We start from the raw sequence: 72089 nt of genomic DNA on the forward strand, positions 1-72089 counted from the left end.
GGATGGTGGGGGCAGCATGGGTGGAGGGGGCAGCGTTGAGGGAGCGGGCAGGGTGGAGGGAGCGGGCAGGGTGGAGGGAGGGGGCAGCATGGAGGGAGGGGGCAGCATGGAGGGAGGGGGCAGCGTTGAGGGAGCGGGCAGGGTGGAGGGAGCGGGCAGGGTGGAGGGAGGGGGCAGCATGGAGGGAGGGGGCAGCATGGAGGGAGGGGGCAGCGTTGAGGGAGGGGGCAGGGTGGAGGGAGAGCTGCAGAGGCCAGGGCACCGTGGCCCCTGGAGACCTCCCTGCTCGCCTCCTCTGACTCAGGTGTTCCGTGGGAAGCAATGACTCAGAAGCCAGATCCCCGGGGGGCAGGGAGGAGGGTGAGATGGAGATTCACAGGCTCTGCTAGCCAAGAGGATGCCACTAGCCCTAGGTGGCTATTAACATTAAATTAATTGAAATTAAACAAACTGGAAGTTCAGTTCCTTGGTCATTCATACCAGTATTTGATGGCCAAGCGGGCTGGTGGCTACTGTGTGAGCACAAATAGGCATTTCCACCATCACAGGAAGTCCCGTCAACAGTGACAGGCGAAGGCGTCTGCTGTGTCTGAAGCACCTGCGTCCTGGTTTGATTCCCAGGAGAGTCTTCCACCTGGACTCACATCCACCTGCAACACCCCATTCGGGCTCCACCTGTGGTGGGGCTGGGGTTGGCACCAGTTGTCCACACCCAGAGGAGGGGATGATGTGATCTTGTCCTTTATCTACCCACAGTCAAGCCATTTATATTTCCACTAGAGGCCTGATGCAGGAAATTCGTGCAAGGGTAGGCCTTCGCAGCCCCGGCTGCTGGGGCCCTAGCAACCCAGCTGCCTCGAGACCTTGTGGCCCCACCCTTCTCCTGTACCCGCCTTGGCCTGGTGCTGCCCTAGTCCTCTGCCACACACCCCTGGTTCCACGGAGCCCCCTGATCAATCGCCCCACAGAGTGTGGCCTGGGCCTCCCTCTTTGGGGTGATCTTGGAGCCCCCCGATTGATCACCCCACTGGCTGATGACCTGGGCCTCCCTCTGCAGGGTGATGGTGGGGCAATGGAGGGCCCCTCCAACCAATCGCATCACACCCGCCTTGGCTGGCCTGGCACCTGTGCATGTGATAGCATGGTCATCCGGATGGTCGTTCTGCTGTTTGGCCATTTGGTCGATTTGCATATTATGCTTTTATTATTATAGATAAAAGTAGCCCATATATACCAGGCCGTTAAAAGTCAAGATTCATTTCCATTGGTCTTACAAGGAACCAATTATAAGTTGGAGTGGAGGGGCCCATTGAGTCAGGGGAGGTTTTAAAGTAAGCAAACCAGAAGGCACCAAAGTGAGGTAGGTTGGGTTTCCAGGGGATGAGAATTTCCCCTTCTGGTCCTTTCCTTCCAAAATGAAAGTGCAGGACACTGTGTGGGAACCAACCGTTCTCAGATGGGCTGCTCTGAGGAGCACTGAGGAGATGAGGAAGAGGGGGGAGGAGAGGGGAACAGAAAGACAGGGAGGGTCCTGAGGAGCACACCCCGTGAGCTTGCACACTCCTCTGGAGGACTGCACAGGGCTCGATGGTCATTTTATCACCTGATGCCTACAACACAGTGATGAGGAGCCAGGGCACTATCTCCATGCCCATTGTGCAGATGAGGAAAGTGAGGCTCAGAGAGGGGGAGGAACGTGGCGCTGAGTGGCATCCCTCCGTCATGCCTTGAGGGAGGCTGAGAGTCTGAGCAGACAGGGGCTGCGGCCGCGGAGGCTGCAGCCGGCAGGAGCCCTGAGCCCACTGAAGTGCCAGGAACGATTTGCTGGCTGAGAGAGAACGTCTATTGGCACTGGCAGCAGGTGAGAGGGCAGGAGAGGAGCCGCAGAACGGAAGCAGCGGGCGGAGGAGCGCAGATGGAGGAGCACAGGAGAAGCAAGCCCGACAAAGGAGAGGCCGGAGAGGGGAGGGTGCACAGCCAACACCAAGACACCTCCTGACACTGAGTCACCTGCAAAGCCAGACCAGCTGTGTCCCCCCCAGGGGAGATGTAAATTCACCTCCCGGGGGATTCAGCTTTTCTCAATCAAGTTCTTTTCTGTTACAAGTTGTAGAACAGTCTGGTTATCCATGTGCCCCCCCGCTCCAAATTAGAGGGCTGGTTCCTTCATTACTATTTCACAAGCATTTCAGGCTAACATTTCAGATCAATTTGCTCATCCAAGTCATGTGCATTCCACATGGAGACCCAGGACACACACACACACACACACACACACACACACACACGCACACACACACACGAACGAACACGTTTTTCAAAACAGCGGTCTTAATAAGATGCACTTCACATTCTCTCATGTCCCCTCGTCTCATCTCTTTTCTTTTCCCTTTCACTCGATTTCATCTGGAAAAATGCTGCTCACAACCGCTCCATTGATTTTGCTCCTCACTAATGGGTCTTGGCCTGCAGTTTAAAAAACACTGATCCTGATGAATTATATAAAAGCCTCTTGCTGCCCTTCCTACTTACCATGCTGCCCGTGTGACCCCTTCTGCTGGGAAGATGTAATCTCTGGTAACGTGTGCTGCATAGGAGACCAGAGAGGGTCCACCAGGGTCCCCTGCAGCACTAGAGCAAAAAGCTCCTCACTTCTCCTCTCAAACACGGCGATGCCGCTGATGTTTATCTCAGGGACAGCGGGCGTCCTGGCGTGGGAGTTGGCTGTTCCTGCAAAATGCTTTAATCAGGACAAGGGGACCCCCGTGTGTGCCAGGCACTGTGCCAGGGATTTTCCAGGTTTACCCCATTTCCTCTTGGCTTTAACCCTATGGAGTCACTAGCATTAGTCCCATTTCATAGATGAAAAAACTGAGCTCAGAGAAGACAAGCAACTAGTCTAGGGTCACACAGTGGCAGAGCCAGGATTTAAACCCAGGTCTGTGTCTAAACCAAAACCCTCTATTATCTTGAGGACTTGCAATTACTTTAACAGCTGAACATCAGCATTACTCCAGAGAACAAAAATGCCAATGTCTTGTGTATTCTCCTCTCTCTCTCTCTCTCTCTCTCTCTCTCTCTCTCTCTCTCTCTCTCTCTGTCTCTCTCTCTCTCTCCATATAATCACAAATCTGCATGTAATTTATTGCCCAATTGGTCTTGACATGGGTACAAGGCATACGGGTCCCGCCCTATTGGGCCTCCATGTACCCCCTCTGAGAGGAGAATGGGGAAGGTATGAGAGAATGGCAACCCCCAGGGGATTTTACACAGAGCGGCCGCCTCAGGCCAATGCAGCAGGCCTCCTGTAGAGGGCACTGTGGCTCCCCTGCTCAACCTTCATGGGCTCTATTCCCGGCTATCTTCCTGCTCTGCCGAGGCTGCAAAGCTCAAGCCTACAGTCCTGAGACTCTGTGTAGCTCTTATTCTGCAGGTTAATTAAGGGCTTCAGTTGAATATTCTTACATAAGACTGGGGAGACAACGGTGAGGTGAGGAGACAAGGGTGCTGTTTCTTTGAGCTACTTTTCCACTAGAAAGAAAGACTGTGCAGATGCGTCTTCTCTCCCTTCGGCAGCATCCCAAGGCCCCTTCCTCAGCTCCCTGGTGTTGAGAAGCAGCCGTGGGGGACACAGAACTGAAAACCACGTTCCAGCCCCGACCACCAGCACTGAGAGTAGCTTAGGACAGACGGGCACGGGGCACAGCTGCAGGGCTGGTTCTCGGGTCTGACTCCTGTGACTGGGGTGTGATCTGAACCACAAAGGTGCAGGGGCCCCCAGGGATCAGCTCCATGACGGATCAGCCCCACCACAGTGTTCAGAGTTCAGAGTTCAGAGAGGCATTCCTGCGCCCGGCCTGCAACCCAATCCGTCCTAGCCCTTCCCAGGACTTTTAGGCAACTAAGTCCATGTGAAATAGCTGGAGCTGCTTTCCATCCCTTGCATGGAACTGGCTGGTACATTTCCTTCTCCTCCCTGAGTGCCCAGCCCCTTCTGAACATGTCCTGGAGGGGGCTCTCCCTTCAAGCAAGCAAGCCCATTCTACCACCACTGCGGCTTGGCTCACACCCTGCCTGCTCAATTGATGGCTTTGGCTCAGTGATTTCTATGAAGTTATAGGCGTCCATTATTCACAAAAATGTTCTGTCTCAAGGGCGGATTGGCTGGTTTTATTAGTCAGAGCCCTGTTCAGTCTAGGGCAGCCTCGCCATTTAACCAGGCATTCCTTCTCCTTCTGGCAGCTCTGAGGCCCCGAAGGCTCTTGATGGAGGCAGGAAGTTCCAGGGGAAGGGGCACATACCGCTCTCCAAGCCTGGAAATTGGCAGTGTCACTTCTCCCACCTGAGCCCTCGGAAGCTAATGACAGATCATACCTTCTGTTCTCTGAATTTCTAGAAGTAATGGGAAGAGGGATGTGTGTGCACACCCTGGGGGAGATCCTATTTGTCCTGAGACACGGAGGAGCTGTGGGGTCTGAGTGGTGGACTCCCCTGCCTGGGACTGGTTCTTCATTGATGTGACTGGTGGGCATGAGGAGGGGAACCTGCCACAGGGGATTTTGGGCTGCAAGCAGGGGCAGGCCTGGCCACGCACACCATTGTATGGATGAACAAGTCGAGGGAAGGCCTGGGCCTAGGTCACACCGAGAGACAGTGGGAGGGTGGGTTCAGAGGACAAGCCCTCTCCTGCCTGGTCAGGAGCCCGGGTTTCCTAACTCCTGCTCAGTGCTCTTTCTACCCAGCACACCAACTACCCTTTTCTCCACAGGCCACGGGACTCTGGGATGTCTCCCGGAGGGTGGGGCTGGGCATGGCCATCACTGAGTTAGCTGCTAAATTGCCCCTGCCCCACTTTTAGGAGATGATGTGCATCCATCACGGTCCTGACAGTAAGCAGATGGCACCTCTAATCGGGTCCTTTGAGGAGAGTTTAATAACAGGGCATTTACAGAGCTGTGGGCAGGGGGTGGGAAATGGTAGGAGACAGTACAGAACTGCGGAAGAGGGTTCCATTCCCATCCTAGGTGTGAAAGGCCAAGGGTAAGGAGAGAAACCCAGAGAGAAAGAGGGCTCTATGGAAGGCTGCATGACAGGAGATGGGAGCTATGACCTTCAGCGAAGGGACATGTCCAGGCTACAGCAACACCACAGAGAGAGCCAAGGGGGTAAATACCCCGACTTCTCTCCTGCTCCCCTGCTCTCTGAATCCCTGCTGGCACCTCTCATTGGCAGAGCCCAGTTAGAAGTCAGGGGAAAGGGGGACTCAGTGATACAGTGCATAGAGGTGTGCCTCTTGGGCACAGAGCAGGGTGGGGACTGGATCTGAAGGGCAAATTCTATCTAGCCCGAGGGGGTTCTTGGCTTTGGGAGCAGGGAGATAACCAGTTCTCCAGATCCTCTGGGTGTCCACCCTGAGGGAGGGGGGTTCAGAGGACCATCCCCCTCCTGCCTGGTCAGGAGCCCTACTCCCCTGTGGAGACATCCTTCAGAGGGATGCTCGGCTTAGCATGACCGTCAGGGAAGGTGGAAGGAATGGCTTCAAGGGCATCTGAAAAGCCTCCTTTCACCAGCTTTGTGTTTCTTGGGGAATCTAAACAACATGTTTTTCTGAAGAGGTGAGACCTAAAATTCATCTCAGGGAGGGCATGGGAAGTGACCTGGGACACAGAGAGGCAGCCCTGGCACATCCCTGAAGCAGGTGGATTGGGGTTCAGAGGTGCTCTTTAGGCAAGGAAGCTGTCATTTCTGCTCTTGGCAAACTCCTGTGGCCACCACCTGAAGAACTGCCAAGATGGACAGTAGTGTTGTGGGTCACTGGAGCATACACGGCTATTTTTAAGATAGTGTGGGAGATTTCAGGGCGCCAATCATGCAAAACAGAGATAAGTTCCTGAGTAGTGAAGCACCTCACCCAGATGACTTAATACCAACTTATGCATTCAATGGGCTTATCTCAACTGTGCCTATGTCTGGGGTCCTCTCAGTTGCTGGCTCCTTATCGCCCTCTGTCCTTGGGATTGTCCTCTCTTGCTGGGTCACCTCCTTCCTGCCCCAGGCCAGGCAGAGCCTCCTTTCTCCTCACGGTGTCTGATGGAGTTTGGCCCATCTCCCCAACCCTGGGTCAAAATGAACGCGCCACAGACGATGTCTAGTCCAGGTCCTCCCCAAAGCAGATGTTAAAATGGGAAGACATGAGGAAGGATTATAGGAGAGAAAACACCTGTGAAAGAAAATGAGGAGAGAACCAGGAGAGGCTGGGAGAGCCATCAGGCTACAAAGTAAGACTCACCTTGAATGAAAGAGAGAGAGAGAGGAGAAAGGTTGGAGGGAAACATCCTAAGCTTCCATACCATCTAAAAAGGGTTTGGCAAAGCTGTTGGGGTATTCTGGAGCCAATGTCTCCAATAAAGATGTCTGAGTCTCTCTGGTACCTGCTTACCCTCATATCCTTGCTGCACTCAGACAACAGTTGGGAGCTGGTGTTGTTGGACCATTAAGCTCCCTGTAGTTGTAGGTATGCATTCTCAGGGCTGCTACAGCCCCTGACCATGCCCACTGGCTCACCCAGTTCTCTGCCTAAAGAAATTCCTTCACTAGCCTTGTTCAGTGGATGAGGACTAACCCTTAACCTTGACCAATGTGTTCATTTTCTTCAACTCTCTTCCTCTTCTGTGGTCTTCTCTTTCTTTTTAATGTGCTCTTATCACTTCTCCAGCTCTTTCACTTATCACTAGCTCATCCAGCTATTTCTCATCTTGCTGGATCCAGTTTATCCTAGAAGTCTCAGTATTCTGTCTTGAATTTCCAGTTTATCATAATTATGCCTAGTGCACCCGTGCTGGACAGAAAACCACTCTCCCCTTTTCCCCACCTTCCTGAATTATCCAATGATTTAACGTTCTTTCACGCAACATTTACAACATTTTCTTAGAAAACTCTCCTCTCTCCTGTTTATTAGATCTAATTTTAGCTTGGTTCCCCTGAAAGCAGAGCCTGAGATAAGACTTAGATTGTTTAGGAGGCGATCCTAGGGTGCAGCAGTGAGGGAGCTGGGAGGAGAGACTAGGAATAGGGAACGTCAATAGAGTGCATCATTAGTGTGGGACCTGAGGGCTTCCCTGGTGAGTTCTACCAAACATTTAGAAAATAATTAACATTAATCCTCTCAAACTCTTCCAAAATATAGACAAAAGGGAACACCTTTTTTAAAATCCTCACCTGAGGATATGTTCTTCATTGATGAGAGAGAGAGAGAGAGAGAGAGAGAGAGAGAGAGAGAGAGAGCCCTATCTCCCTTCTGTATAATCTCGGACTGAATATTGAACCCACAACCTGGGTATGTGCCTTGACCATGAATTGAAACTGGGACGCTTCCATGCTCAGGATGCTCTAACCAACCAGCTAGGGTGAGGAGGGGATACTTTTTATGAGGCCAGCATTACCCTGATAAAAAAGCCACTTAAAGACATCACACAACAACAGAACATTAGATTTAACATCTCCTATGAGTATAAATGTAGGTATTCTCGACAAAATCCTAGCAATCTGAATCTAACAGCATAGTAGAAGGACTATACACCACAACATAAGAGAATCAATCCATGTAATACAACACATTATTAGAACAAAGGAGGAAAAACACATGATCACCTGAATTGTTACAGAAAAAAAAAATTGACAAAAGCCTTTCATGATTAAAAAAAAACACACACACTTAGAAAACTAGAAATAGAAAGGAACTCCTCAACACAATAAAAAGCATTTATGAAAAACTCACAGCTAACAATATACTCAATAGTGAAAGACTAAAAGCTTTCTAAGATCAGGAAAAAGACAAGAATGCCTACTTTCAACTCTGTCTACAACATGTGCTGGGAGTTCTAGTCAAAGCAATCAGATATGAAAAATAAACAAATTGGCAAAAAGGTAAAACTATTCCTTATCGCAAATAACATATATATAAAAAAATCCTAAAGAAACTATTAAAAAGCTACTAGAGACAATAAACAAATTCAGTAAAATTGCAGGATATGAAATCAACACACAAATATCTGAAAAGTAATTTAAAAAGTAATTCCATTGATAGAGGTATCTAAAAGAATAAAATACCTAGGAATACAATAAACCAAGGAGGTGAAAGAGTTGGACACTAAAAACTAAAAACAACAACAACAAACACATTGCTGAAAGAAATTTTAAAAGACCTAAATAAATGGAAAGACATCCCTTGTTCATGGGTTGGAAGATTTAATATTGTTAAGATGGCAATATTACCCAAAGCAATCTAAAGATTCAACATAATCCCTATCAAAATTTCAAGACTTTTTTTTTCCAGAAATGGAAAAGCCCTCAAATTCATATAGGGGTTTAGAATAGCAAACAATATTTAAAAAAGAACAAAGTTGGAAGATTAACACTTCATAATTTCAAAACTTGCTATAAAGATATAGTAATTAAAACAGCATGGTACTGATATAGGATAGATGTACAGACCAATGGAATAAAATTGAGAATCGAGAAATAAACCCATTAATCTATAGGCAATTAATTTTCAACAAGGGTGCCAAGTTAATTCAAGGACTATAAAATAATCAATTTAACGGATGGTTTTAGGACAACTGATTTTCCAAATGCAAAAGAATAAAGCTTGTACTCCTACCTTGTACTATCTGCAAAACTTAACTCAAAATGGATGAATGACCTAAATGTAAGATCCAAAACCATGAAACTCTTAGAGTGAGAGGTAAATCTCCAAGATCTTGGATTCAGTAATGGGTTCTTAGATATGAAACCAAAACACTGAAAAATACATAAATTGGACTTTATCAAAATTAAAAATTTTGTGCAAAGTACACTATTGAGATGGTAAAAACATAATTTACAGAATGGGGAAATACTTGAAAATCATATATTGCACACATGTTTAGTATCCAAAGCAAATACAAAACTGAACTCAATAGCAAAAAGACAAACAACCCAATTTAAAAATGGACAAAGGACTGGAATAGAATTTTTTTTCCTAAAAATAATATGCTAAAAGCCAATAAACACTTGAAAAGATGCTCAACATCATTAGTTATTAGGGAAATGCAAATTAAAATCACAAGATACCACTTCATACCTACTAGAATGGTAATCTAATCATGAGGATGAAAATAGGTGTTGGCAAGGATGTGAAAAATTGGAACCCTGATACATTGCTAGAATGAATATAAAATGGGGTAGCTACTATAAAAAACAGTTTGGCAACTATTCAAAGCGTTAACTCTAGAATTACCACACAGGATGGAATAAAAGTAGGTTTACAGTTGTGAGTATACAAAACACATAGTTTATTTTTATATTGTTATTAATTATTGTATTATTTTCAATACAAACATCTGTGAACCTACTTTTGCCCAACTCTATATAACCTAGCAATTCCACTCCTTAATATATATCTAAAAAGATTTAAAAGAAGGACTCAACCATATACTTGTATGCCATATTATTGCAGCATTACTTACAATAGCCAAAAGGTGGAAACAACCCAAATGTTCATCAACAGATAAGTGGACAAACAAAATGTGTCATATACACACAGGAACATTAAAAAGGATGGAAATTCTTACACATGCTACAATGGAGATGAATCTTGAAGGCTTGCTAAGTGAAATAAGTCAGTCATAAAAGAAGAAATATCCTTGCACACAGTGGAATATTTATCAGCTATAAAATGATGTTCTGATATGTCCTACAATATGAATAAAATTTGGAAAACCGAGAACCAAGATGGCGGCATAGGTTAACGCCGGAGTTTGCTGCTTTGAACAACTACTTCAAAACTGAAACCAAAAAACGGAAGGGACATCACCCAGAACCACAGGAACGCTGGCTGAGTGGAAGTCCTACAACTAGGAGGAAAGAGAAACGCACACGGACACTCAGAGGAGGCGCAGTGCTGAAGTCAAATTCTGAGGTGCGGAGTGCTCGGAGCGGGCTGGCGGCGGAGGGCGCGGTTGTTGTTTTCAATCGGGAGGGAGTCGCAGACTCTGAGCTCCAGATACAGGCGAGTCTTTAGGGACCCAGACTCAAACGGGAGAAGCGGGACTGTCTGGCTTCGGTCAGAGCGAGTGCAGCTTTCTCTCCCAGCTTTGCAGCGGGTGCTGGGACTCAGAGAGGCAGAGCCCCTGGGGACAGGACTGAGAGCCGCCATAACTGCTCTCTCCGGCCCACCCTGTTGATCCTGTTCGACCCGCCCTGCCCAAGCCCTGCCCAGAGGCATTTGCCGGATAGCCTCAGGCAAAGGCTAGATTAGCACCTCCCTAGAGGACAGAAGTTCTCTCACTGCTGACACAGCTGATTCTCATAGCCACTTGGCCTGGAGGTCAAACCCTCCCTGGAATTAGCTACAACAATCAAGATTTAACTATAAGACTGCGAACAAAGACCACTAGGGGGTGCACCAAGGAAGCATAACAAAATGCGGAGACAAAGAAACAGGACAAAATTGTCAATAGAAGAAATAGAGTTCAGAACCACACTTTTAAGGTCTCTCAAGAACTGTTTAGAAGCTGCCGATAAACTTAATGAGATCTACACGAAAACTAATAAGACCCTCGATCTTATATTGGGGAACCAACTAGAAATTAAGCACACACGGACTGAAATAACGAATATTATACAGACGCCCGACAGCAGACCAGAGGAGCGCAAGAATCAAGTCAATGATTTGAAATGCGAGGAACCAAAAAACATCCAACCGGAAAAGCAAAATGAAAAAAGAATCCAGAAATGCGAGGATAGTGTAAGGAGCCTCTGGGACAGCTTCAAGCGTACCAATATCAGAATTATAGGGGTGCCAGAAGATGAGAGAGAGCAAGATATTGAAAACCTATTTGAAGAAATAATGACAGAAAACTTCCCCCACCTGGTGAAAGAAATGAACTTACAGGTCCAAGAAGCGCGGAGAACCCCAAACAAAAGGAATCCAAAGAGGACCACACCAAGACACATCATAATTAAAATGCCAAGAGCAAAAGATAAAGAGAGAATCTTAAAAACAGCAAGAGAAAGAAACTCAGTTACCTACAAGGGAATACCCATACGACTGTCAGCTGATTTCTCAACAGAAACTTTGCAGGCCAGAAGGGAGTGGCAAGAAATATTCAAAGTGATGAATACCAAGAACCTACAACCAAGATTACTTTATCCAGCAAAGCTATCATTCAGAATGGAAGGTCAGATAAAGAGCTTCACAGATAAGGAAAAGCTAAAGGAGTTCATCACCACCAAACCAGGAGTATATGAAATGCTGAAAGGTATCCTTTAAGAAGAGGAAGAGGAAGAAAAAGGTAAAGATAGAAATTATGAACAACAAATATGCATCTATCAACAAGTGAATCTAAGAATCAAGTGAATAAATAATCTGATGAACAGAATGAACTGTTGATTATAATAGAATCAGGGACATAGAAAGGGAATGGACTGACTATTCTTGGGGGGGAAAGGGGTGTGGGAGATGTGGGAAGAGACTGGACAAAAATCGTGCACCTATGGATGAGGACAGTGGGTGGGGAGTGAGGGCGGAGGGTGGGGCGGGAACTGGGAGGAGGGGAGTTATGGGGGGAAAAAAAAGGAACAAATGTAATAATCTGAACAATAAAGATTTAATTTAAAAAAAAAAAAAATATATGAATAAAATTTGAAAACATTATGCTAAGTGAATACAGCAGACCAAATGGAAAAATATTTTATGATTCTTTATATAAAATATCCAAAACAGGAAAATTCATAGAGACAGAGAGTAGATTAGAGGTTACCAGGGGCTGAGGGTAGAGGGGATGGGATAATTTTTGTTTACTGGGTACAGAGTTTCTATTTAAGGTGATAGAAAGGTTCTGGAAATAAATAGTGGTGATGGTTGCACAACATTGTGAATGTAATTAATACCACTGAATTGTATACTTAATAATAATTAAAGTGATATATATATATATAAATATATATATGCTAATAAAAGGGTAATAAGCTAATTAGACCGGGTCGACCGGACGTTCAACTTCCTTCTGGACAGTTAGGGGACGACCAGGCCAGCAGGGGGATAGTTAAGGGGTGGCCAGGCTGGCAGGGGACCAGTTAGGGGGCAATCAGGCCGGCAAGCAGAAGCAGTTAGGGTGATCAGGCAGGCAGGTAGAGTGTTTAGGGGTGATCATGCAGGCAGGAAGGCGAACGGTTAGGAGCTAGAAGTCCCAGGTTGTGAGGGGGATGTCCGATTGCCAGTTTAGGCCCCATCCCCTAAACCAGCAGTCAGACATCCCCCAAGGGGTCTTGGTTGGAGAGGGTGCAGGCCAAGCTGAGGGACCCACCCCCATGCACGAATTTCATGCACCATGCCTCTAGTATCTTATATAATAAAGAGGTGATATGCAAATTGACTGTCATGCCCTGGCACAAGATGGCCACCACAAGATGGTTAGCAGGGGAGGCAGTTAGGGGCAACCAGGCCTGCAGTGGAGGGCAGTTAGGGGGGACCACGCCTGCAGGGGAGGGCAGTTAGGGGCGACCAGGCCAGCAGGGAAGGGAGGGCAGTTGGGGGGGGGCAGGCCTGCAGGGGAGGGCAGTAAGGGGCAACCGGGCCAGCAGGGGAGGGCAGTTAGGGGGGACTGGGCCTACAGGGGAGGGCATTTGGGGGGACCGGGCCAGCAGGGGGTAGCTAGGTGTCGATTAGTCTGTCAGGGGAGTGATTAGGGGGCAATCAGGCTGGCAGACAAAACTGGTTAGGGGCAATCAGGCAGGTAGGCAGGCAAGCAGTTGGGAGCTAACAGTCTCAGATTGTGAGAGGGATATCCAACTGCCGGTTTAGGCCTGATCCCCTAAGGATTGGGCCTAAACTGGTAGTCGGACATCCCCTGAGGGGTCAGATTGGAGAGGGTGCAGGCTGGGCTGAGGGACTCCCTCCCCCCCCCCCCCCAGTGCACAAATTTCGTGTACCAGGTCTCTGGTATATAATAAAAGCATAATATGCTAATTAGATCGGACAGCCAAACAATTTTCCAGATGAAGCCTCCTCCACGGGAGCCAAGGCAGAGGCGATTAGGGGTGGCCAGGCAGGCAGGCGAGTGGTTAGGGGCTATTAGGCAGGCAGGCAAGCAGTTAGGGGTAATCAGGTAAGGTTCTGGAAATAGATAGTGGCTAAGGTTGCACAACATTGCAACCATCGCAGGCAAGTGGTTAGGGGTGATCAGGCAGGCAGGTGAGCAGTTAGGGGTGATCAGGCAGGCAGGCAGAGTGGTTAGGGGTGACGAGGCAGGCAGGCAGGTGAGCGCAGGCAGGCAGGCAGGTAGATGAGCGGTTAGGAGCCAGTGGTCCCAGATTGTGAGAGGGTGCAGGCCAGGCTGAGGGACCCCGCCCCCCCGCACAAAGTTTGTGCACCCGGCCTCTAGTGTGTGTGTATGTGTGTGTGTGTATATATATATATATATATATATATATATATATATATATATATATATATATATATATATACTAGGGGCCCGGTGCATGAAATTCGTGCACTGGGTGTGTGGTGGGGAGGAGTGTCCCTAAGCCCAGCCTGCCCCCTCTCACATACTGGGAGCCCTCAGGTGTTGACCCCCATCACCCTCCGATCGCCTGATCAGCCCCTTGCCCAGGCCTGACGCCTCCGCCAGAGGTGTCAGGCTTGGACAGGGGACCCCCATCTCCCCCCGATCACTGGCTCTGACCCCCGCCCAGGCCTGAGGCCTCTGGCCCAGGAATCATGCCTGGGCAGGGGACCCCCATCTCCCTCTGCTCCACCCTCCGCCCAAGCCTGACACCTCTGACCCAGGCTTCAGGCTTGGGCAAGGGGATCATCATATCCCCCCAATCCCCGCCTCCGCCGCCCACCCAGGCCTGATGCCTCGGCCAGAGGAGTTGACCCTTATCACCCTCTGATCACCAATCACAGGATCGGCCCCTTGACCAGGCCTGAGGCCTCCGGTAGAGGTGTCAGGCCTGGGCAGGGGACCCCCAGCTCCCCGCGGTTGCAGGCTCTGCTCCTGCCCAGGCCTAATGCCTCTGGCTGAGGCGTCCGGCCCGGGCAGCGAGGACCTGCAGCTGCAGCGGCCCCGCGATCGTGGGCTTCGCTTTAGGCCCAGGCAAGGGACCCCTAGCTCCTGGGACTGCCAGCTTCGACTGTGCCCAGCTCCCATCACTGGCTCCACCCCTACTTCCTGCTATCACTGGCCAGGGCGGCAAAGGCGCCTGATTCTCCGATCATGGCTGGGGGGCAGGGCAAAGGCGGCCCCAGGGCCACCTTTGCCCTGCCCCCCAGCTCTTAGCTCCCCCTGGGTTTCCGATCACTGTCAGTGGCAGGGGGCTTCTTCCTGCTTTCCCTTTCGCCCCCCTGCATTGTGCCTACATATGCAAATTAACCGCCATCTTGTTGGCAGTTAATTTGCATATAGCCCTGATTAGCCAATGAAAAGGGTAGCATCGTACGCCAATTACCATTTTTCTCTTTTATTAGTGTAGATATATCACTTTAAGAGTGCACTGTTGAACTGGGGATCTCTGTGCAAAACTGGGTTCAATCCTGATAGGGCCGCCTAGGGAACCATGCAGAATATGTGTCAGAATTGTCCCTTGGAAGATGGAAGGCTGGGATGTTTGTCCATTGGCTCTGCCCCCCGTTAGTTGAAGGTTGCCCATGGTTTCCCCAGCAGAAACTTTGCACATCCTTCTGAAGAAGATGACTGGGAACGTCCATGTCTGCCAACAGCTGAGGGCGAGAGACTGATGGGCTGTATCATCAGGGAAGCCTACCCAGGTTTCCCTGAGCAACATCACCAGCATGTGCTCACCAGGGTAACATCACCTGTGGTACAAGTGGTGTCCAGCTGAAATCCCGCCCCTCCTGGGGTTCTGGTCCCTTGGGTGCCACTCCATGAGTTTTCTCTCACTTCTGAACACCTGCACTCAGAAATCCAACAATGTTTTTCTTTTGTTTTGTTATTGTTGTTGTTGTTTGTTTGTTTGTTTTTGTTTTTTACAGAGAGGAAGGGAGAGGGATAGAGAATTAGAAACATTGATAGGAGAGAAACATCAATCAGCTGCCTCCTGCACACCTCCTACTGGGGATGTGCCCGCAACCAAGGTACATGCCCTTGACCAGAATTGAACCTGGGACCTTTCAGTCCACAGGCTGACGCTCTATCCACTGAGCCAAACCAGTTAGGGCCCAACAATGTTTTTAATGATATCCAAGCCTGTGTTTGACCTTTGCTTCTGAAGGGACCCTGGACCCTGGAGATGAAGGCCACGTGACTTCCAGCTGCTACGAGTGAGGCTCAAACAAGCTGGAGCTACCCCCTTCTCCTAACACATGTAGCCTGAATAAGCCAGAGGGTGATGAATGGGTGTTACCCCCTCCATCCTGTTTATCACTTGCAACTAGTCACCAGTTACGGGCCTGGTTGAGAAAAGATTGCAATCTACAGTTTGTATTCATTGATTTCTACAAGCCTCCATTATGCAAGCTGCTCATCAATATCCATCACGTAGATAAATGGCATCACAGGTGTTCTCGTGTTGTGCCTTTGCATGTCCCTATTCCCTTAGAAAGCCAAGAGAATCCTACCTCACAATATCCAACTTATCCAATGAGGTATCATAGGACTTCTAGACTTCCAAGTGTGAGCACTGAATGGAGCCTCAGAGATCAACTGCTCCAGCTTCTCAATCCTAGTTGCACTTTCGCATCATACAAGGGATGTAAATGTTGATGCCCTGTCCCCACCCCAAGAGATTCTGATTAGATTGGTCAGGGTGGGGCCCAGGAGGCAGTATTTTGAAATAGCTGCCAAGCGATTCTCATGTGCAGTAGAGGTTGAGTTGTACTGATTTGGTCCAAGCTTTATTCCACATGCAGGTAAACTGAAGTATAATGAGGACATGTGTTAAAGTCATTTAACGGATTATTTTGCCGGACTGGGACTTGAATCCAAGTGTCCTGACTGATTACCCATTCAGTGCTCTTCCTCTGTTGGTAATTGATTGCTCTTGTTCCATGAACAGTTGGAAGGCTTCCAAACAGGGTTGTTAGGTTTGGCAGGGAGTTGGGAGGGGGATTTAGGCTGAGGGAAACCAAGACTACGACAAGCAATCGGGGACCCTGGAAGAGCAGAGTCAGAAATGGGACCTTAAAGGTTCAGCATGCACTGTAAACTGTAGCGCATCCTACCATGTCCGTTTCTGGTGTGAGAGTGACCATAAGCGACAGTGAGCACCAAGCCATTGTTTTCAAACCTGTAGTGAAGCAGGAGAAAAAGGCTGCTACTACTCAATATTTAAAACAAAATGCAATGGCTAAGAGACCACTCAGATCAGCTTCCCCTGGGACCCTTCCCACAACAGGGCCCATGTTGCTTTTTGCTTACACAGCAAGGTTTGTGCCTGATACTCAGTTTAGGGATACATCATAGGTAGTAAAAAGAAAAAGCACAATAGTTGCATTTGGAGGTGAGAGAGTATGCAACTGGGAAATTATATGTGGGGGGTTGCTTAATTATTTGTTTAGGAAATGAAGAGATATGCCAGTTTTGCTCTCCAAGGAAAGAAGACTGCTGAGTTTATATCGTTCTGGAGTCATGGATTCTGTGGGGATTTTAAGGGTTTTAGAGTGGGAGGAGGCTGGCACCAGCTGTGGAAGTGTGCTTCCTCATACAGGACTTCACTGCAGTAAGTACGTGGTCTGCTGACTGCCTAACCTTCAAATGCTGCTATCGATTGGCTGGTTTTCAGAAATGTTTTTAATGAAGCAAGTTACCATTGATATAATACTGAGGAAAGTTGTCATTGATTAAACAGTTTTTAGGTTGGTTCTGTAAGAATCAGTCTTTTGCTAGGGATATAGAGGCTTTATTTTTATTCTCTGCTGTTGGTTCGAAAGTGTTAGTTAAATGATCTGTGCTTCCAGAGTGGGAAAAACCAATGAGATGCCTGGCATATTGGCTCAAAACAGACCCAGGGTAAAGTATATCATGGTGACATTTCAGAACACTAGGGACAAGGAAGAGATTCCAGAGAAAATGTAAGTACTTGAAAGGGATCAGGAATCAGAATGGCCTTTGAGTTCCCAACAGCAACCGGAAGCTAGAAAGCAGTGAAGCAGGGTTTTAAAAATTCTGAAGGAAAATTGTCCTTGACCTAGAATCCCAATGCAGCCAATCACCCAAGAGTCAGGGCAGAATAAAACATTTTTAAATATGCAGAGTCTCAGAAATGGTACTTCCCATGGACCCTTTCTCGGCAATACCCTTGGAGGGTCTGCTTCACTAAAATGAGAAAATAGACCAAGAAAGAGGCAGATATGAAATATGGGGAGGAGAAGATCCATCATAACAGAAAGGGGAATGTGATAAGTTCTGACAGCTGTACAGCAGGCAAAGAGGACAATTGGTCCAGATGTGTGTGTTGACTCGCGGTACATTGAACATTTATAAGTGAGGATTCCAGCTGCCTAGCTTTTGTTTTTTGATCTACAGATGGCATTTTCTGGCGAGTGTGGCCCAGCTCCTTTTCTGTTCTAGACTGAGTTCACTGTACGCCCTGCTACCAGGCTGTGACCCAAAGAGTCAGCTCCGTTCCCTTGGGAGCTTTCATCCACAGGGGCCGCGTGGCCCTTTCCTCACGCAGTGAGGTTTGTGCCTGGGACTCGCGTAGGTGGCAAGACGTAAACAGTAAAGAATGATTGAAACAAAACAGTGTCATGGCTACCTCCATGGGTGAGGGAGGATGCAGCTGGGGAGTAGCACACAGGGGCCTCTAAGGCACTGGTGTTTCTTAACATTAAGTGATCTCATAATGTTCCTTTAAGCTGTAACTGTGATTCTTATACTCTTCTGTAGGTGTCACGCATTTCACAGTTTAAACAAATCTTTATCATGTGATACAAATACACCAGCAGTCTAAGTCTAAGCTGCTTTCTGAAGGGGAATTCTTTTCAACCTTGTAAGAGCTCAGGGAAGACTCCAAGTGGGCAAGATGGATAGCTTCACTGTTCTCTTTGTGCTGCAGCAGAAGACGTTTTTTAAACAGACGGATGTCTGACTCTTTTGAAACCTAAATACAATGGAACACTTTCTAATTGTTTTACTATCTCCTATATTTATTAACAGCTATAATGGCTAAATGAGTCTCCCCCCCCCCCCCCCCCCCGCCAAGGACTTCCTAATTAACTGTTACATTGGAGAAAGTGGCAGAATCTCTTACCTTCATCATGGAATTACACCCGGGACCTCCCTTTGGTAGTTGAACCAAAGGGGAACACAAAGAGGAGAAGAAGGTTGTACTCGGACTAAGTGTGTGCTTGTCGGCCAGGGAAGAAGAAGGGGCCTCGCGTGAGCAGGGGCCTTTGACAATGACCTCACCCAACAGTAGGACTGTGGTCAAAGGATGTCTTCGCTCACCAATCAGATCGGTTGTCCTCTACCCGTGGGGCAGGGGTGAGGGGGCACTGAATAAGATAATGGGAAGAAAAGCCAGGAGTGGTCGCTCTCACATTCAGCTGTATCATAGTAAAAGTCCCCTGTGGAAACCAGGAGGGAGCTTCAGCGTCCTGCCTTGTCAGCAGTGAGAAACATGCTGATGGAAAGGGAGGGACGGAGTCATCAGGATTCGAAGAAGCAGGTCCAACTCCAGTGTCCTTTAGAGAGTGAGCAGGGCTGCTGCTTCATTCTGCCCCCAAACCTCACTCACGGCTCTCTGGGGCCAGCTCTGGCCTGAAACCATACATTCTAGGAAATGCACTTCCATCACAGCGAGGTTAACACACTGCAAAGCCACCACAGTCCACACTTTAAAGACAGATATTTGCCTCTCTCTCTCTCTCTCTCTCTCTCTCTCTCTCTCTCTCTCTCTCTCTCTCTCTTCTCCCTCCCTCCCTTCCTCCCTCCTTCCTTCCCTTCTTCCCTCCCTCCCTTTCACAAATATATTACTTATAATGTCTAACAGTAAACAACGTGTTTTTCTATACATGATTGCATTTGGCCCTGTGCTTACTCCCAACATTCTGTTACTAATAAAAATAAGATACCATTCATTGAGGGTCTCTTAAATGTCTTAAGCCATGTCACTTTAATCTTTACAAGTCTATTGGGAGTGGAGGGTGTTTCATCACTTTTAGATAAGGAAATTGGTGCCCGGGGGATATACAGCTCTTTAAACTATTATGCCCAACTTCCAAATACAGATACTAGGAAAGTTGTGCTTCTGCCTAAGATGAGGCCGCTCTGCTCTTCATACACCGAAAACACACCAAGTCTGCCCACAAGAGGAGACACTTCTTTTATCCATCTTTGGGTCGGGTTAATTCCCTTCCAGCTGTATCATAGTGCCCCTCTTTTTTGTTGGGGGTGGGGGGAGAGGAAACATTGGTGTGAGAGCGGAACATGGATTGGCTGCCTCCTGCACGCCCCCACCTGGGATCAAGCCCACAACCCGGCCATGTGTCCTGACCAGGAATTGAACCGGCAATCCCTCAGTCACAGGATGACACCCAACCAATGGAGCCACACTGGTCAGAGCCATATCTCCTTTTTAGTAGTGTATAATTTAAACTACCACAGGATGTATAGCACGTTCTAAGCCAGGTCCTAATCAGCCACTCTGCCTGGACCTTCACATTGCTGGTTTTCATTGCCCCAGGTCTTATCTCCTCCATTCTCTGAACCATCCGATTGGTGACCTACTCTTGGGCCCACCTTCTGCCTCTGGCTTCGAGCTCCTGGCATTGGGCTCTGGCTTCCCTGCAGGACCTAAAAGATGCCCAGTTATTATCGCCCCATGGGTTCCACCCAAACAAGTCTCTGGTTCACCAACCCCCCAAAAATGGAAAACAACAGAAAGTAGGTAAAGAAATCATGAAAATGAGTAATAATGATGGTGCTGCTGATGGTACATTATTAGCATTGTACAGCTTTTAAATTTCTTTCTTTATCTGGGCTAAGTCTGAATCAGGTAGAATGAATCACGCCCCTTCCAAATTGCTTGAGGGGCAGGAGGCTGTGAGTAATAGATCCCCATATAAGTTATGATTAAGAAAATCCTACAGCAGTTGGAAACCTAATGTGAAATTAGCCCATTTCCACCTCTTAGAAATGGTTTGTTTGGTTTTGCTCATTAAATGTGTATAATTACACCTCAAAGTTGTTTTCATTTGCCTTTCTTTAATTGATAGTGTGAATGCCTTTTCCCCTGAAATGATTTATCATCTACATTTCCTTGAGTTAGCATTTTCTTCTCATCTTTTTTGATCTTTTATTTTGTGGAATTTCAGCATCAACCTCCTATATTTTATAAAGTCTTTCTATATTTTGGACACTAAATTTTTCTGATGATATTCAAATATATTTCCCTTTTCTGTTGCTTTCCCTTTGATATTTATTTGATTGCTTTTTATTGTACCAAAGTCCTTGGCTTTATGGATTTCAACACATCCATCTTGTTCCTGATAGCCTCCATTTTTAATATTTGTAAATTGATTTCCCTCCAGAACTGAGAGAAATATTCTGTTATATTTTCTTCTGGATCATTTTTTATGGGTTGGGTTTTATGTCTATCTCTGATTTATCTGGAGTCTGTAGAGAGCAGTATTTAAGAGCCTGACTTTGGTGTCAAGCACATATGAGTTCAAATTCTGTCTTTTCTCTTTACCTCACATGACCTTGGGAAAACATCATTTTTCTTATCTGAAGCTGTTTTTGTAGATTACTTCACCATATTACTTTTTCTTTCTTAAATATTGTTAGTGGGGAAATATCACAGACAAGAACTGCACAAAACGTACATGCATAGCTGATCTTTTCTAAATTATTTCTTCCCCATTCATTCTCCCAATTGGATTCCACTCTAAGGTGTCCATGGAAGTTTACATTCAAATGGCGTTAGATCTCACCTGTTTATTGCCCCCTTGCACTCGGGCAGCTCTAGCTAAGGCCATACCCAAGCAGGGGGTGTTCGGAGGCTGTCAATTAAGACAGCCACCACTGGTTGATCTGACCATGGGGATAAAACTCACCAAAAGAGGATGAGGATGACTTCAAATGAATAAGCAGAAAAGTGAGCCAAAAATTGGGACCTGAAATTCAATAACTGGGAATCGGAACTGGGAAATGAACAAAGCACAAAGGAAGGGGCGAAATTGGTGATTGGGCCCACATGACTGGCTATCAGCGAGCTGCTCCTTTCACCATGATGTGGCACATCTTGGCAGACAGAGGGAGAGCTCTAAGGGGCTGAGGGGCACGGGGAATATATAGGTGTGTTGTTACCTTACTGCATTTGGTATTCCTGGCATGAGGTAGTTTCTCTCTCTCCAGGCATTAATGTCTTCTTTTTGCCATTCAATATTTATAATATTATTTGAATAAATCTCTCATGGTGCAGGTTGATACTCAAATTTTTATTACTATAAATGGCCTATGCATTTTCATTTTATTTTCAGTGCGCTACTAGTATATAACAACACAATTGATTTTTTTTAGCCTGCATCTTATATCCCATAACTGTACCGAATTCATTTATTACCACTAATAATTTTTGCTTGATTTCTTTTGATTTTCTAGGTCACTGGTAGAAAGCAACATTTTTATTTCTTTTCTTCATATATCTATGTTTTTTATTGTCTTGCCTCTCAGTACTTATTGTGGGCTCATCTAGTATACTATATTAAATAGGTGCAACAAAGGAAACATCTTTGTTTTGTTCCTCTTTTGTTTTGTCACTGTAAGGAAACAACTCTAACATTTCTCTAACATATATAATGGGTCTTGCGTATAACTACATTTAGTATCTATAGATTGAAATGATATGAATAGTCCTTTTTAAATAATTAATTTAAATCATTTAAAGACAGAAGCTATCCATCTAACCTTAAAGAATTGATTACGAGCCCTACTAGGTTTGACTCAGTGGATAGAGCCTTGGCCTGCCAACTGAAGGGTCCCAGGTTTGATTATGATCAAAGGCAGGTACCTTGGTTGCAGGCACATCCCCAGTAGGGGGTGCGCAGGAGGCAGCTGATCAATGTTTCTAACTCTCTATCCCTCCCTTGTCCTCTCTGTAAAAAAATCAATAAAATATATATATTTTTTAAAAAGAATTGAATACAAAATGGATTTTTAAATGTGCTAAAGTCATATTCGGCACATATTAAGAAAAGAGAATGACACTTGCTATTTTGTTTTTCTACGAATACAGCCAATTATGTTAAGGCTTTTAGATTCTGTGTGATCATTTTGAACTCCATGATTAAACGTGTTTTGGGTTTAGTGAATAATTCTCCTAAGGTGATATATTTTACTTTCTGTTTTGTTTGGGGACTTTTCAATTGTTTTCCCAAAGTGAAATTGTTCTGGTTTGTTTTTATGATTGGTAGGTGTCCGATGTGAGAATTAGTCATATTTGCCTTAACAAATATTTCATCTTTTTTTATATTATTAAAGACCACATAAAACTAGAGCATCCCTGATTTTTCTGAAAGTTAAGAAAACCATCTGGGAATCCATCTGAAGTCGGTTCCTATTTCTTATTCGGTTATTAAGCTAATCATGTTCTCCTGTTCACATTAGTTTTTGGAATTTAAAACCATATACAAAGGGCCCCACTAGATGGCTCAGTTAGTTGAACGTTGTCCCGTGTACCAGGAGGTCACCGGTTTGATTCTACATTAGGGCACATGCCTGGGTTGCGGGCTTGATTCCCAGCAGGGCGTGTGCCAATGGATGTTCCTCTCACCTTCTGCCTTTCTCTCTCTGAAATCAAAAAAATCATATTTTAAAAAAATATGTGAAGGATTATGCCCTTCCAGTCAGATGTCAACTTTGTTACCATGAAACTGAGAAAAATTCTACTAAATTATAATAAATAAAAAAGAAAAATGTATTTTCTTTCTCATTTAGTGACTTTATTAATGATCCCGCCAAGGCTGGAATGCTGACTGGTTCACCTGTTTTTCCACGGAGCCCGGTACAATATCAGACTCACTGTGGGCATTAAATAAATGTGTATGAAATGAGTGGAATGAAGGGGGAGCCCCTTTCTGCATAAGGTAAAAATTTAGTTTTCAAAGTTGTCCCTCCTCAATTTTATTTCCAATTCAGACTTCATCTTTATGTCTTGGGAGTCTGAACTACTTTAAGGAATGATATATTTTTAAATGATTTATATCTTGCTTAGTCCAAAAAGGTGGATTGAAATATTAAATGGTATAAAGCTATTATAATTTTAAAGATAATAAAAATATTTTAAGTGTAGGAAAGTAGAAAGGTTAGATATTTGCAATAAAAAGGTAAAATTTTCAGCTCTATATTTTGTGGCCTCTCACAGTGTGTATTGCATTTCCTAATGGTGTGTGATTGTGGGGGTAGTGCCCAGGTTATCTTTTCTAAAGTCTCTGTATTTCCACTCTCTATTAGTTTGTTATGTGCTCTTGGCTCTCACTGCTTCCTACAATGGCCTTCTCACCTGGAGCTTTCATCCTGGCTGTACCTGGCCAGGTCGGGGCAAGATTTCCAGTTCTTCATGCCCAGAAGCAATTTCTTCCCAGAGCAATGCCCTTAGTTCCACTGTCTGAGAAAGAGGTCTAGATTTGTTTGAATTCTTCCAACTCTAATAGGATTTTTCTTTTCTCCCATGCCGCTTTTGCTGTATTCTGTAAGACAAGACATAGGTTTAAAACAATTAACAAGGTGGCTTGGTTTTGGGGGGTAGGGTGGAGTGGAGGCATGACGTGAGCTTTTTGTGAGACCTGCACCCACTTGATGTAGTCACTGAGATTATTTTTTCTTTCATGATATTTTTGTTCCATGTTGTATTTTATGTATTTTAAAATGTGCCTTATGTACTTAAGTTTTCTTTGCTTCTTTTGGCAACCCATACATTTACAGAGTAATTTTCTTGATCTATTTTCAAGCTTCATAAGTTTCTCTTCATTTATCCTTTTTCAAATGCACGGATGCCTGCTTCATAGTGGCTTCAGATAGAGCCAGTCCTGCAGCAGAAACACACACAGGTGCGGGGTCTAGCACACGGTGCATTTCCAGACCTGGCTGTTGGAGGAAGTGATTTGGGGGTGAGCAGTAAGGAGCTGGGCATAGGGGAGGGGAGGTAGTGCACGTGGATTATGGAATGCACCTCCACCTGGTTCCACCAAGAGCCTGAGAGGGGGCTGAGGCTCAGAGCTGTGAGGGCGCCCCTGGAATTCACTAGACTTAGACTGTCAGTCTAAAGACCTGCACACAATGTGTTGCGAGCTGGTCCTTGGTGTGTTGAAGCCAGATAATACACAGGCTGAGATGGATGAAGTTTCCTCTGAAGGTATGGTCAGGAGGCGAGTAGAGAGTCCATGCAAAAAACGAACTGCCAAGCCACAGACTCCCTTCCCTCCTCCCACCGCTGGTCCCAGGCTGTGAGCCACAGAGCCCGGACAGTGTGCGCGGACTGAGACCTCAGGCGAACGGGACCAGACAGAGCTCGCGGGAGTCGGTGAGTGTCCATGTGCGGCCCCGAATCATACACTTTAATCAGGGTTCCCTTCGTGACCAGGATGTAATTGTCCGCTGCTCTTCCCAACCATGGGAACTGGTGTCCCAGGAAGCTGGTGCTGAGGCGACCACTGTGTGTGCAGGGTTCTTAGGGAGGCCCCAGGAGTCAGCACTGTGCAGGGAGGTGACACTGGGCTGGATGCTCTGAGAGCTCTGGTACTTTGAGTTTCCTAACCCCCACCCTCAGGTGCTGGGCACGAGCTGCCCTGCGGGTAGTCCTTAAAGCGACTCTGCAGGTGTAGCAGTCCCTGCTGCCAGCACCCCTGTGGCTGGGGCAATATCTAAGGGGGCTGAGGACAGCTTCCGAGGCCCTGAAATCACCAGGGTGAAGAGACCCTACTTGCAAAGAGCTCAGCCTTGCTAGCCGCCCATTATTCTCCACTGCAGTTGCTGCAATGGGAGCGTGCTTAGTGTCAGCATGGCTTGTGTGCAAGGACACAGGAAGGATGACTTATAATTACATGCATCTAGTGTGAAATCTGTTTTCCCTAAGTCTACTCAACTACAGTTCTTGTTATTCTATTTACAAATTTAGCAAATTTTATAAATAAAAATGAAATGATCATTTTCCATGGGACTTTTGAATAATGTCCCATCCATTCAAGATGAACACATTTAATTCTTTCTGAACAGTCTAATTTGCACACTTAGCTAAATGCACTAAACATTTTAAACAATATTCATATACTTAATATATTTTGTTTTCCCATTAAGGCCTTCAAATGGGAAAGGGAAAACGAACGACTCTAACGGGGAAAGCTTCCCAAGTGTTTAAACAACTGTAGTTAATCAGTTACAGTTAATTTATAAATATTAAGCTAATATTAACATTTTCACTAAACTAACGCAAATGATTTTACAAATTTCAACTTTAAATCACAGGCCTAAAGTCACTTGTTAGTTTTAAGTTGGGAATTTAAAAACAAACATAAAGTGGTAACTCATGAAATTAAAAACTAAAAAATAAAACAATCATTATGCGTGAACCTTATTTGCTTCTTGATTCAAAAAAATCTTAACAAAAAAGGTTATGGCATTCATGAGACAGAAATTTCAACACTGACCGATGAACACGATGTTATTAGAAATGATTGTCCCTTTTTCTATGTCCATAATGTGCTGTGACATCTGGGACCTGCTTCTAAGTTCAATGGGAGGGGAGACGCAGGTCTGGAGGGAGGCTTGTCCTTAAATCGGTAAATGTTGAAGCTGAGTGGTAGGTTCATGGGAGCTCATTGGATGATGCCATAAATATTTGCACTTGTTTGAAATTCAGCATCATGTGGTATTTTAAAACTTTAATTATAATCTTAACACCAATTTCTGGGATGCCTTAAGATATCATATCCTATACAATAAAAGGCTAATATGCAAATTGACCAAACAGCAGAACAACCAGTCGATATGATGCACACTGACCACCAGGGGGCAGATGTTCAACGCAGAAGCTGCTCCCTGGTGTTCAGTGCACTCCCACAGAGGGACCACCACTCAGCCAGAAACTGGGCTCATGGTTGGCAAGCGCAGTGGTGGTGGTGAGAGCCTCTCCCACCTCCGCGACAGCACTAAGGATGTCCATGGGTAGCGGGCCTAAGCCCACAGACAGATATCCCCCGAGGGCTCCCGGACTGTGAGAGTGCATGAATTTTGTGCACCAGGTCTCTAGTATTCAATAAAAACCTATCAAATAACAAGTTCACAGATTGTCCCTGTGTTTGTGAAATGTATTCCTTAACTAATGCTAAAGTATAACTGTCATGGATTTAATTGGTTTCACCTTTTCTTCTAAAACTATTTAGGGTTGAAAAGACATCCACTAGGCCAGTGGTTCTCCACCTTGGCTGCACATTAGAATTACCTGGGAATCTTTTTAAAATCCTGATTTCTGGGCCTCATCCTCCGGAAATTCTGTTTCTTTGTTATGGGGTGAGGCCACAACATTAGTAACAAAGAAACAGAATTTCTGGAGGATGAGGCCCAGAAATCAGGATTTTAAAAAGATTCCCTGGTGATTCTAATGTGCAGCCAAGGTTGAGAACCACTAGGCCAGGGGTGGGCAAACTTTTTGACTCGAGGGCCACAATGGGTTCTTAAACTGGACCGGAGGGCTGGAACAAAAGCATGGATGGAGTGTTTGTGTGAACTAATATAAATTCAAAGTAAACATCATTACATAAAAGGGTACGGTCTTTTTTTTTTTTTTTTAGTTTTATTCATTTCAAAGGGGTCAGATCCGGCCCGCGGGCCATAGTTTGCCCACAGCTGCACTAGGCAGTGGATGTCAGCATGGTTTCAATGCCCCAGGGTATTCTAACATGCAGCCAAGGTTGGCAAGCACTGTACTAACACAGTTTGGGAAAACCTCCTGGAAGGCTTGTCAACACACAGGAGGCTGGGCGTGGCCCAGAGGTTCTGACCAGTGGGTCATGGGGGGAGGAAGGGCCTGAAAATCTGCATTTCCCCAAGTTCCAGGTGATGCTCATGCTGCTGGGTCAGGGGCTCCAGTTTGAGAACCACTGTTGCAAGGCACTTAGAGAGTTAAAGGCAGGAGGTCAGCTATACTGCACTGTCTCGTGGGGACTGAAGCTGCTTCCTGTCCTGACTTCTGACATTGATGTGCTTGGTCTTTGTTATAACTGCCATGATAATGAGGTGGGGGTCCCCATTATAACTGCCATGATAATGAGGTGGGGGTCCCCGTTATAACTGCCATGATAATGAGGTGGGGTCCCCGTTATAACTGCCATGATAATGAGGTGGGGGTCCCTGTTATAACTGCCATGATAATGAGGTGGGGGTCCCCATTATAACTGCCATGATAATGAGGTGGGGGTCCCCATTATAACTGCCATGATAATGAGGTGGGGGTCCCCGTTATAACTGCCATGATAATGAGGTGGGGGCCCCCTGTTATAACTGCCATGATAATAAGGTGGGGGTCCCCGTTATAACTGCCATGATAATGAGGTGGGGGTCCCCGTTATAACTGCCATGATAATGAGGTGGGGGTCCCCATTATAACTGCCATGATAATGAGGTGGGGTCCCCCTGTTATAACTGCCATGATAATGAGGTGGGGTCCCTGTTATAACTGCCATGATAATGAGGTGGGGGTCCCCGTTATAACTGCCATGATAATGAGGTGGGGTCCCTGTTATAACTGCCATGATAATGAGGTGGGGGTCCCCCTGTTATAACTGCCATGATAATGAGGTGGGGGTCCCCTTGTTATAACTGCCATGATAATGAGGTGGGGGTCCTCGTTATAACTGCCATGATAATGAGGTGGGGGTCCCCCTGTTATAACTGCCTTGATAATGAGGTGGGGGTCCCCCTGTTATAACTGCCATGATAATGAGGTGGGGGTCCTCCTTTTCATTTAGGTTTTTGCAGTCCTTGTTCTCAGTGTGCAAATCCCACCTTTATCTAATGATATCATCTAAGCAGAGTAGAGGGAAGGGGAGAGGCCTTCCTTTACCCAGCCAGCTTCCTTCCCTCCTGCCTGGACTGTCCATATTTTTAGCTGTCTTACGACATTTTTGTGTCTTCTGCCCTAGCTTGGAAGACATTAGAATGCACATCTTTAGGGGCCTGGATTTCCTCACATTTTGTCTGAGGTTGTGGCCAAAGCTCTCCGTTTTGTTAGCCATCTAGCTGCAGCACCGGAATCTGCCTCAGGGATCAGGGAAGGCTTCCCAGAGGAGGGGGTTTCAAGCCGAGTCTCGGGGACCAGTAGGAGTGTGGGAGGGAACAAAGGAAGCAGGGGCGGAGAGAACTGCAGCCTGTGTTTTCATGGTTACTGGACTGGCAAGTGGGGTGTGTTGGGGCTACATGGGGAGGATGGAGGGAGGAGTAAGACAGGAGGCTGGACAGACAGGAATTGTGAAGGGTGGGCCTTGTGTGCCCTGCAAGGGAAGAGTGAGGTGAGTAGCAGAGTGACCCCATGGAACCTACATTGTGGGGAGACTGTCCTGGCAGCTGTGTGGAAGATGGACTGGGTCATGTCCAGAAGCAGGAATTGATGAGTTGGGAGGCTATGTGAGCAACAGTGATGCATGAGGACCTGGGTTGGGGCAGTCAGGCAGGGGTGGGAAGAGAGGACGATAAGCGATAGATATGTTTGCGTGTGTGTAGGTATGTATTTGCCATCTGCCTTGTCTCACCAGGATTTAAGGCAGTTTCGATAAATGCATAAAACAAACAAAGAGAAAACCTTAGATCAATGTAGAAGGAAGCAGGGCAAATAGAAAAACGAAGCAGGAAAGATAAGATGGGGCCACGAAAGGAGTTCACGTTGGAACATCGAGGTCCTTATGTTTGCTGGAGGTGGGTCATGAATTTCGCTGGCTTTACAAAAATCAATACGAAGGGAGGCTCCATCCATCACTTGATTCACAGAGCCCATAAGATAAAAGCACTCCAGCTGCCTGGGAGGAACACGGAGAGTGTTGGTTCTGAAAATAGAGCAATTTCTCCCAGGGAGCCTCAGAAAGAGCAGAAGAATTGATGTGCCAAACAAAACCCTCAACGTCGCAGAGTGAGAGGATCTTATTTTTCCAAGAAATGCTTCCTCTCAGAGGAGAATCAAGAATTCAGACTGGGTCATACGGCCCCAGCAACCCCTTTTCTGAGTTACCTACTCCAAAAATTTGAAAATATTTATTTGCAAAGATATATGCACCCCTACATTCATTGTACGATTATTCAGTGACCAAGACATAGAAACAGCTAAAGTGACCTTTGGTAGGTGATTGGATAAAGAAGATGTGGTACATACTAGTATATACAATGCATATGCCAGGCCGTATATACAAATATACATATATACATGCCATATATACAATGCATATGCCAGCCATAAGAAAATGGCGTGGCTGTGTAGTTGAGCATTGACCTATAAACCAGTAGGTCAGGGTCTGATTCCCAGTCAGGGCACATGCCTGGGTTGTGGGCTCAATCTCCAGTAGGGGGCGTCCAGGAGGCAGCCGATCAATGATTCTCTCTCATCATTGATGTTTCTATCTCTCTTTCCCCCTCCCTTCCTCTCTGAAATCAATAAAAATATATTTTAAAAAAAGAAAAGATGAAACACTGCCATTTGTGACAAACTGGATGGATTTTGAGAATATCATGCTAAGTGAAATAAGTCAGACATAAGTTAAGAACCATATGATTTCACTCATATGTGGGATATAAAACTAGAGCAACAAATGAACAGAGAAGGGAAAAAAAACATAGACACAGACAAAAGCTTGATGGTTACTAGAGAGATGGGTGTGTGTCGGGGAGAGGGGGGTCAAATATATGGTGACTTTGGGTGGTGGGCATACAATGCAATATACACATGATATCTTATGGAAATGTACTCTGGAAACCTATATAATCTTATTAACCAATGTCACCCTAATAATAATTTTAACAAAACAAAACAATTCAGACTGAACGATGAGGCTTGGTCACAGTCTTTCCCCTAAGTGAGGGGCCTGGTGGGCCAGCTGCCAGACCAGACTGTCTAATTGGCAAATATCTGTCTTGTCAAGGAAGGCGTCGAGGCCATTGTATAAACAAACAAAACAATGACAGTAAACAGCAGGAGGCTCTGGAGTGGGACAAACCGTAGCCACGTAGACATGGAAGATGGTGAGAGCTCCCAGGTACGCTCACAGATCAAGGGTTGAAAAGAGGACTTGGTGCCTCGTGATCGGAGGGAAGGAGGGATTGCTCAGGTACAGCCTTGGGCCAACTGGTTGGCTGGTCATGGAAATGAAGCAGGAGAAGAAGCGGCAGCTTTGGGGTTGGGTGATGGTGAGGAAAATTGTGAGTTCTGTTTGGGGCCACATTAAGTAAGTATGAGGTGCCCGAAAACATCCCGCTGGCAGTAATCATGTCTTGTGTGGGGCTTAGTTTTGATTTTCACGTGCAGTTGGTGCCTCCCATGTTCTCTTGGCCGACCCGGGAGGCCACCTGTAACAGCTGCCCCGCTCCCTGCACTAAGGTATCCTTGATGGAGCCGGCAAGTCAAAAGTGTGAGGAGTTGGTGTCCCTGAGCAACCTTCAACCAATAATGGACAGAAGTTGGTGGACAAATAGCAAACTTCCTGCCCTTCCAAGTAGACATTTCTTAGGTGTGTCTCTCCGTTTCTCAGAGAACCCCAGCAGTATCGAGCGTCTGTTGCCCACAGGGGTGAGCTCCTAATTGGCGTTCTCCTCCCCTGCATCCCTTCCCATTCTTTCCTGTGCTTCTTAGGATCACTTTCCAATGACCCCCTTGCACCCACATCCTTCTCTGAGGGCTGCCCACCAGGTCAGTGTGTGTGTGTGTGTGTGTGTGTGTGTGTGTGTGTGTGTGTGGAGAGAGAGAGAGAGAGAGAGAGAGAGAGACTGAATTAAATGGTTAGTCTGTCTGTTCCTTTTTCTTAAAAAAATTTATTGGTTTTTTACAGAGAGGGAGGGAGAGGGATAGAGAGTTAGAAACATCGATGAGAGAGAAACATCGATCAGCTGCCTCCTGCATACACCCTACTGGGGATGTGCCTGCAACCAAGGTACATGCCCTTGACCGGAATCGAACCTGGGACCCTTCAGTCTTCAGACCGACGCTCTATCCACTGAGCCAAACTGGCTAGGGCCAGCTCAGCTTTTTATGGTGTCCATACACATTAGTCCTTCCTCAGCTGGGCTCCTGAACAAGGGAGCCTGAGATGCAGGCTCTTGTTCTTGATTTCTTGGGGAAGGGCTCTCAGGAGAAGAGGAATGGGGGAAGCAGGAGATGGCAGGGGGTAAAAAGCTGAGTAAAGATATGGTCTCAGGTATCAACTCACATCAGCCTGATCCCACCAGGAGCAGACTTGAGGCCAGTAAGCCAGCCTTTTGTGTCCTCAGTGTTCGTTGGTCATTGGCTAAGGTCTGGGAGGTGGGTAGGGAGTACCAAGGCCCTCTCTCTTAGTCACCCTCCAGGTCAGTGCCCTAGTGGAGGTTCCCTTTGGCCTTGGGCAATTCTCCTGAATTGGCAACCAGCAGCAGCAGCCAGCAGGTAGAGGGACACAAGCAGTGCCCTCTGCAGGCTTTTTAGAGTATTACAAGCTTGGTACACTCATTTTCTGCAATCATTTTTCTCTTGATCACTTCGGTGGACTCTACCAGGTACTGTAAAGAGAAGGAGCTGTAGAAGGTCTGACCCCTGCACTCAAGGGGCTGACAGCCTAGGGAGGGAACCAGGCTGGAAAGCAGTTGTGGAGGGAACAACGCACTCACACTGCATAGAAGGGAAAGCTAACTTCCTGGGAGCTTAACCAGGAGATGGAGTTTCCAGCTGGGAAATGACAACCCTGCAGGCCTCCTGGTGACACCTCTGAGGAAGCAGCGCTCCATGGTCCTGAGCATCATCTCGAAGGGCCTTACGGATGCTAGAGTACCCCTCAGCCTCTCAGGGGCTCAGACTGCTACTCCAGCTCCAGCACCGGGAAGGAGTGCTACCCCCCCACCCCCCCCACTCACATCACACTCACATCACACTCTTGCTCCTAATGTTGGAAAAGTGGGCATTTGGCTGGGGAAGTGTTTTTTGTTGTTTAAATTTGGTCTAATTTAATTCTTTTCTCTTTAAAATATTAGGTCTTTTTTTATGCTTTTGAGGTTGCTGTTGGTGTACTCTCCTTAGTCATCGTCCTATGTTAGGGTCCCCCTTCATAGCTGGACCAGCTCATCTCTCAGTGCCTAAAAATATACCTGCTGTATCCTCCAGGACCGCAACCTGGCCAAGAATCCTCCCCCTACCCCCCCCTTCCCCCGGAGGTGAGGTGTGGCTGGGGTGTCAGTCAATAGGGACCCAGGCCTCCATTTCTTTGATAAAAGGGGAAACCATGAATAGCTCCCCCAAAAGCCCTCTTCCTGCCTCTGGCCTGTGTGGTCTGAAATGGTAGCACTCTCCAAGCAGCAAAGTCAGCCACTTTCCACATCAGTGTTCAATTCCCATTTCCTGCCTGGCTACAAGCCGCCTGGTCCAGTCCTTAATAAGGTTCACATTTTAGATCTGTCTTAAAGGCTGTGCTGGTAAGTGTGTGTGCGTGTGCGTGTGCGTGTGTGTGTGTGCGTGTGCGTGTGTGTGCATGTGTGTGTGGCTGCCGGCAGTTTGGGATCTAGTAAAAGAAATGGAGCTCTCCTGTCATTGTCCCTGCTGATCCCGGGCCCCACCCCAGGCCCTCTGTGTAGAGGGTGAACACTCTGGAAGCAGGGGGGGACCGGGGAGGGAGGGGTAAGGGTGAGGGGCTGGGAAGGCACAGCACGAGGCAGGAGACGAAGATTTAATCTGGAAGCTCCTCTCATTTATTTATTTAATCTTTCAAGGTTTCAATCAACCAGCTCTTACCAAACGTGCTCTATAGACCAGAGAAAAATCCTATTTCCTCTTGAGTGAGTCATTCATTTTTCACAGCCCAGCTGCTACCCAGGGCCTTCCGTAAAGATGGGGCCATCCTGAAGTCCCCCCACTTCTCCCAGCCTTCCTCCCAGAACACCCCTTTCTTCTCCTGCCTCCCTCCCGGACCACCCACGCTGAGGGCCCACCTCTGTGCTCTGCCTCCCAGCAACCGGCTGGGAAGTTTGAGAGAAAGGAAGTGCCCGGTCCACAGGCTTCCTCCTCAGAAATCAGACTGGGAGGGTGACATTTAGGGGGAGGGGTTGTTCTCTCCTTACGAAGCATCAGGAGGAGGGGTGATGGCTCCCCAGTCTTACTCCCTGGTATCTCCCCAAAGGACAGAAGCAAAGCAGGAGGTGAGCAAGCTCGAATGTTGCACAGTAACAGGAATCTTATACACGTTGGGTCCCTTAATCTTCTGTTATTATTCTCATTTCTCCAGCAAGAAAATGAGTGTCCAGGGCCTCACAGCTAGCGGGTGTCGGCACAGGATTAAAGACAGCAGGGGCCTGAGTCCAAGGCCTGCGGACTTGCATTTCATCACACTGATCAAGTGGATGATGCAAATAGTGTAGGACCTCATCCCAGGTTACATGGGTCTGGGATGCCCGGGACGAGAAGGGGTGGCACCCTCTGCAACACATCCAGAGCCCCAGTCCCCATTGTGTCCTTCCTGTGCCAGGGTGGGGGCCCTGCTGGCTTAGAGACCCACATACCACGGGAGAGATGTCGCACCAGGGAACACACGATGCCAGGGAGAAGCAGGGGCCTCCCTCCTGAGGTCCCCACACCGGAGCTGCACACGCAGGCCAGCTGCAGACAGAAAGGATGTCTACTTTATCTCTCAAAGTGCATGCGCGCGTGATACAGGGCGTAACGCTCACTGCGCCTGTGTCAGTCCTGCAGGCAGGTGGCATGCTTCCCTTTACCAGCGTGGTGGGGATTAGCCCCTGGGTCTCCTTCAGGAAGGGACCTTTCATTTCCCCGCCTGCCAGACCCTCCAGCTTGGCCTTCAGTGAAGGGAGCTCCTGCCCACGGTCACGCCCTCTGGAGCAGCCATAGTCAGGGACCCGTGAGACAGGGATGGGCCAAGCAGACCAATGCTGTCTCCATCCACTTCTCAGGGCTGGCCGAGGCTTCCATGGTGTTTGCGCCACAGCCTGGCTGCCCTCTGCCCACTCCTGATTCCCCCTTCTCTTCCCCAGGTGTTGACCCCTGATAAACCTGCTCACCTCGGAGTCTGCTCCCCAGGAATGCAACCCCCCCGAGGCCTGGGAGGTCCAGGAAGTGAGTTTGAGGTCACAGAAGGAGGACCAGGTCTTCTGGTTCCTGTTTTGCCATCAACAGGCTGTGTGCCCTGGAGAAGCACTGGGCCTGTCTGGACCTCAGTTTTTCCATCTGTACCAGGAAGAGGGTTTGGACTGGACCATTTCCACCATGAGTTCTTTGATCACATGACCTTAAGGAACGCATACAAGATTAAAACCGAAAACTTGCACACTTTCGAGGATCTTCCCACTGGCCCTGACTGTGTAGCTGGACGTGGGCATGGCCCCGAGAGCTTAGGACATCATTCTCTAAGGTCTGCTCCTACCCACCTCCTCCCAGAGCGCTTCCCCAGATTGGCATTTCATTCACTGAGAGGGTTGTGTCTGCAGCCACTGCCTCGCCTTTCCCCCAAGCCTGTGTCATCCTTAGCACTGACCAGATGGAGTGGGGGCCAGAGAGAGGCAGGGTGCTGCTCTGTGTCACGTTTGGATGTGTTTACACCTGAGAAGGCAGGGTAGAGGTATGGATATATGTGGTGATGGGACTCCAAATGCCAGCCGGTGACCCCTCCGCCCTCCCCCTGCCCTTCTCTAGGTGCCTCCACTCAGCTACCAAACTGCTTCAGCCCACAGGTGTTTCCAGCCTGCAGACCCAGGGCCACCTTGCTTCTGGCATCTGCCCAACCTGTGCTCCCCTTCCCCCCATGTGGTCCCTACCTCCCTGTCACCCTGTCATATTAATAGCCTATGACTTCTCTCCCCTCCCCTCTCCCATCAGGGCCAGCTGAACAGCTGACCTTTAGTCCTTGGCTTGTTTTTTCCAACTTGAACATGACAACTCGATTAGAGAATTAGACATGGTTGGCAATACCCCAAAAGCCCATATTGCAAACTGATGGCGCAAAATGATCGCCCATGAGCAGAGCATCTGTGAGAGGTGCAGGCAGACAGGCACTGGGCCTTGGCGGGGCTCCTGAGAACAGAGCCAGGCCCCTGTGTCCACCTCACGTGGGTGGCTCCCACAGCCCTTCCCCCTGCAATGCTGAGTGAGGACCTGGGCACCGAAGAGCACTGTCTCTGCGCTTGGCCTCCAGAGTGAAGGCAGCGAGCTCCCTACAGAACTGTGCTGAGTCTCATCTCCCTCACCGACAGGGGTGCTCAGGGGCAGGTCACCTCTCACACTGGGGGCTGGGTGTGGGGGATTCTGCAGTGAAACCAGACAGGCAGGACCCCTTGGGGACAGAGTCTAGCTGAGGAGACAGACTGTGCACACACACGCACGGTCAGTGTTATGAAAGGGGCGTATGGGTCTCGTGTTGTGTGACAAGGGGACCTACACACCTGTCTGGCGTGGGGATAGTTAAGTCGACCTTTGTCTCCAATATAATGACCAAGCTCCTCCACAGAACTTGAACTCTGTTGACTCAGCTGAAAATGGAGCCACTGAGTTCTGGGTCAGACACAGCCCTAACCCCTGCGCATGCGCACAGTCCCCTAGGACCCCAGGGACTGGTGCCTAGGGTCGTGTTCCTCAGTTTGGCCCCCACTACCAGGCAGGCCAAAGCCTGGGAACCCCCAGAATATGCCCGTCCTTTCCAGTCTGCCTCCTGCATCTCTTGTCTGGGACTCAGAGGTTTTCTTCCAAAGACCCTGGGTCTTTCCCCTTCATGGCCCTAGTGTGCGGCCTCTGCACGGTGGGCCATGGATCCATCAGAGCGCATGTCCGCAGCCAGGGGAGCTGGCGGGATGTGCCTCGGCGACAAGGAAGCTGCGGAAGGAGGTGCACCCCTAAATCCAGCTTCACTCAGTATTGAGGCTTTGGAGACGCTGTCCTACCCCTAGATCCAGCCCCTCCTCCTCCCAGGTCAAAGCCAGCACCTTCTCTCCTGCTCCCCTGGCTCCTGAGGAAGCGGATCCATTGGGGTTCTGCTCTCTAGGTCCTGCCCGCAGGTTCCTCAGACCTCACTCCTGACACCTGGAGCATGCCCACCTCCTGCCGCCGCAGAAGTGTCCTGCACTCGCTCCTCCCAGCAGCATCCTGCTGCAGCTCCTTAAGGCACACTCTCATTAACCTTCACTGAGCACTTTCGTCGTTTCCTCATTTCTCCTACAAGTTTTGCGAAAGTTCAGGTCCCCGGGTGTTAGGACAGTAAAGTCAAACGGGGAGACCAATGATGGGTCTGGGCGTGGGTGGGTTGAGGTGCCCGTGGCATCGGTGTTAGCGACAGCAGGATGCTGTGGCTCCCTGAGCCTACAGACAGCAGCCGCAGGGAAAGACATGTAGACTCCAGCCATCAACCAGTGAGCTGGTGAGGAGGAATCCAGGCAACAAATATCTCAGCTCACGGTCCACCTTCCTCCGATCTGCTGCCGGCACTTCCCACTAACACAATCAGACGCCAGGGCCAGGCACCCGCTGACACAGTCCCGACAGGGCAGCCTCTCCGGGCCGAGCACAGGGAAGGGGTGCAGAGAGGGGCTGGGCAGATAAAGGAAGAGATCAGGGCAGCCTTATTTTTCCTCATCCTTTCTTGCCACTGGGATGTAGGTTCTCCCTCTGGCCAGTTCATTAAACACATTCTTTGTTGGTATGCGGCTGTGGTAGAGCCCCACTCTGGCCTACCAGGCCCCGTGGTAGCCCTCAGCGCATAGAGGGAGAACACCAGCCCGCTCCCTGGGAGCCCAGAACTAGCTCCCCCCCACCCCCACCCCCAGCCTGCAGCGCAGACTCCAGCTGCAGGGTGTGCTAAGGGAGGGGTAGGAGGGAAACTTAACTTACAAACTCGAACCTGCTAATCATAACAAGCCAATACAGTTCAGCACTTGGCTACATGCTTTTCTACATGTTGTTTCATCTACTCGTCCCAATGACCTCATAAGTCACCCTCTCCATCATCCTGCGGACGAAGAGGACACAGCTCAGGGAGGCTCCGTGCTGTGCTCAGGATTGCACAGCTGAGACGCAACAGACTGCAGAGCCACAGAAGGCTCTCCCTCTACGCTGTCCCCCCACCCCACCCCTGCCATCCGCAGAGCCCGCCTCACATTCCACTTGTACCACAGTGATCTGTGCTCGTGCTGTACCTCTCAGCCCACAGGCAGCAGGACCAACGTACTCAGTCTGCCCACCGTGCCCAGCACGGAGCCCGTCAGCACATGGGAACGGAAAGAAGGTGTCAGCGACGGGGCCCCAAATAACCTCCGAGCCCTTGCGAGATGCCCGGTGAAAACCAGGCTTGAACTGGACCCAGGAAGTCAGAACTTCCTGGTTCTGGTTGGCAATCAGACTTGACAAGTATCGTATTTGATTATGTAGCAGGGATGGGGAACCTTGTTTCTGCCCAGGGCCATTTGGATGTTTATAACACCATTGTCGGGCCATACAAAATTATCGACTTAAAAGTTAAGCTGCTCTATTTAGTCAAACATTTAACTAACTCACCCCTAATGCCTTGGCAGGGCCAGGCCAGATGACATTCCCCACCCCTGGCATACAGGCTAGTATCCACAGAATGGGTAGGTCCTGAGCTTGGTGGTTTTCAGTCTTAAACATGGCTGGAGATTTTGGGGGGCTCATTTTACAGATGAGGAAAGAAGGTTCCAGAGATTAAGCAAGTAGCTTGAGGCCTGGCATCTAGTAAGTGGCAGACCCAGGATCTGAAACCCTTATTTGTGTCCATGATACCTGGACTCCCCGTGGTGGTAGCAGGACTCTTCCAGGGTAATGAGGAAGGAAGGATTCCCATTACAATTATGTATTCATCTCTCCCACCCTCCCACCCATCCTGTTACCAGACGGGGACTGGGCCTGAGGTCTGCCTTGGGCCCACCAGTGGTGTGTGGGCTCTTGACTGACTGCAGGAAAGATTTCACAATATGAGTCCAGGTTATTGAGAGTTTATTAAAGCTGGGGACAGTGATACAAAGAAAGGGCTCAAGGTAGTAGAAGCAACAGGAGAGAGAGGTTCAGGGGGTGAGCCTTGGACAAGCTGCTGCTGCCTGCTGCTCCCCTGGTTGTATGTCTCCTGGGGACCTTTAGAATTTAGAAAAATAGTAGAGATGACAAGGTGTGGGTGTGCTCCAGCAAGAGGGTCCTTTGCCCTGAGGCTTTTCATCTTTCTTTGCCCAGCAGGAATCCTAAGGGAGGGTCTTAATAGAATATTCATTAGCTTTTCAGGTGTGTCCTTCAATATGTTGATTCATCAAAATGTGCAAATAGCCCTAACAGGTCTTGCTCAGTGGATAGAGCATTGGCCTGTGGACTGAACGGTCCCGGGTTCGATTCTGGTCAAGGGCATGTACCTTGGTCGTGGGCACATCCCCAGTAGGGGGTGTGCAGGAGGCAGCTGATCGATGTTTCTCTCTCGTTGATGTTTCTAACTCTCTATGCCTCTCCCTTCCTCTCTGTAAAAAATCAATAAAATTTATTTTAAAAATGTGCATATAGAAAGGTCAGGGTTCTTTTCTGGTTAGTTTTATTTTTAAAGAATGTCATTGGCCAGAACCGGTTTGGCTCAGTGGATAGAGCCTCGGCCTGCGAACTCAAGGGTCCCGGGTTCGATTCCAGTCAAGGGCATGTACCTTGGTTGCGGGCACATCCCCAGTGGGGGGCGTGCAGGAGGCAGCTGATCGATGTTTCTCTCTCATCGATGTTTCTGGCTCTCTATCCCTCTCCCTTTCTCTCTGTAAAAAAAATCAATAAACTATATTTAAAAAAAAAAAAAAGAATCATTGAAGGACAGGGATCGAGGCCAGTCTATCTAGGAATGGTCTGGAAGGTGTAAACCACTTGCTCCTAAGTGTCCTTGGCTAGGGAAGATGCAACCTTGTGATTCATTAGCTGGCTGTAAATTGCTCAAGTCCTTTGGCCTTGTTTAGTTGTTTTGTCTCACTCTCCCTTATTCCACTTGCCAAGGAATTTCCCTAGCTTCTTACTATCCTGCCATCATCCCACCCCACCAGGTTGCTCTTGTACCGAGTGGACACCAGTAGGCTACGTCTTGTTGAAGTCACAGAAAAGTGCCGGGTGGGAAAGCCAGGGAGTACTCTACAGATTCCCAGGACCTGAAGCACTGGCTGTCCTCCCAGGCTCCTCCCTTTCTTTGTGCGGATTTCCTGGAAACACACAAGTTCTCACAGCCCGTGCTCCAGGGAGCAGACCTCAGGCTGCACACACAGCTGGCTCTTCAGAGGCACCATCGTCTGTGCCCTGTGGGCAAATAAAACAAAATGTTGCTGCTAAAAACAAGTGCATTTCACATGTCATTTTACTTGAGAAAATGGGATTGCCAAGGAGCTGCACGGAGGTCAGGCTCCCTTGACATTTTGTACAGACTCAGCTACCGGAGCCAATCAACGCCCTGGTCCCCTGCTGACAACTCTCCAGTCACTGATCTCTCTCCTCAGGCCTGGTCCGAAGCACCCAGGAGCACACGCCCACACATACCTACACACTGTCTCTATTTCCCCACATGCCACGCCCCCATAATACAATAGACAAGCAGAGGCGACTTGCTAACTCCTAGTCCTTCGGCCCGGCCTCTAGACACCCATTTCTGATCAGATCCTCAAACCTTGAACGAGGCACAGCCATACAATGAGAAGGGGAGCCATTTATTTATAGTGCACAGAGTCTGAGGTTTCCACACAATCATCTTTTACGAGCTATAGTAAAATCACATGTTTATACAGCCTCTCTCCCTAAGTCCCAAGCATTTTAGCAACATTATCTTATGTAACACCTGGGCTTTGAGACACGGGCTGAGCAGCCAGTGCATCACTTATGCAAACAGTTTCATATTTTCCAGATGTATCCATTTCTTCCCCAGTTAGCAAAAAGCTGATTTGGGAGATATCGCCTCTCCCCACGCTCACCACCCCCAATGCCTTGCCTTCCACCTGCAGGTAATTTTTGCTTCTAAAAAGAATCTCTGCTTTGCAGTAACATGGAAGCATTCTTTTTTTCTGATTCGTTTTGCAATCCCTGATGAATATCTGTATCTACATATCTCTTAGAGAGCAGCAGGGCGTGCCTAGAATTAAACCACAGACCCGCCACTTCTCTCCCTCCTCCCCGTGCTCCGATCTGGGATCCACCGTTAACTCTTCGTCCACTTCATCTCCTGCGTGAGTTTAGCTTCCAAGTCTCCATAATACAATAGACAAGCAGAGGCGACTTGCTAACTCCTAGTACCTCGGCCCGGCCTCTGGACACCCATTCCTGATCAGATCCTCAAACCCTGAAGGAGGCACAGCCGTAAAGTGAGTCCCTGCATTCCCTGCACAAAGTGGGTTTGCACCTCTTTTCATTTCCTATTGCTGCCATGCCACTCAGACGTGTAAGCTCAGAGTTGGGCTATTTCACCCAGCTCCCAACCAGTCTCCTGTTTCTGTCTCTCTGGCACAGTCTAGCCCGAGCATGTCAAACTCACGCCCGGCGGGCCGCATGCCTCATTTATGTCTAGCCTCATGAATGTTCTTTGCTGCTCTCCAAGGAACACGGCTGGGGCCGCCCATCCTCTGTGATGGGCACGCGAGCTCTTGCCGCGTCACAGGCTATTTCCACTGGAACACAGCCACGCCCACACGTGATACACTGTCCGTGGCTGCTTTTGTAGCGCCGTCTGGTGCTTTGCAGACAAAGCTTTGGGGCCCTGGTGTACGGAATAGAGTCAGCGTCCCCTGGCACAGCCAGCAGGACTGTATGACCAGGCCTCCACCCGTCCTCCCTGCCTTGTCTCGGTGTGCGTCCTCTGCAGCCCCCTAAAGGGACGGTCCCATGACCAGCTCATCTCATGACACTCTGTTGCTACTCTTGCCTGGAGCTCTCTTCTGAGCTCCCCAGCTCCCAACTAACACCAACCAGACATCCAAAAGGTTGCATTGAAATGTTACCGGTTCGATTCCTGCTCAGGGTGTGTATGGGAGGCAACTGATTGATATTTCTCACATTGATGGCTCTCTCTCTCTCTCTCTCTCTCTCTCTCTCTCCCTCCCTCCCCCTTCCACACTCTCTGAAAAACAAATTAATAAAAACGTTTTTTAAAAAATTCAGCTCAAGACAGGACTCTTCAGTGACGCCATCTCTGCACCTCACCGGCCCTCCTGAAGCTCCCTCCCCGTGAGCTCGAGGCATCTATTGTTGCGCCTCCTGAGCTCTTGCAAACATTTCCCACAACTTCTGCTGGTGTCTGCTTCTCCGCCTCCAGACTGCAAGTCCCTGGAGAGCAAATGTTGTGTCTTAATCACTTTTATATTCCCAGAGCTTGGTTTTTTACCTGGAAGACAGTAGATATTTAATACATGTTGAATGAATGAATAAATAAATGAATGGATGAATGCAGAACCAGCTCCTAACTTCCCATATTTTCCCTGCTCCCCATATGCACTCATGGTCTGGCCTCATGGCCCAACCCACCTCACGGAGCCTGAGCCTGTCTTGTCCTGGCCATGGCCGTCCAGACTGCAGACCTTCTCCTCCAGAGGCAGCCCCTCTGCTCCTGCCCACACTCATGTCCTTCACATGCAGGTCAGTGTGGCTGTCAGCGACCCCTGGTTCTGTCCTGCTGCCTGACGGACTGGGTCCTGTGGGCACCTCCTGCCTGACAGGCATTTGCAGGTGTCACAGCTGAGTCCTGCGCCGGAATCCGGGCTCCGGCATTTTCTATGTCTGTCACCCTTGGGGAACTCAGATCCTGGACTCCAGTTTCCTCATTCCTGAAATGGAAGGGATTAAATGTGCTTCACCGGCTGATATGATGATGAGATGATATGTAGAAACACCCAGCATCAACCCGGGACATAGATGCGCATTTGTTCATTGAAACATTTAGTTACTGATTGTTCATTAGATGCCAGGGAGTGAACAAGAGACAAAACTGATGCCAAGTTCCTGCCCTCATGAGGCTGGCTTTCTGCTCAAGCCGAGAGACAATAACAAGAGATGTATAAAGCTTAGACGGTGCGAGGAGCTTGGAGACTAAGAAAGCAGGGAAGGGGGAGGGATTGCACTGTCATTAGACAGTTATTTTTTAAACGGTTTTCCTATCTGAAAGTCTCTTATAAATCTTACGAGTCCCCATGTGATGCTTTAGAATGTTAGCCAGTGGGGTAAGCATCTGATAAAAAATACTAGTTGCATGAATCAAGGAGAGAATGAGAGGAGGAGGAAGTGTGCTCCTCATCATTCCTCAGCAATTGTTTTTTAATATTTCTAACACCAGCCAGGAGGGCCTTCCGCACTCAGGGACAAAGCTGTAGGTGGTAGGAGTAGTTATGTGAGAGGGATCAGCAAGGGAGAATCTGAATTTGGAGAAAACAAGTCAGAAGTTCCACCCAAACATCTGGGCTGATACAGCTGTGGGACCCGGAGAAGGACTCAATGAGATGGCATTTCACGGGAAAATTTGGAGACTAAACATGGGGTCCTTCAGAGAGGAGTTGGGGCCTTTTCTCATCCTCACTCCACACCGGAATCACAGGGAGAACGAGGTGGACTGTTCCGTGCTGCGCTCATTCCTTTTTCACAGGGGAGGACAGTGGTTCAGAGATTAAATCACTTGACTAAAGCCACGTGGCTGGTAAGTGGCAGAGCCAGGATTGAACAGACTCACGTTTCAGAAGACTTGGAGGAAAGGTTTACATCAAAGACCCCTCCCCGGTCCTCAAGGCTGAGTGAATTGCTCTCTCTGTGCGTCTGGAAGCCTGTGAATCCAACACAGCTTTCCTTGGACAGACAGGCTTAAGTCAGTCATACCTTTCATATTGCAGATTCTTAATCTATTACAGCGACTTCATCAGCCTGTGAAATAACTGTCCCTGTGATGTGAATCTAATAGCTCCCTCTCCAAACCCAACCCACAGCATTTTGTGAAGGCGGGGCCAGGGCTCCGTGGGCCCAGGTTACACAGGGGCAGTTCTAGGGGACCTTGGGGTAGCTGTTTGCTGGATGCTGGAGGAACAGGCTCCTGCCCTTCAGACAGAACCCATCCCAGGCAAAGGGCAAGGCTGGAGGGACAGTTGCCTGCAGGGACTGAGCCCCACACCCTGCCCCATGCCAGACTCTCAGAATCCTCCTCCTCCAGGCCCCCGGCTGTGACCTCCTGTCCACCCATTAGAGCAGAGCATCTATCTAGACCAGTGATGGCGAACCTTTTGAGCTCGGAGTCTCAGCATTTTGAAAAACCCTAACTTAACTCTGGTGCCGTGTCACGTAAAGAAATTTTTTGATATTTGCAACCATAGTAAAACAAAGGTTTATATTTTTGATATTTATTTTATATATTTAAGTGCCATTTAATAAAGAAAGATCAACCAAAAAAAATGAGTTCGCGTGTCACCTCTGACACGTGTGTCATAGGTTCGCCATCACTGATAGACCCAGAATTCCCCCCAACAATCGCCTCCTCACCTGCATCTCTGCTCCACCTCTCTCCTCCCTTCAGTCACAGCCTGCTGACGTGTGAGTCGATGATGCCACTTCTCAGCTCAGAAGCATCAATGGCTTTCTGCTGCAGATGGCCTTTTGGGAACAGATTGCACAAGGCAATTTAGTGTTCAGGATGTGCACGAGAAAGTGCATTTTCGGGGACTGACATCTGTGGGGAAGGAAGGAAGGAAGCAAGATTGAGCAGAGAGAGAAGTTACACTGTGATTCAGGTTCCACCAATGACAGCTTCAGTCACCCCTGGAGGATTCTGGTCAACGCCATTCAGGGAGGTTCACATTTCTGTCTCCAGCCACCTCACCTCCACAATGACAGGAAAGGAAGACACAGACACAGGGTTTCCCTCCCCTGTCCCCTGCCTTCTCATTATCCCAGGGACGAGTCACTCTGAAGACAGGGCAATGTGGCTGTTGTCTCATTAATTCCCTGATTTCATGTCTCCCTGTCGATTAAATGTTTCCGTATTCCTATCCCAGGGCTTGAGGAGTAATATTAGCTTAATGTATTAAGAGGAAAGTAATTCAATGTTTGTTCTGGGGTAATTGTAGATAATTGCATGACAATTGAGCTGGTGATGTAATTAGTGGATCTTAATTGGAGGCCCCTTTATGATCAATGTTTAATTTACTAACAACTGTTTTGGCTTAAGGGCAAATAAAATGCTCGTCATTGGCCTTGCACACCCTTTACTTGCTGAACCAGCTCCCTTCCTGGCGGGCTGCAGTGAAATGGTACTGTCTGCAGGCTGTGTGACCTCTAGGAAGTGTTGTATCCTCTCTGGAACTTAGTTTTATTGTCTGCAAAATGGGAGCATTGAAAAGAATAGTACTAAGAGCTAACATGTTGAGTGTCTACTATGAGCAGGATCCTCAACTCACAAGCACACGTGTTTAACTCATGGTAAGTGACTAATTCATTATGTGTTCTAAGCAAATGGGGGTAACTTACATGTGGGCAACTCATTTAGCCCCAATAACAACCCTATAGTTAGGTGTTGTTTTTATTACCTCCATCTGTGGAAGGGGAAACTGAGACACAGAGGAACTTGTCCAAGAAACAGAGGAAAAGGGATTTGGCTCCAGAGCCCATCCTGTCATCAGGTAAGGCCTACGCCAGGCATGTCAAACTTGCGGCCCGCGGGCTGCATGCCTCGTTTATTTGGCCCAGGTTAGCCTTTGAGTTGGACACGCTTGGCCCACGCTGCCTCATTGTAATCCTTAGTTTCTCTTCTAGCACAAAGGATCTACATGCTCCAGTCCTCTGGACACACACATCTTTCCACCCCAGTTTTATTATTATTTTTAATTTTGTAATTTTTTTATTGATTTTTAGAGAGAGAGGAAGAGAGAGGGAGAGAAAGATAGAAACGTCAATGAGAGAGAAATATGGATTGGCTGCCTCCTGCATGGCCCCCACTGGGGATCGAGCCCAAAACCCAGGCAAGTGCCCAGACCAGGAATTGAACCAGTGACCTCTTGGTGCATGGATCGCTGCTCAACCACTGAGCCACACCAGCCAGGCCCATTGTTATGTATCCGTCCTTGATTTAGAGTTTTTCATATAGCTGAGTTCTTGGCTTTGACCTTTTCTGATTTTTTGCCAGTAATGTCCTGCTTCAGCAGCTCCCATAGCCCCTGTATGAGTGAGGACGGGCTAGGGTATCCTGCGGTAACAGCCCCCAACTCTAAATGGCTTATAACAATGGAGTTTCCTTTCTCACTCGTGTTCCATGTCCAGTGAGGATTCTGTTTTCTGGGCTTCTCACTGTCAGCCTGTGGATCTGCCCCATGCTGTCTTCACTCCAGGACCAGGGCTGACAGAGAAGCCCAACATTATCAGACTCATAAAGGGAAAAAGAAATGGCAGACCCACAGCTGGCTTTTAAACCTTCTGCTTAGAATAACACATGAGACAGGTTCACAGCTTATGGTTAAAGTGAGTCACATTGCAACCCAGAGCTCAAAGGAGTGGAGATTTTTATTCTTCTGCCAGGAGGGACACACAAAGCCACATAACCGAGTCTGTCAATAGGGTGGGGGATACATCGTTTTCCCACTGGGAGAGGCAGCAAATACACTGAACGATAACAGACTCGACCACGCATCCCTCCACTTTGTATTCTTGCTTTCCGCCTTGAGCTACGTCGTCATCCCCCTGCCCCTGGACTCCTGAGCACTGCTCCTGGCATGAGATTCCTTCCTTCTTGTTGGAATGCTCTCTGGAAGGGCCTGGGGAATAGCCCATGCTAAACACCTGAAGTCTAAATACAGAGCAACATGTTTCTTTACAGTGCCCAGTGCTGGGGGAGGAAAACACTTTCCCTCTTTCCCTCAACGTTCTTTTGGCTGGTCTAGTCATCACATTGACCTGTGGCAGATTCACAGGAGAAAATGAACAAACTTAATCACATATGTACATCCAGGGGATTCTTAAGACTCTGGGAGTCCAGGGCAAATTGGCTGAGGTGCCAACTTGAGCTAAAGAGAAAGCAGGGTAGTTTGGGACTTCAAATGGCAGGAAGGCAATTCACATGGAGATGGAGAAGAAAATGTTTGCTTAACAAACATTGGTAAACATTTGCAGGGCCATCTTTTTTTTTTTTTTTTTTTTTTTTTGGTAATCCTCACCAGAGAATATTTTTCCATTGTTTTTTTTGTTTTGTTTTGTTTTGTTTTTGAGCGAGAGAGAGAGCAAGAGAGAGAGAGAAACATCAATGTGAGAGAGACATTGGTTTGATTCCTGCACATGCCCCAGTGGGGGGTCATGCTCTAACCACTGAGCACATCGGCCAGGGCTGCAGGGCCATCTTTTTCAATGGGACACAGAGAGGACTTTGGTCTAGTGGGCCTTGATGGTTCCTCTCTGTCTGTAACCATTATAGTCATCTGTGCTGATAGCTCCCTTCCTGGAGCAGGCCCTCTGTCTAAATTCCTTTGGGCAGTTAGGGGGAAGGTCAAAGGTTCTTCCTAAGTCTTTTGTTTCTTAAAAAATAATGAGTTTGAAATAATCAGTTCTCCTAAAAGGCATATTTGGGGGGTAGCAAATCTGCCACTCTCACCAGCATCTCCCTACATGACACCTCCCTCTCCTTCACCCCTGGGTTGCTTCCTTGTATGCCTCTTCCCGGCCCCCAAATTGCTGGCCACATGTTGCCAGGCCCTGCATACTTGAAGCTGGCTAATCCCACCAGTTCTTTCTTCCTCTTGTAAGAGTCACAGTGGTTCTCTCCGTGCCCTTGGGAGCAGAGATTTGAGAGGGAATCACCTGTCAGAATAATAAGCTTCTCCCTTGATGATAATGATGATCTCTCACAGTATAATAAGCTTGATCGACAGCAATGGATGCCTCACCTCCACCTCCCTTCCTGCCAACCAGAGTAAAGGTGGGAAGGAATCCTGTATAATAAGAGGCTAATATGCAAATAGACCGAACAGCGGAACAACTGAACAACCAGTTGCTATGACGCGTGCTGACCACCAGGGGGCATGTGCAGAACATGGTGGCCATTGGCCGCAGCGGGATGGTAGAGCAGGTGAGTGGGGGTGCCAGACCAAGGTGGGACGCTGGTCGCTGTCATCTAGGCGAGCCTCTGATGGTTACTGAAAAGTCTTTGCTCCTGCACACTGCAGTCCTGCCCGGCACTCGCACCTGCTGCTGGCGCTAGCCCCACTTGCACCCAGAGATGGCACCAGAGCCGCCGCTCGCACCCACTGCTCGTGCTCAGCACCAGTCCCAATCGCTTGGCGCTGTCAGCGGGTGCAAGCGGCGGCTACTGGCCCCGATTGCCCCTGAGGGCTTCTCCACCTCCCCCTGCTCTTGAGGGGCCATCAGGGCAGCAGCTGCCACTCACACCCGCTGCTGGCACTGGCCCTGCTTGCACCTGCAGCCAGCGCCAGAGCCACCGCTCACATCTGCTGCCAGTGCCTGGCTCTGGTTCCATCAGTGCGTGGGAGCGGTGGCGGCAGGAGTGGGGTTGCTGGCAGACAGAGGACCAGGGGTCACGGCAGGAGGAGCTGAGACCCACCCCTGTTCCCACTGCAGCCTCATGGCCCACAGTTCCTTTCAAGGTGCATGAATTCGTGCACTGGGCCCCTAGTAAGGCATAAAGATGATAAAGGGGTTAGAGACCCCTCAGTTATTTTCTCAGTCCTAACCCCAGTCAGAAATCGTCCTATTCCTTCTCTCTTCTTAGTTTCTTTCTCTTCCATTCAATGTTACCTTCCTTCATTTTGATCTCTTTATATTCAACCCTCATTTTCCCAGTTTCCTTTGTTCCATCCCCTATAATTCCCTTCAATCTCAATTTTTAATCTCTCATCTCTTGTCCCTTTCAGAGCCTGTCCCTATGGCTCTGGAAGGCAGAATAGCAGGGGGCTTCATTTCTTGCCCCAGCTTAGCCACTGACTTGCAGAGTGATACTGACAAACACCCTGGGGAAATGTTCGTCTGCCTTGCTCCCAGCCTGCATGTAGCAGGTACTCGGTCAATGAATACCTGAGTGAATGGACAGATGCTGCTTCCTCTAAAAGGCTCTCCAAGGACCCTCTCAGCTCTGAAATTTCATGATCCTGTGTGATTCTATAAAATTCCCACTTCCCCAGTGCCCCTGGGGACTGACAAGGCAAAGATACCAACTCAAATAGCAGTAAATGTCCGAGTGATTTGTATAGCTAATTGACAAACTAAATGTAGGTAAACCACTAGGACCAGATGGCACTCACCCGAGAACAGTGGAGGAACTCAGGGGTGAAAATTGGGGAATTGTTGGCCAAAACGTGTACGTGATCATTACAAAGGGGTGTAGGCCAGAGAGGGTGGCGGTGCCTCCACAGAGGACCCTGGGAACTGTTGAACAGTGGGGCTGGCTGTCAAACCAGGTAGGGCAGTGATGGCGAACCTTTTGAGCTCGGCGTGTCAGCATTTTGAAAAACCCTAACTTAACTCTGGTGCCGTGTCACATATAGGAATTTTTTGATATTTGCAACCATAGTAAAACAAAGACTTACATTTTTGATATTCATTTTATATATTTAAATGCCATTTAACAAAGAAAAATCAACCAAAAAAATGAGTTCGCGTGTCACCTCTGACAGGCATGCCATAGGTTTGCCATCACTGATCTAGGGCTATGTGTGTGGGGGGGGGGGGGGGAGGGGGGGTGTTGGGGGGCGTAATTTGCATGCAGAATCATAGCTGCAAGGGAACCCGGGAAAAGTAGTTTTAAGCTTTTAAGCCTTCCCAGTAAAGGAAAATACTAGAAGTTGAGGATGAATTCTGAGGACTAATTATCTGTATGCACCACAGTTTGTAAAAGAGGAGGAGACATTCCCAAAGGTATTTTCAAAGGATGAGGTTACAATAGTGTATCATAGGCTGGTTGTTTGTGTCCAAAATTCATGTTAAAATCTACCCCCCCATGTGATGGTATTTGGAGGTGAGGCCTTTGGGAGGTGGGGTCTTTGGGGGACCACTCATGGATGGGATTAGTGCCTTCATGAAAGAAACCCTAGAGATACTTCCCGCCCCCCCCCCGACCCCCGCCCCATCCCTTCCACCATAGGAGGCTACAGCAAGAAAGCAGCTGACGAGAAAGTGGAGTCTCACCGGACACCAGTCTTGGACTTCCTAACCTCCAGAACGCTAAGAAATAAATGTTTGATGTTTATAAGCCACCCAGTCTATGATATTTTTGTGATTGCAATTCTGAGGGATTAAGACACATAGGTTTGAAGAATCATGGCTCCTTGGCAAGACTAAAATATGGGCTCAGGCAACTGCTGCTTTCTCTGCCTCCCTTCTCTCCACCCCTCTCTCTTTGGAAACATTGAGGTTAGACCTAGTCCCGGTGGGAAGTGGAGGAAGGAGAGGGGATGGATTTCTTGTGAACAGGACACCTATTACTCGTAACTGAGAGGGAGGTGGGCAGGGAAGAGCTGATAGGACTAGGGAGCTGGAGAACAAGTTGTTGCAATGAGTCCCTGTGAGCTTCCCTAACCCGCCCCTCCCCCCACGTGGACTCTCTGCACCTCAGAGAGAAACAAATAAATACCAGGCACATACATTATTGAGTGTAATTACATTGTTACTTATAGGCTCAATTAAACACTCTGGGCATGTTTATGACGCCATTTGAGGTGTGATGCGTGCAGCAACAGCATTAACCTTGAATCATAGCTCTCTCCCTTCAGAATGCAGTAATGGCCCTATTAATTAGTCATGAAATAATTAAATAGGGATAGAAGCCATCAGATCATGATTCCTCTCACTGGTTACTCTCCCTAAAGTTAAATGTGGCCTTTTGACCTTTCTCCCCCCGCAAAAAAACACATCTCAAGTTGTGGGTTTGTGTCTGAGAGGAGATGTTGAATTTTCTGCAGCCTCTTCTCTCCCGGAGGTGCAGGGCACGAACATGGACTGGATGAGCACTGGGCACAGGTGGTGTTCAGTCTTGGGATGTTTATTGATACCTGTCCCTTCCGAGTCCAGATTTGGGAATGTAGGGCGATATGAATTACGTAGTTCTTGCTGAAATCAGCTCAGCCCTAACCATTTCCTTCTACGCATTGCCTGCTCACCCCTCCCAAGGCCTCCTGGCATCGCATTGGGCCTTTAGAAAGTTCGTTTGCCACTCGTTCCTGAGATGCCGGAGGCCCACCGGCCATGCTTCCAAACCATCCAGTCAACCCCCCACCACGATCCTCCGTCTGGTTTTTCCAGCTCCCATCATGTGTCAGTGGTCATGGGAAACACTGAGGGGATGAACTCAAAGATCGCTGCTCTTGGGGATCCCTGTAAAACTCGGTCATACTGTGCTGCAGTGAGTGCCATCCTATCATGGTTGTTGGGTTAATAATAACTACAACAGAGAAGAACAAGGCTTAGGGGATGCTCAGGATGGTGTCACAGAGGGAATCCTGGAGACTATGACACCCAAGCCGGTTCTTTTAGGATAAGTGAAGCTGGCAAATGAGAAACCAGGCAGGGGCAGGTATTCCAAGCATAGGACACATCATGAGCAGGAACACAGAGGCATAAAACAGCTCCTAGCTGCCCCTCTGTGTCTTTAATCCAGTAGCATACGCCATCTACAACCCTATGTCACGTAGCTCACCTGTGTCATGGAAATGATCCCAGATTCTGCTTGCTTGGCCCCATCTCAGTCTCTGACTCTCGGGTCTGGCTTTGATTTAGGGTCTTGCTCTGGCCCTGTGGACTCAGTGCCTGTCTCAGGCTCTAAGGCAGTGGTTCTCAACCTTCCTAATGCCGTGACCATTTAATACAGTTCCTCATGTTTTGGTGACCTCCAATTTCTTTGTTACAAATTGAACATAATTAAAGCATGGTGATTAATCACAAAAACAATATGTAATTATATATGTGTTTTCCGATGGTCTTAGGCGACCCCTGTGAAAGGGTCGTTTGACCCCCAAAGGGGTCGCCACCCACAGGTTGAGAACCGCTGCTCTATGGTCAGGAACTAGTGGTCAGCTTCAGTGTCTCCCGACAGGGCAGCCTACACCAGCTTTCTGCCCTGGCTTCCTGTGAGGCACACCTCCAGTTCTGCTGGCCAGCACGGGCAGTGCATGTCTGTGTCCTCTGCATGGTGGTAGCGACAAGGCCAGGGCCCCCTTTCTCTGCAACCCCTTTGTCTCTTACCAGCCTCAAGAAATCCTTCTCTTGTCTTCCCTTCCCACTACATGCCCACCATGAAGCTTCTATTCAGGGATGCTGGCGTTGCAGGAATGCCCTACCATCAGAATGGGTTTCTGTGGAAGGTCCCAGGACCGCTGCCAGCTGCCCCCTGGGCAAAGGACTTTTCCCGGGGCCACCTTTGTTGGTGGAGAAAATAGCACCAGTTGTTACCGGCGATTGGACCTCAGTTCAGCAACCTCGGTACTTGAGTTCTTGCTAAGAAAGGATTCAGATCCAAGACTCAAACTATAAGAGGAAGTTTATTCAGACAGTCACAGAGGTAGAAGACGTGAGACGTAGGACAAATGCACTCAGGACCAACTACAGAGGCAAAGGAAGGGCCCTTGGAGCTCAGGAGGAAGAGAGAGGCCAGGAGCGTGTGCCTGGCTGGAGGAGTCGGGGAGGCACAGACTAATGTTGAGGCCCCACCCCATAACAAAGAAACAGAATTTCTGAAGGATGAGGCCCAGAAATCAGGATTTTAAAAAGATTCCCAGGTGATTCTAATGTGCAGCCAAGGTTGAGAACCACTGGGTTAGGGCTTAGGGAGTGGTTGAGCAAGGGCTTGTAGGGGAGTCCTATGAGGCTATTCTCTGGCCCCTTGTTCCTCCTCCAAGGGGCTCTACCACATGGTTAGTAACATGCCAGAGAGGAAAGGTCCCGGGAGCGTCTGACTGCATGGCCAGAAATACGCCAGGAGAGGAAAGATTACCCTGGGGGTGAGGCCCTTGTTTTCCTAGTTTTGCCCTTTGCTAGGCGCCCGGAGCTTTTTGCCCTGGTGCCTTCTGTACCTGGCCCATCGTCCTTGCTCTGCTCATGTCTGCCTGCCTGCCTCCCACAGCTGGAAGAGGGCTGGGCTCAGTATCTTCCTGGGCATGTCTCCTCGCCCTGGCATTCTGTGCTGGCTGAATGCCATTTCTGGAAACCCTCATCTGTCCTTCCAATGAGAGTAGCTCCTATATGCTCTACAACAGTGGTCCTCACACCTGAGCAGACACCAGCGCCCCTGGAGGGCTTGTGTAAACGGAGCTGCTGCCTCTGAGGCGGGGCCTGTGAGTCTGCATTCCTAAAAGGCTCCCTGGGGATGAAGATGCTGTTGGGTACAAAAGCTGTGACCTTGTCATTCAAAGTGATGTTCCCAGGACCAGCATGACAATTGCCTGGAAACATTTGGAAATGCTGACTCCAACCTGAACCTATTGAATTAGAATCTACATTTTATCAAGGTCCTGGGGATGTGTGTGCACAGGGACATGTGACACGCACTAGTTTAGAGACAGGCTCTTGAGCGCCCAGGTGAGCACGGAGTTTGGAGCAGGTGGAGAGGAATGACTTCCCCCATCCTGCCAGGGACACGGACGAAAAACTAGTGTCTTCAAAACAGCCTCCACCCCTCCCTGCTCACCCCGCACCCCTGCAGCCACCATCACGGAGCGTTACCTAATTGCCCATCTCTGCCACCACCCCAGCCTGGGGCAGGGCATTTTCCAGGGAATTTTGCTCAGGGAGAAAACTCCGCCCCCTTACTCTTAGCAACTCTCTCCCCCAACAGATGCTCACCTGCCAGGGCTGCCCCAGTCCCATAGTTGCTTGTCAGTCCCTTCTCTGGGACAGAGGCAATTGGACATATAACACCCCTTGTGCTTCCAGACTCTTCTTCCAGAACTAATTAGAGACCAATAAGGTCATTGTGCCTTATTGTCATTATAGGACGACAGCCCTCATGATGCAAAGTCGTTGTGCATCACAGAAAAAGCAATCATTTATAATTCACGTTATTTCTCTGCAAAGAAAAGGCTAGTCCTCCTCCTTGATAAGAATGTGGATGCATCAGGCAGTTTCTTTTCCTGAGCCACACAGATCCCCGGGTTCGGGACTCTGACTCTAACAGAGCACGTGGATTAAGTGGGGAAAGGCATGGGGCACGCTTAGAGGTTAGGTCACAGGGGTGGGCAAACTTTTTGACTCAAGGGCCACAATGGGTTCTTAAACTGGACCGGAGGGCCGGAACAAAAGCATGGATGGAGTGTTTGTGTGAACTAATATAAATTCAAAGTAAACATCATTACATAAAAGGGTACGGTCTTTTTTTTTTTTTTAGTTTTATTCATTTCAAACGGGCTGGATCCGGCCCGCGGGCCGTAGTTTGCCCACAGCTGGGTTAGGAGCTATTACCAACAACCTTGAACTTCCCAGCAATTCTAGATATGCCTCTTTGCCTAGGTTTTTGTCTAGGTTGACTGTCTTTTTTTTTTTTTTTCTAATTAGAGCAAGCTAACCATTGTTGCACTATATATTATTATATTGTAGATGTTAATAACAATAAGTACTTACTCTGTGCCAGTCACTATTCCAAGCGTTTCCTGTGTATTCACTCATTTAAACCTCACAATAATCCTGACAGGTGAGGTCTATCATGATCATAAGCATCACTGTGTCACCTGTAAAGAAACGGGAGCCTGGGGAGATTATCTAAGTTGCACAAGGTCACATAAGGTCACATGACTAACAAGACGCCGAGCCAGGCTATGAACCCCGAATCTGCATGTTTAACTGCTGCACTATACCACACCCCAAGTTCTCACAGCTGGCTCAGCTGTGTCAGGTGGGACTTCAGTTCATAACCTTGTGGATCAGGGGGCCTAGTTTTTGCCCTGGAGTATCCTCACTCTACCTCTCTGGTAACATTTGCTCTTCCTGATCTTGCAGGCCAGCTTTATGCACTTGGAGCTGTTTCTAGAGCCCAAGGAAGTCCAGAACTTCCTTCGTGTCACCCCTCAGACCCAACTCTAAGGCCACAGAGAAAACCCCAAAGGCGGCAGAACGTGTGTGATTTCCGTGCAGCCATCTCTTTCTCCTTCTCTCCTGTATCCACTGGAAGAAACATGTCACACTTGATCACATTTGGACGCAGAGCTGAAGAAGCCATAATGCTGTCCCCCAGACGCTTACCATGCAGCCACATAGACAAGTGAGAGAGCCGCCAGCACAAGGGATGCTGTGATGGAGTAAAGCAAACTGCAATGTGCTAATTGGGGTGCGAGGTTCTCTAGGGAGAAGACCAGACCTTGGCCATCTCAAGTCCTTCACCACCCCCTCAGAAAGGACTTGGCCTACACTTGGTGAGCAGGTGGGACCAATCTGGGAGATCAGAGGAGAATCCACAGAGACCCAGCACCTCAGCTGGGTCACAAAAAAAGGAGAGAATATTCTTGATTTGTGGCAGAAACTGAAGGAAAGGCTGGGGGAGCAGCAGGAGTAAAGACAGGAAGTTGCGGGGAAATGAAGAAGCTGCTGAGAGAAAGAGAATGTTGACAGTATTTTGATAAGGAAACCAGTGATGTTTAACAAAAGCAACTTTCAAATGCTCTGCAAGAAAAAGAACTAACCACTGAGATGAACATGTTTCCTTTCTAGGAGTTTTTCTAACCCCAGAGTGGGGGTCTGATGTCAAGTTAGGTCTTATGTCAAGCACGGTGCGCAGAAAGCCACCTTCTTGCCCAGAGAGTCCTGTGTGCCCCCTTCTTCTGGCTGCCAGGCCTGCCCCGGCGGACCTGAAACTCTCATGTCACTCAGCAGTACCCCTCCCGAAAGGGCGCCCTTCCTACCATCTCCTTACTCAGGCCCAGCAGGGGGCCTGCAGCTGGGCTCCCAGACTGATTCAGGGGAATTGGCTTCTAAAGGACGCCTCCCACCTGTGGCTCCTTTTTGAGGGGTTTCGGGAGGGCTGGGGCAGTGAAAATCAGGACCTGGCAGGGCCCTCTTAAACTCTGCGTTTTTCTTTCTTTCCCAGGAACAATGCTGATTTGAAGGAGCTGCTGGAGAAACTCAAATCCAAAGGAGTAACTTCCAGGCAAATGGGCATGACCTTAATGCTCTGTTAGCATCACGGGGCATAATTACATGTTCAGCCTGCGAAGCAGCTGGCGCTCATTTTCCAACCCAGGATTTTGCTAGGGGAGGGGAGGGAGGTTGGGGGGGCGGGTGGGAAAGCACCTTCATTGCAGGGCTTGGGTGCTGCCCACCAGGGAAATCTCCCTTCCTTTCCCTGCTATTGGTGACTTGCAGATCAGGAAATGAGTGGAGGGGCAGGTGCTAGCTACTGATTGAGAGGGAGGGAGCCAGTGAGAAGAGAGGACCAGCTGCGCACCCAGAGAGCTTCGGGGCAGGGGTGTGGCTCAGTCTCCACAGCCTATAAAACCCCAGGTGGGGGAGGGCTGCTGCTCAGCCTAGTCCCTGTGACTGAAGAAAGCTGGGCAGTGTGGGTGTGAGTGGCTGGGAGGCTTCTCTGAGTTGCGGGCGAGCAGAAGAGCCCAGGAGGATGGGGGAAGCCTCTCTTTCTTTCAAAAGGGAGTGCTCGCTCGCTCTCTCTTGAAAAGCCAGGGTCTTGCTTTCCCTCGAAAAGCTGAGGTCTCTCCCTCGAAAAGCCGGGGGCTCGCTCTCTCTCTCTCCCTAAGAAAGCCGGGGGCTTGCTCACTCTCCCCTGAAAAGCTGGGGTCTTGCTTTCCCTCGAAAAGCTGAGGTCTTGCTTTCCCTCGAAAAGCTGGGGTCTTTCCCTCGAAAAGCCGGGGTCTTGCTTTCCCTCGAAAAGCTGGGGGCTCACTTGCTCTCCCTGGAAAAGCCGGGGGCTTGCTTACCCTCGAAAAGCCGGGGTCTCTCCCTCGAAAAGCCGGGGTCCCTCCCTCGAAAAGCCGGGGTCCCTCCCTCGAAAAGCTGGGGTCTCTCCCTCGAAAAGCCGGGGTCCCTCCCTCGAAAAGCCGGGGTCCCTCCCTCGAAAAGCCGGGGTCTTGCTTACCCTCGAAAAGCCGGGGTCTCTCCCTCGAAAAGCCGGGGTCTTGCTTACCCTCGAAAAGCCGGGGTCTCTCCCTCAAAAAGCCGGGGTCTCTCCCTCGAAAAGCCGGGGTCTCTCCCTCGAAAAGCCGGGGTCTTGCTTTCCCTGGAAAAGCCGGGGGCTCGCTCGCTCTCCCTCAAAAAGCCGGGGGCTCGCTCACTCTCCCCCGAAAAGCCGGGGTCTTGCTTTCCCTTGAAAAGCATGGGCCTCGCTCACTCTCCCTGGAAAAGCCAGGGGCTTGCTCACTCTCCCTCGAAAAGCCGGGGTCTTGCTCTCCGTCGAAAAGCCGGGGTCTCTCCCTCGAAAAGCCGGGGTCTCTCCCTCGAAAAGCTGGGGGCTCGCTCGCTCTCCCTCAAAAAGCCGGGGGCTTGCTCTGCCTCCCTCAGAAAGCCGGGGGCTCGCTGACTCTCCCTCGAAAAGCCGGGGTCTCTCCCTCGAAAAGCTGGGGGCTCGCTCGCTCTCCCTGGAAAAGCCGGGGGCTTGCTTTCCCTCGAAAAGACAGGGGCTCGCTTGCTCTCCCTCGAAAAGCCGGGGTCTTGCCCTCCGTCGAAAAGCTGAGGTCTCTCCCTCGAAAAGCTGGGGTCTTGCTTTCCCTCGAAAAGCCGGGGGCTTGCTCACTCTCCCTGGAAAAGCTGGGGTCTTGCTTTCCCTGGAAAAGCTGGGGGCTCGCTCTCTCCTTCCAAAAGCCGGGCCTCTCTTGGCAGACTCCTGGGAGGTCTTCCTCCTGTCCTCTCCACAGAAGTCCTGGAGCCAAGAATACAGGTGCTTTCTCCAAGAGACATTTCCTCCTGCTTTCTTCCTTCCGAAAACCTGTCTGTTTCCCTCAACTGGAGAAAAAGCCTTGGAAAGCTCTCAGGGCAGCTCCTCTCTTCCTTGTGTGGGAAGCGCACCCTTTCTCCCAGGCATGCCCTTTGCCAGGGAGCTGTGAGCCCTGGGTGGGGGGCATGCAGGCAGGTGAGCTGAAGACCACAGCTGCCCACAGCTGACAGAGCTTGGACCAGGGGCCTGCACTGGAACATGTGGCCCGAAGGAGGACCTGCATGACCTGGACACTAGAAAATGCCAACCTCCTTTGCAAATGGCAAGGCCAGTGGGTGTGGAACTTCCCCACTTGAGCCCACCTTGATCAAGGGCTTAGCTGCTGTGTCCCACTCCTAAAAACCAAAACCCGAGGCTCCTGGCGGGTAGCCGCCTCTCCTTTGGCCTTTCCTCTGGCTGGTGATAAACTTGCCTTTCCTGCTTTCACTGGTCAAAGTCCCTCCGTTCCATGCCATGGCCTGGCGTCTGGGCCAGGCCTTGGAGAGGGCAGTCCTGTTGGCTTATCTTCCTCCTGTTCCTTTACACTTGGAAAGCCCCCTTCTGGGAAGAAGCCCCAGAGCGGTGTGCCGTTGCAAAAGCCAGAATAGGCAGATGAACTCAAATATGGCAAAACCTAAAATGAGTCTGGAGACCCACATGTTTCTCTTCAGCTGGAAAGAGTAAATCTCAGTGGGTGTTGCCCTGGGCCAGCAGGTGGTAGTTAAGGGATCAGCCCTTGAAGGTGAGGGTTTTCTCCTGTGGCTTCTACTCCGATCTTCTCAAGACCCCTGCAGGGGGTGTCCCAAGTAGGAGCTGGACTGACGAGTTTCTGACAGAATTCTCTAATAAATGCTTGGTTCCCTAATACAACCTATTGCTAAACAGCTCCTGGGCTGTGGGAAACTGATATAGGGTTAAGCCTCGTACTGACCTGTTGGCAAAGTCATAATCAAGTCCCAGCTTAGAGGGCACAGTCCTCTTAGCATAATTAGGCTTGACTTTATAACACTCCCCTAGATCTTATCTGGGAAGCTAATGGGCTGAGGAAATGCAGGAAGGATAACCATGGTCAAAACAAGTGAAACTCACAAGAACTGTGTAACTATGGTAACCACTACCTTATTTACCTCTCCCTATAAAAAGCTTGGTGAGGCCTGAGCACAGTGGAAGTCTTTCCTCCTAAGTTGACCTTGCCCGCCTGGTCCTCCAATATTTCCAAATTATCTCATGTCTTTTCTTTCAATTTGTGTGCAGCTCCTCTTCCAGACCCTGAACCCTGAACCACGCGGGATGTGGTGGGAAACACTGGGCCTTCCCTACTAACCTAGGCATAAGATGCCACACCCTCCTGTACCTTACCTGAGAAAGGGCGTGGCTTGTGGAACCCATCTCATCACTGGGCTATTGATTGCACCTACAGCATCGTGGCCATAAGCCTAGCCTGGTCCCATTGCTTGCATCATCCTCCACCTCAGAGCTATGTCATCCACCTCCTGGCAGCTCCCAGGATCAGTTTCTGGGTGCAGGTTCAGTGCAGTGGGGTGCAGGCCAAATTCAGTAGAGGCCAGACTGCATGCTTAGTCTGGAGGGGCCCAGTATTAAACTCTTGACTAAGTGCCAGCCAGGTAGTTAATCACTTTAACTACGAACAATCACTCTTAAGCTACATGATCTTCTTTACTCCCTGGAATGGAGATAAGAAACGCCCTAACCTTTGGAATAGAAATTGGTAGAATTAAAATCAACTGATATAAATACAGATGTAACAAGACAATAAGACAGAAAACCTGGCTAGAGAACCTGGCTATGCTGATGAACTGAACACTGTCTGTGTCCTTCCTTCCTTCACTGACTCCATCCACACCTTTGGGAACCCCTGGACCTGCTGGGGCTGGACCCCAACACATATTGGGGATCTTGCTATACAGAAACAACCAGTTATGCCCAGTGATAAAAATCCAGAGCAATCCAATAAGAATCATAGTAAAGATGAAAGAAGGAAAAATGGAGAGGAGGAGAAAAGGAAGAAGATATAAAAAGATGGAAAAAAGAAACTAGAACAGGAGGAAGAGAAAAAAGAAAAAATGGAATGTGAGGAAGAATATCCGGAGAAAACATTAGTCAGCAAGCCCCTCATGGACACTCTGGGCAATGTTTAAGTTAAACAAATGCCCCACAAAAGGACATAGTCTATCGCTTGCATTTGAATTTAACATGACAGAAAAACAGGTAAATCAATGGTTTTAAAAAAAATTCAAACAAGAAATGTATAAGCGAAAATACAAGAGAAAGCTCAAAAGAAACGTGACTGAAAGTAAGAAGAGAATATCTGTATTTTTAATAGCACTGGGCAGTATATAGAATTTTTATATATTTATGTATGTTTATATACATATATTCATTTGTTGACTCACTTGATTATCACTCTAACCACAAATGAGGAAACTGACTTGCTGGGAAATGTGATTTCATCAAGTACCAGTACCTAAGTCTCTAAGCTTGAATTTGTACTTTGTTCCCTCAGGCATTTTCATGTAGGCTATGTCAATTTGTTTCATATGTAATGTTTATGTACTCCTAATTTTCTCTATTAAAATTCTAATGTGGCCCTGGCCCCAAAAAAAAAGACACAACCTGGCTGGAGATCCTGGCTAGAGAACCTGGCTAGGCTGCTGATCAACTGAACGCTGCCTCCGTGTCATTCCTTCTTTGCTGACTCCGTCCACACCTTTGGGAACCCCTGGACCTGCTGGGGCTGGACCCCAACACGAATGCTCTCCCATACTGCTGGCATTATTGGAATAAATGCTCCTGCAACCAGACCCCATCACTCTCACCTCCAGTTTGAGGAAAATCAATAAGGGGACATCTGTAATAATGTCAACAAATAACCTTAATAAAGCGACTTTTCACAGGAGCTATCTCAGGAACCTGTAGTTAAGCCCTCAATCAGGATGGGCTCAGGTGGGCAAGCTTCACACCCACTGGCCTTGCCCCGTTTTCAAGTGAGGTCGGCATTTCCCACTCAGTTCCCAGTTCCGCAGTTTGAGCTACCTCCACGCCTCAGGTTCTCCTGCTACTGAGGCCTCCACATCACGTGGTCAGTGCCTTTCCACACCCTCCAGTTCCCCTTGTGTGTGCTTAGGTTTCGTTTGCTTCTCTTTAGCCTTTTAAGAACAGTATGCCATATACGCCAGGTCCCTTGAAACATATGCTGTGCAGATGTTTCTTCCCTGCAGCAACTGTGTCAAGCAGCAAGGATGGACCGGCTTCCGGCACATTCGGTCACCCTGGAAATCCTGCTCTGAGCCCCCTCGCCAGTTGGCTGATTATATATGGACTAGTGGTCAGTGCATGGATTTGTGCGCGCTGAAAGGAAAATTTGCAGCAATTCCTGTAGACGCTGTGGATAAAACAGTACCACCACGACCTCTAATGTATTAAAACGTTATAAAGATATGTTTTTCCACTACTGCCTGGGCCATCTAAGAAAAGCATTTGGGGTATCCAGTTTGATCTTCGATGGCTGAAGTTATAGTGTGAAAGGCTGCCAACTGTTCACCGTTCAGAGAACTGATCAATGTTTATTTTTAAATTGCCAGTGTGTGTCATATGTGCCGGATGGACGGTCGGTCACTTAGCCTCTCATATATATAGATGTAGATGAGGAGATGGTACACTGCAGCGTGCAGCTGCACGGAGCTATGGAAAAGGAAGGTTCAGTCCAGCCTTCAGGAGCTCAGTCCCATAACAAGGTGGCTAAACCTCTATGATGTCACAACAGCTCAGACCCTTCCTGGAACTGGAGAATGGCCGGAGTTGCTGAGAAACTCCCCGAGGGAGTCAGCGTCTACCAGGGGTGGGCAAACTTTTTGACTCGAGGGCCACAATGGGTTCTTAAACTGGACCGGAGGGCTGGAACAAAAGCATGGATGGAGTGTTTGCGTGAACTAATATAAATTCAAAGTAAACATCATTACGTAAAAGGGTACGGTCTTTTTTTTTTTTTTTTTTTTTTTTAGTTTTATTCATTCCAAACGGGCTGGATCCGGCCCGCGGGCCGTAGTTTGCCCACGGCTGGTCTAGGCACAGCTACCAAATAGAAGCGTATTCCTTTCTGAATAAGACCTACTGAGGTATCTTGTCTTTTTACAGCCTTGTTTTACCCTCCAGTTTCCCCAGGTCTGTGGGAAAAAACAAACACCTTAGTTAGCAAGGTGAATAATTGTTAGACACGTGTGGCTCTCTTATTATGTCCCTTCCCCACTATCAGTGAGGGCTGAGCTACTGTTTGCAGTGGAGGTGGGAGCACCACCCTTGACCAGAGTCTCAATCTCTGATCCTTTATGTGGCAATCCTTTGTGTGGTATGTGACAGTGAGGATATGGGCTTGAACTCACCTGAGGTGTGTCCCTGTCTATTGCTTACTAGCTCTGAAATCTTGGACAAGTACCTGATTCTAGAAACTTCAACTCTGACGTTTTGTGGCTAGATGACACTGTGTAGACCAGTGCCCATCACAGTACCTGCCCAGTAAGCATTAGCTTATGACAGGTAGAGGACCCCCAGCCAGTGCAGAGCACGTGTGTTCCTGTCAATGTATTTTTAAATATTTTTTGCATAGCAGCAGTTCCATGCTGCAGAAAAGTGTATCAGTCATAAGTACCACTTGAACGTCAGTGCCTTATAACCTCCCTCTAGCCTGGAAGCTCTATGAACCCAGCTTGGTACCTCAAACTTGCATAGCTCCCTCACCTACCCAAGCAGACTCTGCAATTAGGATTGCATGAGCCTGTCCTGAGCAATGGCGTCAATGACATGTTTTGATTGTAAGGCATGGATAAAGTTGCTTTTTAATTGCTCGGTTCAAAGTATGGTTGGTGACAATGGATTTTACAAGATCAGAGCTGGGCCTGTAGTCTTGCATTAGCTGCCTTAATGAAAGACTAAAACTAGGAAGGTGGGGCGAGTCTTCAGAATCCGGTTGAGGGATACTTGTCCGTTTTGTACTGTATTCTACAGGTGCCACTTGTGGCAACCTCTGAGTTCTTGACCTCAGTCTTTGTAGCCCCAGCTGCAACTTATCCAGTTAAGGGCTGAAGATATCCAGAAACTCACTGGGATGTTTAGCTTCAGCACTAAGCTTAGCAGGCCCCTGGTTGAAGGGAGAAGGGCCCTGAGGTGTGGGCACGTGACTTAAACCCAAGCCCAGCATGTGCCTCAGCCCAAAAGAGCCCAGGAATTGGCAGTCAGAACCACCTTGACTTGGGTCATTAGGCTCTGCTCCAAGTCACAAGTCTGAAGTTCACATGAAGTTCACAGGGCATTCTAGTCCTAATGGGGTCCCAGCCTACTCAGCTGTAGTCAGGTAGGAACTAAGTGATTTGCAGCCTTTGTTTGGATCCCATTTGCTGAGAATGGTCTGGGAAATCCAACCCCTTGGTTGGTTTTCTATATTTTTTTGTTGTCCTTAAAGTTGCATGTTATTAAACTTTTGAATACAACAAAGCATCAGAGTCCAGGGCAAGAAACAGAACTGACATGAAAGGAAACAAGTATGGCCAGGGTGTTCTCAGTGAACCACTCCCCAAAGCCACACCACTGAGCTTTCTCAGCACAACCTTCTAATTGTCCTTCAGTCTTTACAGCATTTTTCTTGGCTCCTGGCTCTCTCTGCCCCACTGGCCAACCTGTCTGCCTTCAAAGCCACAGCCAGTTTTTTTTTTAATTGTTCAAAATATTACATATGTCCTCTTTTACCCTGATTGACACCCCCCACCCCACTCCTGTCCCCCAGGACAAGCCCCCACCACCCAGTGTCAATGTCCATCACTTATGCAAATATGCCTGCATATAAGTCCTTTGGTTGATCTCTTACCCCTCCCCACTGCCTTCTCTCTGAGGTTGGATGGTCTGTTCAGTGTTTCTTAGTCTCTGGATCTATTTTTGTTCCTCAGTTTGTTGTTCATTGTATCCCACATATGAATGAGATCATGTGATATTTATCTTTGTCTGACTGGCTTATTTAGCTTAGCATAATGCTTTCCCAGATCCATCTATGCTATTGCAAATGGTAAAAAATCCTTTTATAGCAGCATAGTATTCCCTTGTATAGATGAACCACTCATCTGCTGATGGGCACTTAGGCTATTTCCAAATCTTAGCTATTATAAATTGTGATGCTATGAACATAGGGGTGCATATGTCCTTTCTGATTGATGTTTCTGGTTTCTTGGGATATAGTCCTAGAAGTGGGATTACTTGGTCAAATGGGAGTTCCATTTTTAACTTTTAAAGGAAATTCTATACTGTTTTCCAGTGGCTGCCCCAGTCTGCATTCCCACCAGCAGTGCAGGACTTGGAGACCTGGGGGAACCAGGTACTTTGTGCACCTCCTTTTTCTCCACATCCTCGCCAACACTTGTCCTTTGTTGACTTGTTGATAGCCATTCTGACAGGTGTGAGATGGTACCTCCATTGTTTTGATTTGCATCTTACAGATTAGTGACTTTGAGCATGTTTTCATATCTCTCAGCCTTTGGTATGTCTGCTTTTGAAAACTATTTAGGTCCTTTGCCAATTTCTTGGTTGGACTTTCAATCTTCATTTCAAGTTGTATGAGTAACCTGTAAACTTTGGAGATTAAACCCTTATCTGAGATAGCATTAGCAAATATGTTCTCCCATGCAGTGGGGTTTCTTGTTGCAGTCTCTCTCTTGTCACTCAGTCTGTCTCTGGATATCTCCAAGGTAACCAGTTGCCTGCAGAGAAGCGGTGGCCCACAGAGACCTGCTCTTGGGATCATCTCTGCCCAATTTAAAACTGGGCTGAGGCTGGTGTGTAGAGACCCAGGACCAGCACAGCCCAGGGGTTCACCCACACTTCCCGATGCAATCATTTTCCTGGTGTTTGTGGCATGGAAAGTACTTCAGTTCTCCTTCAGGGCTGCAGGCCTGGGGACTCTGCAGCCTCCTGTATGTACAGATTTGCTGGGACTTCTCCCAGGTCCCCCTACCCTGCTGCCTGCTGCTGAGCACATTGTCAGGATGGGATGTTGTCTTTGTGACTGGAGTTTTGAAAACGCAGCTGGTCAGCCTTCTAGGAAGTTGAGACCGTTCACGATGTCTCTGCTTGGTCTTGGATGAAATAAGTTGTTTCTTCTTGGCATCCTATTTCTCTGGAGCTTTCCCAGAAAACCCTGTTCTGTATTCTAGATCCGTACAGGTTTCCCCATGGCTGCAGAGCTGTCTTGCTGACACACTCCTGAGATGCAGACAGCCTGTGGCTTGCTGAAAGCTATCCTTTACTCACACCAGAAGAACAAGGCCTGTCTAAATGGGGAGGCGGACGGGGCCATAAAGAGGCAGAATCCAGACTGTAGACTTCCTACAAGGAAACTGCTTGTGACAAAGGTTGGCTCCCAGCTCTCCCTAATAATAGGCCTTCAATGGCAAAGAAATGTGGACCATGGAACCAAAAGGCTAGTCACAGGCTTTAGGGCCCGATGATAGCTTCAGCCGGAATCCTGCCACTTTTCATGTCTCCAGGGAGTTGTTTAAGCTGTGAGTGTTTAACCTGGTATAACAGGTCAACTGAAGGCTTCTAAGCTATGAGGCCTCCATGGTGGTCATAAGAGCTTGGCTTACTGCCCGCCCTGTAACCAGGAACTGATTGACAGCTGTGAACATGCTTCCCTGCTGAGCTCTCCTGGTCTGGTGTTGAAGAGAAGTTCCTACCCCTGCACAGCTTCCTCTCCTGAATGTCCACTACCTTCAAGCGCTACCTGGGCAGCTTCTTCTTTTTTTTATTTTATTTATTTATTTATTTATTTATTTATTTATTTATTTATTATTAGTTAAGGTATTACAAATGTGTCCTCATCCCCCCCCAATAACCCCCTCCCCGCACACTCATGCTCCCATCCCCCTGTTGTCCATGTCCATTGGTTTGGCTTATATACATGTATACAAGTCCTTCGGTTGAACTCTTCCCCTTACCCCTGCCCTCCCCTACTTTCCTTCTGGGGATTGCTGGCCTGATCGCTGTTTCTCAGTCTTTGGGTCTGTCCCTTTTCATCAGTCTATGTTGTTCTCTATAATCCACAAATGAGTGAGATCATGTGGTATTTATCTTTCTCTGACTGGCTTATTTCACTTAGCATAATGCTCTCCAGTTCCATCCATACTGTTGCAAAAGGCAAGAGTTCCTTTTTTTTTTTACCGCAGCATAGTATTCCATTGTGTATATGTACCAGTTTTCTAATCCATTCATCTGCTGATGGGCACTTAGGCTGTTTCCAAATCTTAGCTATGGTGAATTGTGCTGCTATGAACATAGGGGTGCATATATCCTCTCTGATTGGCGTTTCTGGTTTCTTGGGATATATTCCTAGTAGTGGGATCACTGGGTCAAATGCGAGTTCCATTTTTAGTTTTTTGATGTAGCTCCATACTGTTCTCCACAGTGGCTTGGGCAGCTTCTTCTTTAGACTGATTCTTGCTGTCCCCTCTTCATCACTAAGTGGCATAGCCTTTGGGTAAGAGACTTAGATGAGAGATAGATGAGATGTGGTGGGGAAGGGAGTTCATGTAGCTGGGTTCTACTAAGTGGAGACTTCTGGCAGGAAGAACAGAAGCCACTCCTTAAGGATAAGGGCGGGAGTGGGGGGGGGGCTCCCTTCTAATGCCCTGGGCAGGAAGGCCCTCTGGGGGCAGCTCTAGGTATCAGGGCTCCCACCCCTCAGCCTAACCCCTTGTTACAGCCCAGGGGCACTTACAGAGATGGCCTAGTCTCTGACCACTGACTCCTGCCTTCCGGCCCATCAGGCTCCCTTCCTGGGCCTGGGGTAGATTTGGACCAGTTCATCGCATGTCAGGTCGTTTCTTTGTTTTATTATTTTTCTTTATTGATTAAGGTATCATGTGTATCCTTGTCAGGTCATTTTTTGTCATAAAATGCTTGAGGTGTCTTGAGGGAGATTTGCATGCAAGCCTCACACTAAGTGAGAACCATTTGTGGGGCTGGGGATAGGAAATGACCTCTTCTGCCTTCAAGAAGTTCTTTCTTCAGGAAATTTAAGGTGAGGCAAACTCTGACCCTGGAGCTCTTCTTTGATACTCTGTTCTTGATTCCGTCCCCTCCTCTCAGAGTCCCAAGAATGATCCTGCTTTGTGGCAGCTCTGCAGGGTCAAGGCAAGATGTTTGCTTATTTCAACTACTTCCCAGAGACCAAGACCTAACCACTCCTAGGAGCTGGCTTTCCCCACGTTTCTGCTATTTCTTGTACATTTTATCCTGACAATCATCATCTTAATTTGGTGTTCCCTTTGAGCAAAATACCCAGCTGTAACTTATCCAATTAAGGACTGAAGATATCCAAGAAGTCAGATGTTCAGCTTGAGTACTCAGCAAGGCCCTGGGGGAAGGGAGAGGAGGGCTGAGGTGTGGGCACATGACTTAAACCCAAGTCCAACATGTGCCTCAGCCCAAAAGAGCCCAGGAACTGGCAGTCAGAACCACCTTGACTTGGGACATTAGGCTCTGCTCCAAGTCACAAATCTGACGTTTCACGTGAAGTTCACAGGGCATTCTAGTCCTAAAGGGGTCCCAGCCTACTCAGCTGGTGGTCAGGTAGGAACTAAGTGATTGGCTACCCTTAGTTGGCTCCCATTTGCTGAGAATGGGCTGGGAAATCCAATTGCTTGTCTTGGTTTTTCATGTTTTTTTAAAAGTCCTTAAAGTCGCATGTTATTAAACTTTTGAGTATAACAAAGCATCAGAGCCCAGGGCAAGAAACAGAATCGACATGAAAGGAAACCAGTATGGCTAGGGCGTTCTCACAGTGAACCACTCCCCCAAAGCCACACCACTGAGCCTTTTCTGCACAACCTTGTAATTTCATTCAGGTTTTACATTATTCCTGGCTCCTGGCTCTCTCTGCCTCCCTGGCTAATCTGTCTGCCCTCAAAGCCACAGCCGGTCTCTCTCTTGCTTTTCCCACTCTGAGTCTGTCTCTCAATATCTCCTTGGGTAACTGGTTGCCTGCAGAGAAGCTGTGGCCCACAGAGACCTGCTCCTGGGATATCTCTGCCTAATTTAAAAATTGTGCTGTGGTGGGCTGGGAGCTGGTGTGTAGAGACCCAAGGCCAGCATGGCCCAGGGGTTCAGCCACACTTCCCAATGCAATTAGTTTCATGGTATTTGTGACATGGAAAGTACTTAAGTTCTCCTGCAGGGCTACAGGCCTGGAGACCCTGCAGTCTCCTGTATGCACAGATTTGCTGGGGTTTCTCCCAAATTCCCCCCCCCTCCCCCAGCCCCCGCTGCCTGCCGCTGAGCACGTTACCTGGATGGGATGTTGTCTTTGTGACTGGACTCTTGAAAATGCATCTGGTCAGATTCCTAAGAAGTTGAGACTTTTCACGATGTCTCCGCTTGGTCTTGGATAAAATGAGTTGTCTCTTCTTGGCTGAAGTTGAGGCATCATCTTTCTTCTGAGCTTTCCCAGAAAAGGCTGGTCTGTATTCTAGATGGATACAGGTTGCCCCATGGCTGCAGAGCTGTCTTGCTGACCCACTGCTGAGATGCAGACAGCCTGTGGCTTTCTGAAAACTGTCTTCCCTAGTCTTTACTCACACCAGGAGAATGATTCCTGTCTTAAATGGCTTCTGTGGATCCTGGGAAGCCAATGGTTTCTGGTTTCCCTTCATCTCATTGGATCCTTGGGGCTGGGGGTGCTCAGCCCCAAATGCTTGCCTAACTCGACAGTTGGGGTTGCCTTGCTTGTGCCCATCCTGACACTCCTCACATTTCAATGGTCGGAGAACAGGCCTCATACTGCTCTGTGCTCCCCCGATTGTCAGCTGGTCCTCAGGACCCCCATCTGTGCTGGACGCCATGAAGCTCCAAACCTGCCTGAGAAAGGTCAGGAGAGCTTACTGTTTGGTAGGAATATATGTGGGTGGTGACCATTAAATTAGCATAATTTCCCAGAAGGAGGGGCATGCTCATTTTAATGTGGAATAAGGAGGTCAGGAAATTGGGCCTGGACAAGAAAGACGTTGAAAGCTGCTCAGGGGAGTTCTTTGTCAGTGTGAAATTTTCTCTCTGAAATGGGTTCATCGCGGTATATAGTTGACATTCTTAAAAGTTGAAATTGTAATATAAAGGCACCGTGCAGTGCTCTCTTAGAGTCGTTTCTCTTTAGTTGCCAGACACCTTCCTGACACTGGCTAAAATGACACTTGTGTGGCATGGACCCTGTTCAAACAGCATACGGTGCAATGCTGAGCTAGAAGCCAACGAGACACAGGTGTACTACCTTGTTTTATACTCGTTAACCAGAGAGCAATCCCCAGACTGTTCTCCTTTGAGCCCCACCCCACAGCTTCCCCAAGCTGAGCCTCTGGCACCTCCTCCCACTGGAGAATAGTCTCTAATCAGGATTGATTTATCACCTAATCTAACTCCATTAGGAAATGGAGATGGCTGACCTCCCTGGTAATAGGACTAAGGAAATGAGATTAATCTTGTTTAGGAGCAAGAGTGTATGTGTTGGAGCCGCACTGAGCCTGGAAGCCACGTGTGAAAAATATCCAGAGACTAAGGCTGGTGCTGGCGAATTCCTCTGCCAGAGGCTCTCCTCCTCTGCTAGCCTGTGACCAGCAGGGAACTAGTGCCAGATTTGGGGATGAACAAGATATTGCCGCTCTCGGCTCCAAAATGAGTCTGCAATGAATCCCCGACTAGTGGGAGGGCCTCTGGGCTCCAGCACTGGCTCACTCCAGCCTGTGGGGTCCTGACATGGGGCCCTGTGTGAAGACGGGCTGCAGAGCCTGGTATTCTGTCCTCTCCCTAAGGGTCATATGGCGATTCCCTTCCGATGGCCTCCCCTCCCCATTGGTCTCCAAGGGAGCTGGCTATTCTTCGTTGCTCAGCACCAATGCACCCTACACTCTGCTCTGTGCCCCCAGAGGGCAGCAACCTATGGGCCATATTGCTTAATCTCCCTTGAAAGCTGACGGCCAGGTGGATCTGGCCACTGGAAGACACTGGCTAGGAGATGAGAGGTTTGGGTACTTGTTCCCAACTCCCCCTCCGTCTTTTACAGCCACATCTCAGACAGCAGGTTTGTTCCTCCAGGCCCGCTGCTCCTCCCAGGTGGGACCCTCTTCCATAGGCGTAGCTCTCACTGGGTTCGGTACCTCTTTCCTCTTGGGCCTATGGTTGCAGTAGCTTCCTGCCATTGCTGGCCCCTGGTGCCTCCTCATCCCTCATTCCTGACTCCTTCCATCCACTAAGGCTTTCTTTCATTAAAGTCTTAACTCAAACCATTTGAATTGGATTCAGTTTTTTTTGTTTGTTTGTTTTTTACAATTCAGTGGTTTTTATTATATTCAGAGTTGTACAATCTAACAATTACCACTATCTAATTTTAGGATCTTTCCTTTTTCTTTCTTTCTTTTTAACACTAGAAAGACTGAAACTTAGTATATACCTATATTGCCCAAAAGCAGTCAAAATGACTGCATTGTGAAAGAATAACTAATGTGTAAAGAAATTTGTTTAAAATTAAGTTTTAATATTTTGTGTATTATTTACAGTTATATAACAAGTTATTAGTAAATATTAACAAAAAATTTACTTCACTTGGAAAAAAAATAATTTATGCATTATTTGTACATTTTATGCAAATGAAAGTGGAAATCTTTTTGTGTACATCTTCCACAAACATACTTTTGACATTTTTCACATATATTATTTGTTTTGTTGTTGTGGTAAAGTCGTACTTGACAAATTTTGCGTTTGTGAGAATGGGTTGCATTTGATGATGTTGCAGTTGGTCTTTGTGGATCTTCATGTTCTGATGAATTTCTCTGTCTTGCAGCTCTGTATTCGGTGGAAAGCTGTTCTGCTAATTGAAACAAGAACTCTTTTCATTGTATTTGTATTCCTGTCGTTTCTTTGTAAAGGATCCAAGCATTTATAGCAGCCAAATCTAAAATATTGGAAAATATTTGGAGGGGCCATCTATGAGAACTAGCTTTTACTGTGTATTTTCTGGCCATTTGATCCGCCATATCAACTCCAAATTTTGTGCTGTTATAAAATTGAATAGATTCTGGTAACATTTTTTTATTTTATCAATTTTCACAAATGTATGCTTAGAACAGCTACTCTTTTATTTGGGTTGCTTTTATATATTGTAAGAACACAATTCTCTGATTTATATAGCAGAGTGGAAAAACGAGGCATGTTATCCTTCATTTGTTTGGCTGCTTTGGGTAGTTCTCTTTTGTTTCCTCTAATAGTTCCAACTAGAGTTGTTTGTTCGGCCAATAATTTTGTCGCGAGTGACATGCTAGTGAAAAAGTTATCGGTCGTGACATTTCTTCTACAGCCTGTATATGGCTCGACAAGTTTCAGAACAACGTGTTCACTGAGAAGCACTGACGATGGTTGTTGTTCATCTTTCCCCAAATAAGGAAAACCATTCAAAACATATTTGCTACTAACATCTGATGCAAGCCAGAATTTGATGCCAAATTTGTTGGGTTTATTAGGCATATACTGTGTAAACCTGCACCTGGCTTTTGACGGAAATAATTGCTCATCAACTGTTATATGTTGCCCTGGTTGATAGCAAGCTTGACTATTTTCAATGAACTTGTCCCATATTTCCGAAACCAAGGCAAACTTATTTGTTTGTAGGTGCCTACTTCTTTCGCTTCTTCTGTCAAAAGGAATAAATCGTAGGATTTGCTTGAACTTTTCTCTGGCCATAGTTTTCCTGAAGAATTCGGGACCCCACTTTGCTGACCATAAATGAGTTTTAAATTTTTTGCCTCGTAGGCTCCACAAGCATATGAAATCCCAGTAAATGCACGTATTTCCGGTAATGTTGTCCAAGTGTTCCTCAAAATTCGGTGGCCTTCTTCTGTGCACTTCTTTATATGTTTGATAATATAGTTATCTATTATCAACGAGAATGCACTGATAAGATTATCTGCCACAATGTTCCTTTCTGCGTAGCCTGTTGGCCCTTTCACACCCTTGAAAATACAAGTACATGGTAACCTTCCAGGAATACCACCTTCGTCAAATTTTGACCACACAGTACCATCAGCAGCTGTTTCGGTCTCCTGAACGGTGTGTTCAGTTTCTTCATCAGAGTCTGAACTACTTAGCACCCTACACCTTTTCCTGGGCATATTGATGGCACTTTCCTTTTCATCATTGGTGATCGACTCTTCATCGCTATCTTCAGTGTCAGATGTTTCACTTTGAATATAATCCGCTTCATTTTCAGATGATACTTCAGAATTTGCTGCATCTGATTCTATATCGGAGCACTCTTCACTTATGTTCATTAGCTTTTCCAATAACTCCCTTCTATTCGACATTTCTTTCATGAATTTAGGGAGCAAAAGAAATAAACAACTTATTAGAACAAGTATCACTGCATAAAGATTCGAATAACAAGTACTAGTTTAGCTTATTGAGCAACTGCAACTTATCAAGTATCGACAATTTATCATGTACTTGCATGTTATCATGTGACGGTAATCAAAAAAAATGAAAACTGTTATTTCAATACAGAGCAGAACTGGTCATATAAGAAATTTACTCAATTCAATAATAAGAGTCATTTGATTATTTAAAATTTCCCACAAGCAGTCAAAATGACTGCTTTTGGGCAATATAGGTATAACACACACACACACACACACATATATATATATATATATACTAGGGGCCCGGTGCACGAAATTCGTGCACTGTGTGTTTGTATGTGTGGCGGGGAGTGTCCCTCAGCCCAGCCTGCCCCCTCTCACATACTGGAAGCCCTCAGGCGTTGACCCCCATCACCCTCCAATCGCAGGATTGGCCCCTTGCCCAGGCCTGACGCCTCTGATAGAGGCGTCAGGCCTGGGCAGGGGACCCTCATTTCCCCCCATCTCCCCCCATCACTGGTTCTGCCCCCAGTCCAGGCCTGATGCCTCGGCCAGAGGCGTAGACCCCCATTACCCTCCGATCGCCTGATCGGCCCCTTGCC

This window comes from Myotis daubentonii, chromosome 6, assembly GCF_963259705.1.
Source record: "Myotis daubentonii chromosome 6, mMyoDau2.1, whole genome shotgun sequence".
Classification (NCBI taxonomy): domain Eukaryota; kingdom Metazoa; phylum Chordata; class Mammalia; order Chiroptera; family Vespertilionidae; genus Myotis; species Myotis daubentonii.